Source organism: Mytilus edulis, chromosome 3 (genome assembly GCF_963676685.1).
Source record: "Mytilus edulis chromosome 3, xbMytEdul2.2, whole genome shotgun sequence".
Classification (NCBI taxonomy): Eukaryota; Metazoa; Mollusca; class Bivalvia; order Mytilida; family Mytilidae; genus Mytilus; species Mytilus edulis.
In genome coordinates this window covers 91947086-92019174 of record NC_092346.1, presented here as the reverse complement: position 1 = coordinate 92019174, position 72089 = coordinate 91947086, and the positions used below count along the sequence as shown (strand labels likewise).

Below are 72089 nucleotides of genomic sequence, written 5' to 3'. Positions count from 1 at the left end.
TGACCTCAAATTGAAGGTCTTGAACTACTGATCATCTTTGCAGTTTATAGTAGGTTGATATCTGTTACATTTAAAAAGATATACACACAATACTCTATTTTTAAGAATCATCCCGTTGCAACTTTTGAACAGACGGTCGGACATTTTTGGGCTTTTTGTATAAAATGTAGAGCTCGTCGAGAAGAACATTTTATGCGCTGTATGTATGCAGCAAAGTCTTATCGTTTTCCTAATATGTAAGCTTGAAATTGCAGCGTAATTTTTTTTTGCACTCGGTGACCTTTGACCTTAGGTGCATATTAAAGGTCATATGAATTGAAGATTATTGGTGAAGGTTCCAAGTCTCTATGACTTCTGGTTCTCGAAATAGAACTTTTCAAAAAATATTTATAATTTTTAAAGGGAAATAACTCCTTATTAGGCTAGTAACAAATTAATTGTTTATGTTTATAAACATTGCCATCTGTTCTTGTATATGCTGCCATTTTCAAATCGATTCTATCTCTAATACTTTTAAAGAAAAATACAAATAAAAGAAATTGCTTCAAGGGGATATAACTCTCAAAGGGGATGATGAAATCCTATGCAGCCTCATATGGTAATACATCATGATAATATCTACCTATTGTCTAAATAAGGTCATGATATCTTTTAAAACATTTAGGGGGGGCCATGTTGAAAAAAATCAATAAAAGGGAGATAACTTCTAAAGGGGATGATGAAATCCTACAAAAGTTCATTTGGTAAAAGTTCATGATGAGGTCTATTGATGGTTCAAATTTGGTATTGATAACTCCAAAAGAAGCGGTAGGAGGGCGTGCCAAACAAATGCTGGAAGGAAAAAAAAAAGAAAAAAAAACATTAGAAAAACAATAAGGTCTTTCCTCGGGAAGAGGAAAGACCTTAAAAAAACTAGTATCTCAATTGTTTGTAAAACAATTGATAGGTCTTTCCTGTAAAAGTGACGTTTTCGTAATGTACTTTGTACGACCTTTCGTTTGATATACGACAAGCATACCTTCTGAAACTTTTCGCTTTTAACACTTAATGACCTCATCCACCTACATTTTTGAGATCGGAATTGTAATATATGGAACATAGAGTAGATGAGCTTTCATTTGATATTTGACAACGCCATGTTCTAGAAAGTTTGATTTTGCACTTAATAACCCTATCCAACTATTTTTTGGAGGTCGGGAATTTGATATTTCAAATGTACACATCATGACCTTTCATTTGATATACAACAACCCTATCTTAAAAGAAAATTGATGTTTTTGCACTCAATGACCCCACCCAACCAATTTTTTGGGGATGTCAATCTAAAATTTGAAATTTATGCTTTATGTTCTTTCATTTGATATGCGACAACCTTAACATCTGAGAAATTTGAATTTTTGCACTAAATGACCCCACCCGTCCCCCTGGAATGAAAAAGGGGTTTAAAATTTTCATTTTTAAGTAGAGTTTATTAAGACCTTCAATTTGATATATCACATGATCCTATTTGACAAAGTGCAAATAATGATGCAATATCAACTATATAAATAGAAGTTATGAAACTTACAAAGTCAATGCAAAACTTGAAAATTTCAAAATGATTTTTTGGTGTTTTTTTCCTTGGAATGTTTTTGGTATTTGGTCAAACATATAACTATGTTAACCTCTTCAATTTCTAAAACATTTTAAGTGGTAAGCTCTTGATGATTCAGAAATACATGCCTCCGCTCGAAAAACTTGGAACTACATTATCTCTAAAACGACAATAGATATCTCAAATCTATTAAATGATAAATGATCTACGGTTGAAGGACAACATTATAGAAAAAATATTGGGACAATTTCAAAGTTCACCAAGGTCACAATTAATCATCAAATATATGATGCAATACAAAACTTGAGAACCGGAAGTCGTAGAGATATGGGACTATCACCATTCAACTCAGGACCACTTGACCTTTCAAATATCACAAGGTCAAGGTCATAGTATAATGTGAAGGTCAAGGTGAAATTTCATCATGACCTGACATTGACCTCAAATTGAAGGTCTTGAACTACTGATCATCTTTGCAGTTTAAAGTAGGTTGATATCTGTTACCTTTAAAAAGATATACACAAAATTCTATACTTTTAAGAATCATCCCGTTGTAACTTTTGAACAGACAGTCGGACATTTTTGGACTTATCATATAAAATGTAGAACTCGTTGAGAGGAACATATTATACGCTGTATGTATGCAGCAAAGTCTTATCGTTTTCCTAATATGTAAGCTTGAAATTGCAGCGTAATTTTTATTTGCACTCAGTGACCTTTGACCTTGACTGCATATTAAAGGTCACATGAATTAAAGATTATTGGTGAAGGTCCCAAGTCTCTACGACTTTTGGTTCTCGAAATACAATTTTTCTAAAATTATGTACAATTTTTCAAGGGGAATAACTCCTTATAAGGGTTAATAAGAAAATGATTGTACATGTTCATTAACATTGCCATCTGTTCTTGTACATGCTGTCATTTTCAATTACATTCTATCTTGAATACTTTTTGAGTAAAATGTAAAAGAAAGAAATTGCTTCAAGGGGACATAACTCGCATAGGAAATGATGAAATCCTTAGCAGCCTCATATGGTAACACATCATGATGAGATCTAACTATTGTCAAAATAAGGTCATGATATCTTCAAAAACAACTAGGTGGGGCCATGTCGAAAAAAACCAATAAAAGGGAGATAACTTCTAAAGGGGATGATGAAATCCTACACAGCCTCATCTGGTAATACTTCATGATGAGGTCTACCGATGGTCCATATTTGGTCTTGATAACTCCAATAGGAACGAGGGGAGGCCATGTCAAACAAATGCTGGATGAAAAAAAAAAAAAAAAACTAGTATCTCAATTGTTTGTAAAACAATTGAAAGGTCTTTCCTGTAAAAGTGATGTTTTCGTAATGTAGCTTGTACGACCTTTCGTTTGATATACGACAAGCATACCTTCTGAAACTTTCCACTTTTAACACTTAATGACCTCATCCGCCTACATTTTTGAGATCGGAATTATGATATATATAACACTGAGTAGATGAGATTTCATTTGATATGCGACAACGCCATGTTCTAGAAAGTTTGATTTTTGCACTTAATGACCCAATCCAAGTAATGTTTGGAGGTCGGGAATTTGATATTTCAAATATACACATCATGACCTTTCATTTGATATACAACAACCCTATCTTAAAAGAAAATTTATGTTTTGCACTCAATGACCCCATCCAACCCATTTTTGGGAGACGTCAATTTGAAATTTGAAATGTACACTTTATGTTCTTTCATTTGATATGCGACAACCTTACCATCTGAGAAATTTGATTGTTTGCACTAAATGACCCCACCCGTCCCCCTGGGATGAAAAGGTGGTTTAAAATTTTCATTTTTAAGTAGAGTTTAATAAGACCTTCAATTTGATATATCAGATGACCCCATTTGACAAAGTGCAAAAAATGATGCAATAAAAAATATATAAATAGAAGTTATGAAACTTACGAAGTCAATGCAAAACTTGAAAATTTCAAATTGATTTTTTGGTGTTTTTTACCATGGAATGTTTTTAGTATTTGGTCAATCATATAACTATGTTAACCTGTTCAATTTATAAAACATTTTAAGTGGTAAGCTCTTGTTGATTCAGAAATACATGCCTCCGCTCGCAAAACTTCAAACTGCATTATCTCTTTAACAATAATAGATATCTCAAATCTGTTAAATGATAAATGATCTACAGTTAAAGATCAACATTATAAAAAAAGAGATGGAACAAATTCAAAGTTCACCAAGGTCACAATTAATCATCAAATATATGATGCAATATCAAACTTGAGAACCGGAAGTCGTAGAGACATGGGACTAGCACCATTCAACTCAGGACCACTTGACCTTTCAACTGTCACAAGGTCAAGGTCATAGTAATATTTGAAGGTCAAGGTGAAATTTCATCATGACCTGATATTGACCTCAAATTGAAGGTCTTGAATTACTGATCATCTTTGCAGTTTATAGTAGGTTGATATCTGTTACCTTTAAAAAGATATACACACAATACTATACTTTTAAGAATCATCCCGTTGTAACTTTTCAACAGACGGTCGGACATGTTTGGGCTTATTGCATAAAATGTAGAGCTCGTCGAGAGGAACAATTTACACGCTGTATGTATGCAGCAAAGTCTTATCGTTTTCCTAATATGTGAGCTTGAAATTGCAGCGTAATTTTTTGTTGCACTCGGTGACCTTTGACCTTGGGTGCATATTAAAGGTCAAATGAATTAAAGATTATTGGTGAAGGTTCCAGGTCTCTATGACTTCCGGTTCTCGAGATACAATTTTTCAAAAATTAAGTACAATTTTTCAAAGGAAATAACTCCTTATAAGGGGTAATAACAAATGATTGTACATGTTCATTAACATTGCCATCTGTTCCTGTACATGTTGCCGTTTTCAAATCGATTCTATCTCTTATCCTTTTTGAGAAAAATGCAAAGGAAAGAAATTGTTTCAAGGGGATATAACTCTCATAGGGGACGATGAAATCCTATTCAGCCTCACATGGTAATACATCATGATGAGATCTACATTATGTTCAATTAAGGTCATGATATCTTTAAAACCAACGAGGGGGGGCCATGTTGAAAAAAATCAATAAAAGGGAGATAACTCCTAAAGGGGATGATGAAATCCTTAACAGGGTCATTTGATAATACATCTTGGTGAGGTCTAGCGATGGTCCATATTTGGTCTTAATAACTTCAACAGAAACAAGAGGCGGGCATGTTAAAAAAATGTTGGAAGAAAAAAAAGAAAAAAAAGAAAAAGAACTAGTATCTCAATTGTTTGTAAAACAATTGAAAGGTCTTTCCTGTAAAAGTGATGTTTTCGTAATGTACTTTGTATGACCTTTCGTTTGATATACAACAAGCATACTATCTGAAACTTTTCGCTTTTTACACTTAATGACCTCATCCGCCTACATTTTTGAGATCGGAAGTATGATATATGTAACACAGGGTAGATGAGCTTTCATTTGATATGCGACAACGCCATGTTCTAGAAAGTTTGATTTTTGCACTTAATAACCCCATCAAACTAATTTTTGGAGGTCGGGAATTTGATATTTCAAATGTACACATCACGACCTTTCATTTGATATACAACAACCCTATCGTAAAAGAAAATTTATTTTTTGCACTCAATGACCCCATCCAACCAATTTTTGAGGAACGTCAATTTGAAATTTGAAATGTACGCTTTATGTTCTTTCATTTGATATGCGACAACCTTACCATCTGAGAAATTTGAATTTTTGCACTAAATGACCCCACCCTTCCGCCTGGGATGAAAAAGAGGTTTAAATTTTTCATTTTTTAAGTAGAATTTATTGAGACCTACAATTTGATATATCAGATGACCCCATTTGACAAAGTGTCAAAAATGATGCAACATCAACGATATAAATAGAAGTTATGAAACTTACAAAGTCAATGCAAAACATGAAAATTTCAAAATGATTTTTTGGTGTTTTTTTTCAATGGAATGTTTTTGGTATTTGGTCAAACATATAACTATGTTAACCTCTTCAATTTCTTAAACATTTTAAGTGGTAAGCTGTTGTTGATTCAGAAATACATGCCGCAGCTCGCAAAATTTCAAACTGCATTATCTCTAAAACGACAATAGATATCTCAAATCTGTTAAATGGTAAATTATCTACAGTTAAAGGACAACATTATAGAAAAAGAATTGGGACAATTTCAAAGTTCACCAAGGTCACAATTAATCATCAAATATATGATGCAATACCAAACTTGAGAACCGGAAGTCGTAGAGACATGGGATTACCACCATTCAACTCAGGACCACTTAACCTTTCAAATATCACAAGGTCAAGGTCATAGTATAATGTGAAGGTCAAGGTGAAATTTCATCATGACCTGACATTGACCTCAAATTGAAGGTCTGGAATTACTGATCATCTTTGCAGTTTATAGTAGATTGATATCTGTTACCTTTAAAAAGATATACACAAAATACTATACTTTTAAGAATCAGCCCGTTGTAACTTATGAACAGACGGTCGGACATTTTTGGGCTTATTATATAAAATGTAGAGCTCGTCGAGAGGAACAAATTATACGCTGTATGTATGCAGCAAAGTCTTATCGTTTTCCTAATATGTAAGCTTGAAATTGCAGCGTAATTTTTTTTTGCACTCAGTGACCTTTGACCTTGACTGCATATGAAAGGTCACATGAATTAAAGATTATTGGTGAAGGTACCAAGTCTCTACGACTTCTGGTTCTCGAAGTACAATTTTTCTAAAATTATGTTCAATTTTTCAAGGGGAATAACTCCTTATAAGGGTTAATAACAAATGATTGTACATGTTCATTAACATTGCCATCTGTTCCTGTACATGTTGCCGTTTTCAAATTGATTCTATCTCTTATACTTTTTGAGAAAAATGCAAAGGAAAGAAATTGTTTCAAGGGGATATAACTCTCATAGGGGACGATGAAATCCTATTCAGCCTCACATGGTAATACATCATGATGAGATCTACATTATGTCCAATTAAGGTCATGATATCTTTAAAACCAACAAGGGGGAGCCATGTTGAAAAAAATCAATAAAAGGGAGATAACTCCTTAAGGGGATGATGAAATCCTTAACAGGGTCATTTGATAATACATCTTGGTGAGGTCTAGCGATGGTCCATATTTGGTCTTAATAACTTCAACAGAAACAAGAGGCGGGCATGTCAAAAAAATGTTGGAAGAAAAAAAAGAAAAAAAAGAAAAAAAAGAAAAAAAAACATTAGAAAAACAATAAGGTCTTTCCCATGAAGGGGAAAGACCTTAAAAAACATTAGAAAAACAATAAGGTCTTTCCCATGTAGGGGAAAGACCTTAAAAAAAACAGGAGAAAAACAATAAGGTCTTTCCTCGCGGAGAGGAAAGACCTTAAAAAAAAAACAGGAGAAAAACAATAAGGTCTTTCCTCGCGGAGAGGAAAGACCTTAAATATATGTAACACAGGGTAGATGAGCTTTCATTTGATATGCGACAACGCCATGTTCTAAAAAGTTTGATTTTTGCACTTAATAACCCCATCTAACCAATTTTTGGAGGTTGGGAATTAGATATTTCAAATGTACACATCATGACCTTTCATTTGATATACAACAACCCTATCGTAAAAGAAAAATTTATTTTTTGCACTCAATGACCCCATCCAACCAATTTTTGGGGGACGTCAATTTGAAATTTGAAATGTACGCTTTATGTTCTTTCATTTGATATGCGACAACCTTACCATCTGAGAAATTTGAATGTTTGCACTAAATGACCCAACCCGTCCCTCTGGGATGAAAAGGGGGTTTAAAATTTTCATTTTTAAGTAGAGTTTATTAAGACCTTCAATTTGATATATCAGATGACCCCATTTGACAAAGTGCAAATAATGATGCAATATCAACTATATAAATAGAAGTTATGAAACTTAAAAAGTCAATGCAAAACTTGAAAATTTCAAATTGAATTTTTGGCGTTATTTTCCATGGAATGTTTTTGTTATTTTGGCAAACATATAACTATATTAACCTCTTCAATTTCTAAAACATTTTACTTGATAAGCTCTTGTTGATTCAGAAATACATGCCTCCGCTCGCAAATCTTCAAACTGCATTATCTCTTAAACGACAATAGATATCTCAAATCTGTTAAATGATAAATGATCTACAGTTAAAGGACAACATTATAGAAAAAGAATTGGGACAATTTCAAAGTTCACCAAGGTCACAATTAATCATCAAATATATGATGCAATACTAACTTAAAAACCGGAAGTCGAAGAGACATGGGACTATCACCATTCAACTCAGGACCACTTAACCTTTCAACTATCACAAGGTCAAGGTCATTGTATACTGTGAAGGTCAAGGTGAAATTTCATCATGACCTGACATTGACCTCAAATTGAAGGTCTTGAATTACTGATCATCTTTGCACTTTATAGTAGGTTGATATCTGTTGCATTTAAAAAGATATACACACAAAACTATACTTTAAAGCATCATCCCGTTGTAACTTTTGAACAGACGGTCGGACATTTTTGAGCTTATTGTATAAAATGTAGAGCTCGTCGAGAAGAACATTTTATGCGCTGTATGTATGCAGCAAAGTCTTATCGTTTTCCTAATATGTAAGCTTGAAATTGCAGCGTAATTTTTTTTTTGCACTCGGTGACCTTTGACCTTGGATGCATATTAAAGGTCATATGAATTTAAGATTATTGGTGAGGGTTCCAAGTCTCTATGACTTCTGGTTCTCGAAATAGAACTTTTCAAAAAATATTTATAATTTTTAAAGGGAAATAACTCCTTATAAGGCTTAGTAACAAATTAATTGTTTATGTTTATAAACATTGCCATTTGTTCTTGTATATGCTGCCATTTTCAAATCGATTCTATTTCTAATACTTTTAAAGAGAAATACAAATAAAAGAAATTGCTTCAAGGGGATATAACTCTCAAAGGGGATGATGAAATCCTATGCAGCCTCATATGGTAATACATCATGATAATATCTACCTATTGTCTAAAAAAGGTCATGATATCTTTTAAAACATTTAGGGGGGGCCATGTTGAAAAAAATCAATAAAAGGGAGATAACTTCTAAAGGGGATGATGAAATCCTACAAAAGTTCATCTGGTAAAAGTTCATGATGAGGTCTATCGATGGTTCAAATTTGGTATTGATAAATCCAATAAAAGCGGTAGGAGGGCGTGCCAAACAAATGCTGGAAGGAAAAAAAAAAGAAAAAAAAACATTAGAACTAGTATCTCAATTGTTTGTAAAACAATTGAAAGGTCTTTCCTGTAAAAGTGATGTTTCGTATTGTACTTTGTACGACCTTTCGTTTGATATACGAGAAGCACACCTTTTGAAACTTTTCGCTTTTTACACTTAATGACCTCATCCGTCTACATTTTTGAGATCGGAATCATGATATATGGAACAGAGTAGATGAGCTTTCGTTTGATATGCGACAACACCATGTTCTTGAAAGTTTGATTTTTGCACTTAATAACCCTATCCAACAAATTTTTGCAGGTCGGGAATTTGATATTTCAAATGTACACATCATGACCTTTCATTTGATATACAACAACCCTACCTTAAAAGAACATTTATTTTTTGCACTCAATGACCCCATCCAACCCATTTTTGGGAGACGTCAATTTGAAATTTGAAATGTACGCTTTATGTTCTTTCATTTGATATGCGACAACCTTACCATCTGAGAAATTTGAATGTTTGCACTAAATGACCCCACCCGTCCCCCTGGGATGAAAAGGGGGTTTAAAATTTTCATTTTTAAGTAGAGTTTATTAAGACCTTCAATTTGATATATCAGATGACCCCATTTGACAAAGTACAAATAATGATGCAATATCAATTATATAAATAGAAGTTATGAAACTTACAAAGTCAATGCAAAACTTGAAAATTTAAAATTGATTTTTTGGTGTTTTTTTCCATGGAATGTTTTTGGTATTTGGTCAAACATATAACTATGTCAACCTCTTCAATTTCTAAAACATTTTAAGTGGTAAGCTCTTGATGATTCAGAAATACATGCCTCCGCTCGAAAAACTTCAAACTGCATTATCTCTAAAACGACAATAGATATCTCAAATCTGTTAAATGATAAATGATCTACAGTTGAAGGACAACATTAAAGAAAAAGAATTGGGACAATTTCAAAGTTCACCAAGGTCACAATTAATCATCAAATATATGATGCAATACAAATCTTGAGAACCGGAAGTCGTAGAGACATGGGACTATCACCATTCAACTCAGGACCACTTGACCTTTCAAATATTACAAGGTCAAGGTCACAGTATAATGTGAAGGTCAAGGTGAAATTTCATCATGACCTGACATTGACCTCAAATTGAAGGTCTTGAACTACTGATCATCTTTGCAGTTTATAGTAGGTTGATATCTGTTACCTTTAAAAAGATATACACACAATACTATACTTTTAAGAATCATCCCGTCGTAACTTTTGAACAGACAGTCGGACTCTTTTGAGCTCAGAGTATAAAATGTAGAGCTCGTCGAGAGGAACATTTTATACGCTGTAAGTATGCAGCAAACTCTTATCGTTTTCTTAATATGAAAGCTTGAAATTGCAGCGTAATTTTTTTTTGCACTCGGTGACCTTTGACCTTGGGTGCAAATTAAAGGTCACATGAATTTAAGATTATTGGTGTAGGTCCCAAGTCTTTACGACTTCCGGTTCTCGAGAAACAATTTTTCAAAAATTGTGTATATTTTTTCAAGGGAAATAACTCCTTATAAGGGTTAACAACAAACTGATTGTATATGTTTATTATCATAACCATCTGGTCTTGTACATGTTGCCGTTTTCAAATCGATTCTATCTTGAATACTTTTTGAGAAAAATGTAAAAGAATGAAATTGCTTCAAGGGGACGTAACTCTCATAGAGAATGACGAAATCCTTAGCAGCCTCATATGGTAACACATCATGTTGAGATCTAACTTTTGTCCAAATAAGGTCATGATATCTTTAAAAACAACGAGGGGGGGCCATGTCGAAAAAAACCAATAAAAGGGAGATAACTTCTAAAGGGGATGATGAAATCCTACACAGCTTCATCTGGTAATACTTCATGACGAGGTCTACCGATGGTCCATATTTGGTCTTGATAACTCCAATAGAAACGAGGGGAGGCCATGTCAAACAAATGCTGGATGAAAAAAAAAAAAAAAAAAAAAAAAAAAAAAAAAAAAAACAGGAGAAAAACAATAAGGTCTTTCCTCGCGGAGAGGAAAGACCTTAAAAACAATAAGGTCTTTCCTCGGGAAGAGGAAAGACCTTAATAAAAAGAAAAAAGAAAAACATTAGAAAAACAATAAGGTCTTTCCCATGTAGGGGAAAGACCTTAAAAACATTAGAAAAACAATAAGGTCTTTCCTCGCGGAGAGGAAAGACCTTAAAAAAAACAGGAGAAAAACTAGTATCTCAATTATTTGTAAAACAATTGAAAGGTCTTTCCTGTAAAAGTGATGTTTTCGTATTGTACTTTGTACGACCTTTCGTTTGATATACGACAAGCATACCTTCTGAAACTTTTCGCTTTTTACACTTAATGACCTCATCCGCCTACATTTTTGAGATCGGAAGTATGATATATGTAACACAGAATAGATGAGCTTTCATTTGATATGCGACAACGCCATGTTTTAAAAAGTTTGATTTTTGCACTTAATAACCCTATCCAACCTATTTTTGGAGGTTGGGAATTTAATATTTCAAATGTATACATCATGACCATTCATTTGATATACAACAACCCTATCGTAAAAGAAAATTTATTTTTTGCACTCAATGACCCCATCCAACCAATTTTTTGGGGACGTCAATTTGAAATTTGAAATGTACGCTTTATGTTCTTTCATTTGATATGCGACAACCTTACAATCTGAGAAATTTGAATGTTTGCACTAAATGACCCCACCCTTCCCCCTGGGATGAAAAGGGGGTTTAACATTTTCATTTTTAAGTAGAGTTTATTAAGACCTTCAATTTGATATATCAGATGACCCCATTTAACAAAGTGCAAATAATGATGCAATATCAACTATATAAATAGAAGTTATGAAACTTACAAAGTCAATGCAAAACATGAAAATTTCAAATTGATTTTTTGGTGTTTTTTTCCATGGAATGTGTTTGGTATTTGGTCAAACATATAACTATGTCAACCTCTTCAATTTCTTAAACATTTTAAGTGGTAAGCTCTTGATGATTCAGAAATACATGCCTCCGCTCGCAAAACTTGAAACTGCATTATCTCTAAAACGACAATAGATATCTCAAATCTGTTAAATGATAAATTATCTACAGTTGAAGGACAACATTATAGAAAAAGAATGTGGACAATTTCAAAGTTCACCAAGGTCAAAATTAATCATCAAATATATGATGCAATACAAAACTTGAGAACCGGAAGTCGTAGAGACATGGGACTATCACCATTCAACTCAGGACCACTTGACCTTTCAAAGGTCACAAGGTCAAGGTCATAGTATAATGTGAAGGTCAAGGTGAAATTTCATCATGACCTGACATTGACCTCAAATTGAAGGTCTTGAACTACTGATCATCTTTGCAGTTTATAGTAGGTTGATATCTGTTACCTTTAAAAAGATTTACACACAATACTATACTTTTAAGAATCATCCCGTCGTAACTTTTGAACAGACAGTCGGAATCTTTTGAGCTCAGTGTATAAAATGTAGAGCTCGTCAAGAAGAACATTTTATACGCTGTAAGTATGCAGTAAACTCTTATCGTTTTCTTAATATGCAAGCTTGAAATTGCAGCGTAATTTTTTTTTGCACTTGGTGACCTTTGACGTTGGGTAAAAATTTAAGGTCACATGAACTTAAGATTATTGGTGTAGGTCCCAAGTCTTTACGACTTCCGGTTCTCGAGATACAATTTTTCAAAAATTGTGTATATTTTTTCAAGGGAAATAACTCCTTATAAGGGTTAACAACAAAATGATTGTATATGTTTATTATCATTGCCTTCTGGTCTTGTACATGTTGCCGTTTTCAAATCGATTCTATCTTGAATACTTTTTGAGAAAAATGTAAAAGAAAGAAATTGCTTCAAGGGGACGTAACTCTCATAGGGAATGATGAAATCCTTAGCAGTCTCATATGGTAACACATCATGATGAGATCTAACTTTTGTCCAAATAAGGTCATGATATCTTTAAAAACAACGAGGGGGGGCCATGTCGAAAAAAACCAATAAAAGGGAGATAACTTCTAAAGGGGATGATGAAAACCTACACAGCTTCATCTGGTAATACTTCATGATGAGGTCTACCGATGGTCCATATTTGGTTTTGATAACTCGAATAGAAACGAGGGGAGGCCATGTCAAACAAATGCTGGATGAAAAAAAAAAAAAAAAAAAAAACTAGTATCTCAATTGTTTGTAAAACAATTGAAAGGTCTTTCCTGTAAAAGTGATGTGTTCGTATTGTACTTTGTTCGACCTTTCGTTTGATATACGACAAGCACACCTTCTGAAACTTTTCGCTTTTTACACTTAATGACCTCATCCGTCTACATTTTTGAGATCGGAATTATGATATATGGAACAGAGTAGATGAGCTTTCGTTTGATACGCGACAACACCATGTTCTTGAAAGTTTGATTTTTGCACTTAATAACCCTATACAACAAATTTTTGGAGGTCGGGAATTTGACATTTCAAATGTACACATCATGACCTTTCATTTGATATACAACAACCCTACCTTAAAAGAACATTTATTTTTTGCACTCAATGACCCCATCCAACCCATTTTTGGGAGACGTCAATTTGAAATTTGAAATGTACGCTTTATGTTCTTTCATTTGATATGCGACAACCTTACCATCTGAGATATTTGAATGTTTGCACTAAATGACCCCACCCTTCCCCCTGGGATGAAAAGGGGGTTTAAAATTTTCATTTTTAAGTAGAGTTTATTAAGACCTTCAATTTGATATATCAGATGACCCCATTTGACAAAATGCAAATAATGATGCAATATCAATTTTATAAATAGAAGTTATGAAACTTACAAAGTCAATGCAAAACTTGAAAATTTCAAATTGATTTTTTGGTGTTTTTTTCCATGGAATGTTTTTGGTATTTGGTCAAACATATAACTTTGTCAACCTCTTCAATTTCTAAAACATTTTAAGTGGTAAGCTCTTGATGATTCAGAAATACATGCCTCCGCTCAAAAAACTTCAAACTGCATTATCTCTAAAACGACAATAGATATCTCAAATCTGTTAAATGATAAATGATCTACAGTTGAAGGACAACATTATAGAAAAAGAATTGGGACAATTTCAAAGTTCACCAAGGTCACAATTAATCATCAAATATATGATGCAATACAAAACTTGAGAACCGGAAGTCGTAGAGACATGGGACTATCACCATTCAACTCAGGACCACTTGACCTTTCAAATATTACAAGGTCAAGGTCATAGTAAAATGTGAAGGTCAAGGTGAAATTTCATCATGACCTGACATTGCCCTCAAATGGAAGGTCTTGAACTACTGATCATCTTTGCAGTTTATAGTAGGTTGATATCTGTTACCTTTAAAAAGATATACACACAATACTATACTTTTAAGAATCATCCCGTCGTAACTTTTGAACAGACAGTCGGATTCTTTTGAGGTCAGTGTATAAAATGTAGAGCTCGTCGAGAGGAACATTTTATACGCTGTAAGTATACAACAAGCTCTTATCGTTTTCTTAATATGAAAGCTTGAAATTGCAGCGTAATTTTTTTTTGCACTCGGTGACCTTTGACCTTGGGTGCAAATTAAAGGTCACATGAACTTAAGATTATTGGTGTAGGTCCCAAGTCTTTACGACTTCCGGTTCTCGAGATACAATTTTTCAAAAATTGTTTATATTTTTTCAAGGGAAATAACTCCTTATAAGGGTTAACAACAAAATAATTGTATATGTTAATTAACATTGCCGTCTGGTCCTGTACATGTTGCCGTTTTCAAATGGATTCTATCTTGAATACTTTTTGAGAAAAATGTAAAAGAAAGAAATTGCTTCAAGGGGACATAACTCTCATAGGGAATGATGAAATCCTTAGCAGCCTCATATGGTAACACATCATGATGAGATCTAACTATTGTCCACATAAGGTCATGATATCTTCAAAAACAACGAGGGGGGGCCATGTCGAAAAAAAACCAATAAAAGGGAGATAACTTCTAAAGGGGATGATGAAATCCTACACAGCCTCATCTGGTAATACTTCATGATGAGGTCTACCGATGGTCCATATTTGGTCTTGATAACTCCAATAGAAACAAGGGGAGGCCATGTTAAACAAATGCTGGATGAAAAAAAAAAAAAAAAAAAAAAAGGAGAAAAACTAGTATCTCAATTGTTTGTAAAACAATTGAAAGGTCTTTCCTGTAAAAGTGATGTTTTCGTAATGTTCTTTGTACAACCTTTCGTTTGATATACGACAAGCATACCTTTTGAAACTTTTCGTTTTTTACACTTAATGACCTCATTCGCCTACATTTTTGAGATCAGAAGTATGATATATGTAACACAGGGTAGATGAGCTTTCATTTGATATGCGACATTGCCATGTTCTAAAAAGTTTGATTTTTGCACTTAATAACCCCATCCAACCAATTTTGGAGGTTGGGAATTTTATATTTCAAATGTACACATCATGACCTTTCATTTGATATACAACAACCCTATCGTAAAAGAAAATTTATTTTTTGCACTCAATGACCCCATTCAACCAATTTTTGGGGGACGTCAATTTGAAATTTGAAATGTACGCTTTATGTTCTTTCATTTGATATGCGACAACCTTACCATCTGAGAAATTTGAATTTTTGCACTTAATGACCCCACCCTTCCACCTGGGATGAAAAAGAGGTTTAAAATTTTCATTTTTAAGTAGAGTTTATTGAGACCGTCAATTTGATATATCAGATGACCCCATTTGACAAAGTGCCAAAAATGATGCAATATCAACTATATAAATAGAAGTTATGAAACTTATAAAGTCAATGGAAAACATGAAAATTTCAAAATGATTTTTTGGTGTTTTTTTCAATGGATTTTTTTTGGTATTTGGTCAAACATATAACTATGTAAACTTCTTCAATTTCTTGAACAATTTAAGTGGTAAGCTGTTGTTGATTCAGAAATACATGCCTCCGCTCGCAAAACTTCAAACTGCATTATCTCTAAAACGACAATAGATATCTCAAATCTGTTAAATGATAAATGATCTACAGTTGAAGGACAACATTATAGAAAAAGAATTGGGACAATTTCAAAGTTCACCAAGGTCAAAATTAATCATCAAATATATGATGCAATACAAAACTTGAGAACCGGAAGTCGTAGAGACATGGGACTATCACCATTCAACTCAGGACTACTTGACCTTTCAAATATCACAAGGTCAAGGTCATAGTATAATGTGAAGGTCAAGGTGAAATTTCATCATGACCTGACATTGACCTCAAATTGAAGGTCTTGAACTACTGATCATCTTTGCAGTTTATAGTAGGTTGATATCTGTTACCTTTAAAAAGATATACACATAATACTATACTTTTAAAAATCATCCCGTCGTAACTTTTGAACAGACAGTCGGACTCTTTTGAACTCGTGTATAAAATGTAGACCTCGTCAAGAGGAACATTTTATACGCTGTAAGTATGCAGTAAACTCTTATCGTTTTCTTAATATGCAAGCTTGAAATTGCAGCGTAATTTTTTTTTGCACTTGGTGACCTTTGACCTTGGGTGCAAATTAAAGGTCACATGAACTTAAGATTATTGGTGTAGGTCCCAAGTCTTTACGACTTCCGGTTCTCGAGATACAATTTTTCAAAAATTGGGTATATTTTTTCAAGGGAAATAACTCCTGATAAGGGTTAACAACAAAATGATTGTATATGTTCATTATCATTGCCATCTGGTCTTGTACATGTTGCCGTTTTCAAATCAATTCTATCTTGAATACTTTTTGAGAAAAATGTAAAAGAAAGAAATTGCTTCAAGGGGACGTAACTCTCATAGGGAATAATGAAATCCTTAGCAGCCTCATATGGTAACACATCATGATGAGATCTAACTGTTGTCCAAATAAGGTCATGATATCTTTAAAAACAACGAGGGGGAGCCATGTCGAAAAAAAACAATAAAAGGGAGATAACTTCTAAAGGGGATGATGAAATCCTACACAGCCTCATCTGGTAATACTTCATGATGAGTTCTACCGATGGTCCATATTTGGTCTTGATAACTCCAATAGAAACGAGGGGAGGCCATGTCAAAGAAATGCTGGATGAAAAAAAAAAAAAAAAACAGGAGAAAAACTAGTATCTCAATTGTTTGTAAAACAATTGAAAGGTCTTTCCTGTAAAAGTGATGTTTTCGTAATGTTCTTTGTACGACCTTTCGTTTGATATACGACAAGCATACCTTTTGAAACTTTTTGTTTTTTACACTTAATGACCTCATCCGCCTACATTTTTGAGATCGGAAGTATGATATATGTAACACAGGGTAGATGAGCTTTCATTTGATATGCGACAACGCCATGTTCTAAAAAGTTTGATTTTTGCACATAATAACCACATCCAACCAATTTTTGGAGGTTGGGAATTTGATATTTCAAATGTACACATCATGACCTTTCATTTGATATACAACAACCCTATCGTAAAAGAAAATTTGTTTTTTGCACTCAATGACCCCATCCAACCCATTTGTGGGAGACGTCAATTTGAAATTTGAAATGTACGCTTTATGTTCTTTCATTTGATATGCGACAACCTTACCATCTGAGAAATTTGAATGTTTGCACTAAATGACCCCACCCGTCCCCCTGGGATGAAAAGGGGATTTAAAATTTTCATTTTTAAGTAGAGTTTATTAAGACCTTCAATTTGATATATCAGATGACCCCATTTGACAAAGTGCAAATAATGATGCAATATCAACTATATAAATAGAAGTTATGAAACTTACAAAGTCAATGCAAAACTTGAAAATTTCAAATTGATTTTTTGGTGTTTTTTTCCATGGAATGATTTTGGTATTTGGTCAAACATATAACTATGTCAACCTCTTCAATTTCTAAAACATTTCAAGTGGTAAGCTCTTAATGATTCAGAAATACATGCCTCCGCTCGCAAAACTTCAAACTGCATTATCTCTAAAACGACAATAGGTATCTCAAGTCTGTTAAATGATAAATGATCTACGGTTGAAGGACAACATTATAGAAAAAGAATTGGGACAATTTCAAAGTTCACCAAGGTCACAATTAATCATCAAATATATGATGCAATACAAAACTTGAGAACCGGAAGTCGTAGAGATATGGGACTATCATCATTCAACTCAGGACCACTTGACCTTTCAAATATCACAAGGTCAAGGTCATAGTATAATGTGAAGGTCAAGGTGAAATTTCATCATGACCTGACATTGACCTCAAATTGAAGGTCTTGAATTACTGATCATCTTTGCAGTTTATAGTAGGTTGATATCTGTTACCTTTAAAAAGATATACACACAATACTATACTTTTAATAATCATCCCGTCGTAACTTTTGAACAGACAGTCGGACACTTTTGAGCTCAGTGTATAAAATGTAGAGCTCATAGAGAGGAACATTTTATACGCTGTAAGTATGCAGCAAACTCTTATCGTTTTCTTAATATGCAAGCTTGAAATTGCAGCGTAATTTTTTTTTGCACTCGGTGACCTTTGACCTTGGGTGCAAATTAAAGGTCACATGAACTTAAGATTATTGGTGTAGGTCCCAAGTCTTTACGACTTCCGGTTCTCGAGATACAATTTTTCAAAAATTGGGTATATTTTTTCAAGGGAAATAACTCCTTATAAAGGTTAACAACAAAATGATTGTATATGTTCATTATCATTGCCATCTGGTCTTGTACATGTTTCCGTTTTCAAATCAATTCTATCTTGAATACTTTTTGAGAAAAATGTAAAAGAAAGAAATTGCTTCAAGGGGACGTAACTCTCATAGGGAATAATGAAATCCTTAGCAGCCTCATATGGTAACACATCATGATGAGATCTAACTATTGTCCAAATAAGGTCATGATATCTTTAAAAACAACGAGGGGGGGCCATGTAAAAAAACCCCAATAAAAGAGAGATAACTTCTAAAGGGGATGATGAAATCCTACACAGCCTCATCTGGTAATACTTCATGATGAGTTCTACCAATGGTCCGTATTTGGTCTTGATAACTCCAATAGAAACGAGGGGGGGCCATGTCAAAGAAATGCTGGATGAAAAAAAAAAAAAAAAAAAAAAAAAAAAAAAAAAAAACAGGAGAAAAACAATAAGGTCTTTCCTCGCGGAGAGGAAAGACCTTAAAAAAAACAGGAGAAAAACAATAAGGTCTTTCCTCGCGGAGAGGAAAGACCTTAAATAAGGTCTTTCCCATGTAGGGGAAAGACCTTAAATATGCGACAACCTTACCATCTGAGAAATTTTAATGTTTGCACTAAATGACCCAACCCGTCCCCCTGGGATGAAAAGGGGGTTTAAAATTTTCATTTTTAAGTAGAGTTTATTAAGACCTTCAATTTGATATATCAGATGACCCCATTTGACAAAGTGCAAATAATGATGCAATATCAACTATATAAATAGAAGTTATGAAACTTACAAAGTCTATGCAAAACTTGAAAATTTCAAATTGATTTTTTGGTGTTTTTTTCCATGGAATGTTTTTGGTATTTGGTAAAACATATAACTATGTTAACCTCTTCAATTTCTAAAACATTTTAAGTGGTAAGCTCTTGTTGATTCAGAAATACATGCCTCCGCTCGCAAAACTTCAAATTGCATTATCTCTCAAACGACAATAGATATCTCAAATCTGTTAAATGATAAATGATCTATAGTTGAAGGACAACATTATAGAAAAGGAATTGGGACAATTTCAAAGTTGACCAAGGTCACAATTAATCATCAAATATATGATGCATTACCAAACTTAAGAACCGGAAGTCGTAGAGACATGGGACTATCACCATTCAACTCAGGACCACTTGACCTTTCAAATATCACAAGGTCAAGGTCATTGTATACTGTGAAGGTCAAGGTGAAATTTCATCATGACCTGACATTGACCTCAAATTGAAGGTCTTAAATTACTGATCATTTCTGCAGTTTATAGTAGGTTGATATCTGTTACCTTTTAAAAGATATACACATGTTACTATAGTGTTAAGAGTTATGTTGACGCAACTATTGAACAGACGCTCGGGCATTTTTTAGCTTAATGTATAAAATGTAGAGCTCGTCAAGAGGAACATTTCATACACAGTATGTATGCAGCAAACGATTATCGTTTTCTTAATATGCAAGCTTGAAATTGCAGCGTAATTTTGATTTGCACTCGGTGACCTTTGACCTTGGGTGCATATTGAGGGTCACGCAAACCTAAGATTACTGGTGTAGGTCCCAAGTCTCTATGACTTATGGTTCTCGAAATACAATTTTTCAAAAATTGTGTACAATTTTTCAAGGGGGATAACTCCTTATAAGGGTTGATAACAAAATGATTGTATATGTTCATTAACATTGCCATATGTTCCTGTACATTTTGTCGTTTTTAAATCGATTCTATCTCTAATACTTTTTGAGAAAAATGCAAAGGAAAGAAATTCTTTCAAGGGGATATAACTCTCATAGGGGACGATGAAATCCTATTCAGCCTCATTTGGTAATACATCATGATGAGATCTACCTATGGTCCAAATAAGGTCATGATATCTTAAAAAAAACGAGGGGGGGTCATGTTGAAAAAGTCAATAAAAGGGAGATAACTTCTTAAGGGGATGATGAAATCCTTAACCGGGTCATATGGTAATACTTCATGATGAGGTCTATCAATGGTCCATATTTGGTCTCCATAGCTCCAACAGAAACAAGAGGCGGGCATGTCAAACAAATGTTGGAAAAAAAAAGAAAAAGAAAAAAAAACATTAGAAAAACAATAAGGTCTTTCCTCGCGGAGAGGAAAGACCTTAAAAAAATATTAGAAAAACAATAAGGTCTTTCCCATGTAGGGGAAAGACCTTAAAATGAAAAAGAAAAAATACGACAAGCATACCTTCTGAAACTTTTCGCTTTTTACTCTGAATGACCTCATTCGCCTTCATTTTTGAGATCGGAAGTATGATATATGTAACACAGGGTAGTGGAGTTGTCATTTGATATGCGACAACGCCGTGTTCTAAAAAGTTTGATTATTGCACTTAATAACCCCATCCAACCAATTTTTGGAGGTTGGGAATTCGATATTTCAAATGTTCACATTATGACCTTTCATTTGATATACAACAAACCTATCGTAAAGAAAATTTATTTTTTGCACTCAATGACCGCATCTAACCAATTTTCGAGAGACGTCAATTTGAAATTTGAAATGTACGCTTTATGTTCTTTCATTTGATATGCGACAACCTTACCATCTAAGAAGTTTGAATTTTTGCACTAAATGACCCCACGCTTCCACCTGGGATGTAAAAGAGGTTTAAAATTTTCGTTTTTAAGTAAAGTTTATTGAGACCTTCAATTTGATGTATCAGATGACCCCATTTGACAAAGTGCAAAAAATGATGCAATATCAATTATATAAATAGAAGTTATGAAACTTACAAAGTCAATGCAAAACATGAAAATTTCGAAATGATTTTTTTGGTGTTTTTTTCAATGGAATGTTTTTGGTATTTGGTCAAAGATATAACTATGTTAACTTCTTCAATTTCTAAAACATTTTAAGGGGAAAGCTGTTGTTGATTCAGAAATACATGCTACCGCTCGCAAAACTTCAAATTGCATTATCTCTAAAACGACAATAGATATCTCAAATCTGTTAAATGATAAATGATCTACAGTTAAAGGACAACATTATAGGAAAAGAATTGGGACATTTTCAAAGTTCACCAAGGTCACAATTAAACATCAAATATATGATGCAATACCAAACTTAAGAACCGGAAGTCGTAGAGACATGGGACTACCACTATTCAACTCAGGACCACTTGACCTTTCAAATATCACAAGGTCAAGGTCATTGTATACTGTGAAGGTCAAGGTGAAATTTCGTCATGACCTGACATTGACCTCAAATTGAAGGTCTTGAATTACTGATCATCTTTGCAGTTTATAGTAGGTTGATATCTGTTACCTTTAAAAAGGTATACACACAATACTATACTTTTAAGACTTATCCCGTTGCAACTTTTGAACAGACGGTCGGACATTTTTGCACTCGATGACCTTTGACCTTAGGTGCATATTAAAGGTCATATGAATTTAAGATTATTGGTGAAGGTTCCAAGTCTCTATGACTTCCGGTTCTCGAAATAGAATTTTTGAAAAATTATTTTAAATTTTTAAAGGGAAATAACTCCATATAAGGGTTAGTAACAAATTAATTGTTTATGTTTATAAACATTGCCATCTGTTCTAATACATGCTGTCATTTTCAATTCAATTCTATCTGTAATACTTTTTGAGAAAAATGCAAATAAAAGAAATTGCTTCAAGGGAATACAACTCTCAAAGGGGATGATGAAATCTTATGCAGCCTCATATGGTAATACATCATGATGAGATCTACATATTGTCCAAATAAAGTCATGATATCTTTTAACACATTTGTGGGGGACCATGTGGAAAAAAATCAATAAAAGGGAGATTACTTCTAAAGGGGATGGTGAAATCCTACAAAAGTTCATCTGGTAAAAGTTCATGTTTAGGTCTATCGATGATTCAATTTTGGTATTGATAACTCCAATAGAAGCGGAAGGAGGGCGTGCCAAAAAAATGCTGGAAGAAAAAAAAGAAAAAAAAACATTAGAAAAACAATAAGGTCTTTCCTCGCCTAGAGGAAAGACCTTAATTATCAACATGGCAGGAGATTAAATGCATAAATAAAGATACGGGCACTGCAATCATTTTGTGTAAAATAAAATGAGACACCTAGTGTACAGCTTAACTAAGTTACTAAAATAGACCATCTAACAGGTACATTGTATAACACTTAGTTTTTCTATAATGATTGATGTATGCAATGATGTGTTTATTACTTCCTTAACTATAATTTATATAAAATGTAAAATTCCGGTTTTCCTGCCCTGATTAACGTAGTTACAGACGTTTGATTAATATTAACTCAATATGACGACTTTGGGATTTGTTTTAATTTTTTTATTTGTGGCCTTGATTTTTCAGCATATAAATGGTATGTAAATAAACAATATTACGCTTTTAAATTGTGATTTTTATAACCATTGTTTTTTTTACATAATCAAAATATCAATCTAAATATTTTTTGTACTCTTAAATTAAAAACTATTTGTAATGGTCGGCCAAATTTGATTCCGTAACTCTAGACATTTGTAAACAAAGTTATAGACATTTTTTATTTTTTTTTAAACCGTTATACAATTTATAAAACACTCCACAGTCAAATTTTCAGAATCAAATATGATGTCTTAAGTCAATTTAAGCTTAAATTTACCGAAATCTCCCCCCCCCCCCCCCGCATGACATTATGAGGATTTTAACGGTTTGAGCTTTATCCATTGGTTCACATAGTGCCGATAATGGCTACCGTTTGAGATCAGACCGCTATAAGACATGAAGTGCAAAAGTCAGATTACTATCCCCAATGCTCTCGAATGTCCTATCATTGTCTGTACTTTGTCGTATACATTCGTACCCGATTCCTTCAAATGATCCTGAGATGACGACCAAGTACCCTGACAGCTAGGTGTGTCCCGTTGGCCGTTGTGTCTACTAAGACTACTATCGTGAATATGTCGTGAAAGTTTCTACTGTTTCAGATCAAAATCGTAACAATGTTATGTGTTTTCTCGACGGTGTCCTGTGGAATTTGTTATTACTGTTTTTACCGATTGAGTCCAGAATGCAACCAGATCTTGCTTAAAGCGAACCGTCTTTGCCGAAAAACATCCTAGAACAGATATCTTCGTCATAATCTCGCCAATTACAGAACACAATACGACAGAGTCCAGACCAAGTTGTTTGCAATGCGATACAGCACGATGCACAGGATCTTGGTCAGATTTTTTACTCGTTTTTATCTCGAATGGTCCTGATAAGGACGGCAGTAACACTCGTAAATGTGTAACCTCGACTTAACAATCTCAAATGTAATCTTTTTCACATCAACAACTGCCAAAGACATATCCACGTTTGTTATAACCAACGTGTCCTTTTTACCAAAACTTATTCCTATCGAAAAATGTATCAGTGAAGTACAGAAACCGTTTTTAAGACCTTCAATCAATATGATCCTCTTCATCTGATATTGCAAATTTAAAAATTCATTATCCCTAATAGAAATTAACCTTTGATTATTAACTAATGACTAAATATGCTGCACATAATGAACCTTGCAAATCGGGATAAAAAATATAATTCCGATTTATTTTGTATTTGTGATCTTTAAATATTTTTAAATATATATATTTAAATTTGAATATATATATTTAAATTTGAATATATATATTTAAATTTGAATATATATTTTGGCAGGGCTGACATGGCCGGCCTTTTCCTTCAGGACTCAAATTTAAAATTAACCAACGTATATTATAATTCATGACTCCGGATTAAATTCGTAATGACGAATTCTAAAACTCGTATGTCTCAATTTCATAATAACAAATGAGTTCTGTAAAAAATAGCTGTTCAGTTTCGTAAACACGAATTCAATCGTTACACTAAATACAAACAAAAAGGATGTTTACAATTTTAATACGTTGTTTCAATTTATAAATGTTATGCTCTAAAATTCAAATTATATAAATAAGGAGGTCCTGAATTGTCATCCTTCATTAAATCCAAATCCTGGTGAAAAGAGAACATTAATAATATGTATGCGATTGAAGTATCCTCTGATTGCATCTTTTAACGAACCATGACTGTGTTATTACAAAAGGTATAACATGCATGAACAGGCAATGAAATAGATAACTTTTCTGGTGTAAAGTAATGTTGAGATAACGAATCTGAGGGATAATTTATCTCAGGTTTTTTTGTCATTCGTCGTCTCAGACCCAATTTCTACTGACAAGAGTGTTACGATGTATCATTGAATAAGTATCACGATTTCTCAGGTTCGAGATTTCGTCAAATTTTATCTGTGACCACAATTTACAAAAAAAATCAATTCCTTCGATTTGCTAGATGAATCTGAATGATACAATTCGTGATACCGATTTTGTTAGGTTCATATTCTTCTGGCAAGTAAATCGACCATGATTTATGTTGTGAATTATTATACCAAACATTTCAACAGAGTGATCAGACAATTTATTAGACACTGCCCAATTGAAGTTTTGAAGATGAATATGTTTAACGTTGAGCTGGTTTATGCTGTTATTACACTTCTGTAACGTCATAATGATGTACACATCATCGAAGCAGAATGTTATTTGGAAATAAAACATAATTTTGCAATTAATCGCGATTGTTTCGGCCAATAAAAATAATGGAATCATTTGAAGCATAAAAGTTAGGCACTTGCTATTTATCTGGCTAGCCGGACAAATAGTACCAGGTCTTTTTGTCCAGCCAATACAATACGAATGTCAGTATATGTGTGTGCGTGAAAAAGAATCTTCATCGCCACCAGGGGTTCACAAATTATATTTTAGACATTTAATGAGCAATGTTCTGCAATCTTAAATTGTTAGGCGCCCGTCTTGTTACGGTCAGTTGAAATTGTTGGTTTCTTCAAAAATAGTCCAATATAGACAACGTATAATTTAAAAAAAAATCATATATATTTCATATATGTATTTCTTTATTTCTTCCCATCGTAAGAAGAGGGAAGAAATAACTTTTGGTGTTAAAAGAAATTTATGACGTGTTTAACTCATGCATGTACGTAGATACAAATATCTTGTCTTAGGGAGGGATAAATCCTACTTTGTAAAGGATCACTCTGATTCAAACAAAAAATCTCTGAAACTGACATTATCAAGATGCTTTATATCTTGATTGAAAACATATTTCTTACGTTCAGAGGACGTGTTTTTCAACAGACTGTCGGCATTCCAATGGGAAAAAAGTATGCCTCTCTTTTTTCCGACTTGTTTCTATCTTATTATGAGGATGACTTCAAACAGGGAAGAAATATAAGAAGTCAGCAATATCCTTTAACTCTACTTTCCGTTATATAGATAATGTTCTTTCACAAAATAATTCAAAATTTAATGACTATATTGAATTCATCTATCCCATCGAACTAGAGATAGAGGATACTACAGATACAGTTAATTCGGTCTCATATCTTGACAACGAGGGTCGGTTGAAAACAAAACTTTACGACAAAAAGGATCTGCTTACCCTTCCGGAGCACATGAGATCACCACTAGTTTTTGGTGGTGTTCGTGTTTTTTATTCTCAAGTTTTCTATATTGTGTCATGTGTACTATTGTTTGTGTGTTTGTCTTTTTCGTTTTTAGCCATGGTGTTGTCAGTTTTTTTTTTATTTATGATTTTGGTTGTCCCTCCGGTATCTTTCGTTCCTCTTAAATTAAAGTTAACGTACGGATTATGTCTGAAGCTGTCAAACAGAATTCTAGACCCCTTTTAAACATAAACCTATTCATATTTTGATTGAAAGGTGGGAGAGTTTTCTATACCCCCTCCACAGGTAAACAACACTGTATTTATTTTTTTATTAAAATAATGCAGGTGGGATTTTATTCTATTTACATGAGGGGGTGGGGTACACAGGGTGTTTTTCCCAAATCTCTGTTTTTTCTCCCAATATCCCATCTTTATTGTCCCCTATTGTTCATATACTAGTACCCACTTTTTATAATCCTATATCTCACTTTTTGTAACACCACCCCTAATATCCAACTTCCAAAAAGCCGTGTATTTCCCATTTACTGAGTTTGTAGGCTATTTGCAAGATTTATTTTCGGAGTATAATCAAATTTTATTGACTTTGACAAGCCTATGTAGAGTCCTTTTTCAATAACTCTTGTTTTGATAATCTTTTCCACTATTTATACAGCTATAGCGAGTCAATTATTTTGTGAAATTATAGTTCTCCGATCAATGCTTTCCTTGTAATTTCAATTATTTTTGAGTCTCTAAAGCTGTATATAAACTATACATCTGTCAAGCTGTAAAGCTGTATATAAACTGCATATCTGGCAAGCTGTAAAGCGGTATATAAACTGTACATCTGTCAAGCTGTAAAGCTGTATATAAACTTTACATCTGGCAAGCTGTAAAGCTGTATATAAACTGTACATCTGTAAAAATGTATATAATCTGTACATTTTTAAAGTTGTATATAAACGGCAACTCTGTAGAAATGTAAACTAACTGCATAGTTTAAGTCTTTGTATAAACTACACATATATATTGTACCACTGCATCATGTGTGATACGTTATATATCCACATTTTATATACAGTTTTACATAAGTATATACAGTTCATATATAGTTTTACAGATGTACAGTTTTATTTACAGTTTTACTGATGTACTATTCGTCTAGCTGGACGAATAGTCACTCCGTAAAAGTTAGTATAAATATTTGACAGAATTGGTTATATGTTTTATAATAATTCACTTGTAGGTGAAATATGCGGCGGAGATTATGCTACTGAATACGAATGTGATATAGGAACATGTTGTAAAGTAGATGGTAGATGGGATTGTCTTACTGACGAGCAGGACTCATATATGTGTGAAGAGTAAGTCAAGTACATTATATGCAACTTGGGCTCCTTTTTTTACAGGTTATTAATTTCAAACATGTCTGTTATAAACAGAAAGATAGACAATTGAAATACATAATTGACATGAAGATTATTTACATTTCACAAATTAGATAATTTTGGTAGCATTCAGACATACTCCTTTCAAAACCTTTTCTAAGAGATATTTATGAGCATATACCCCTTAATTATTCAGGTTATAAAGTATCATATGATTCATAAGTCAATGTTCTTTATTGTGTCCAAATTTAGTTTTTACTGCAGTTAAGAGTCAAGAGAGAATGACAGGAACAAATAGTTGGTTTGTTTTCCAATGTCATGATGAATCTTTGTCATTACATTGAAGCCAGTATATGATGGACATTTATATATTAAGTACTACTTTTTAACAGTATTCCTGTGATTTCATTTTAGTGTCAAACACATTCATTGTATAGTTTCGGGGTTCAAAACCGATTGTGTGCTTTTTTAATTACTACTCAGCTACATCTTCTAGACAAAATAAAATATAATATAACTGGTAAAAATGTATTTCAAAACCTCGCTTTTAAATATTTCTAATTATGTTTCATTTTTTTCCCCTTTTTAACTTGTCTGTGTTTGTTTTTGTTTGTTTGTTTGTTTGTTTGTTTGCTGTTGTTGTTGTTTTATTTTTTTATTTTTTATTTTTTTTATTTGCTGTATTATACGATTAATTAGAAGAAGGAAACATTCACGTGAATACAACAACCGTCAGATTTTCCATAACACCTATGATTGACACATTGAATGAATGGATTTTTAAAGTTTAATAGAACAAAAGCGTGATTATATTTAGTCCAATGTATGTGTATTGTTTGTTATTGCAAATTAAATAGGTTCAAAAGATGAAAATAATATGTTTTACTCTACAACTCCAAATGCTATATTTTCGTTCAAACATTTAATTGAATTATTCTTTCAAGCATTGGGTATGACCTATGTTATGTATTCACCCTAACACTGTATTACTTCTATATATTTATATTAAAAACTATATAATTTATTTTTCAGAACTAGTGACACTTCTGGTTGGTAGGTACATTTTTATGTTAATAACAGAATACAATCTGTGTCAAAAAAATGGTCAGTCTCAGATAAATACAAGGAGCGTACACATCAAACATAATGTATAGAGCTTTTATCATTATGTTATAGGTAAACGTCTGTTTACTCTTAGCATACAGTAAAAAGGTAATTTAACAAACAATCGGAACTCCGTGGAAAATTCAAAAAGGAAAGTCAGTAATCAAAAGCTCAAACAAGTCAAATGGATGGATACCAACTGTCATGCATATTCCGGACTGTGTACGGGCATTTTCTTATTTAGAAAATGGTGGATCAAAACTGATTATAGTGATTTTTCTGTATACACATCAATTTCATATCTGTGTTTTACTACGTAATTTTTGAAATATATTTCAGGAAAACATGGCACACCATAATCACTGTTGTTGGTGGTGTATCTATCTTTATGTCAATTGTCGGCTGCTGTGTACGAATGAGCCGCCATAATAGAGCAGGACCGAGACGCGATGACGAAGAACGTTTTGTCCACCAGGAAGTGCGCTCATAAAACTGAGAATGGTACAAAAAATGACAGAACAATGGGGACAAGCAATAGTGGCCAAAAAAGTTAACAAACCCCCCTCCCCCAACAAAAAAAAGTTTGTTCTATCACAATTTTTATCATGTAATCTGAGATGTACATATTCAACGATTGAACAATATTGTATAGATATGTGAAATATTTAAACTCGTTAATTTAATGCACTAACATATAAAAACGTTGTTGTATTTTAATAATTAACGTCACGGAACATGTAGCAGCTTGCTTGTCTAATGTTAAAACTCTTGTTGTATACGCATTTATACTAAAAATAGTTTTAATGAAATATAAAAAAGAAGATATGGCATGATTGCCAATAAGACAACTATCCACAAAAGACCAAAATGACACAGACATTAACAACTATAGGTCACCGTACGGCCTTCAACAATAAGCAAAGCCCATACCGCATAGTCGGCTATAAAAGGTAAGACAATGTCAAACAATTCAAACGAGAAAACTAACGGCCTTATTTATGTAAAAAAAATGAACGAAAAGCAAATATGTAACACATAAACAAACGACAACCACTGAATTACAGGCTCCTGACTTGGGACAGGCACATACGTAACACACTTCACATGTATTTCGAAGATTTGTTTTTTATTAGAACAGTAAAGACTTAAATCAAGTTAAATGACGTCTATGTACATTTAAATTAAAATGCATAGACATATAATTAAATTAGATTGAAGGTTTAGGATAAGGAACAAAAATCAAAAATACAAAAATACTGAACTCTCAGGAATATTCAATAAGGAAAGTACACAATCAAATGGCAAAATCAAAAGTTCAAAAACAACACACGAACGGATAACAACTGTCATATTTATGACTTGGTACAGGCATTTTCTTAAGTAGGAATGATGGATCAAACCTGGTTTTATAGCAAGCTAAACCTCTCACAAATGATAGTTTAACATCAACTCATTTGCACGCCTACATTTATACAGTTGTTTCAAAAACAAGGATTAGCTTAAGTTTCCTCGTGTATATCTCAAAGAAATGTTCATTTGTTTTTCTGTTGTTTTCTTTCTCTAGAAAATGTCTTGCACTTTTTTTTTCTGAAACTACAAATTAATCGATCTACAGCAATTGGCCAAGTACCCCTGTGATTTAGTCACTGAATAACCAGTGAATTTATCTAGTGAATTCATATTTATAAGTAGTTAGTTAGTTTTACAAAATACAAACCATTTTTGCAAAATCTATTCATTTGGAAAGGATTAGTGTATCATTTTGTTTTTAATGGGGGAAATTAGTTTTTTGTAATTTTCTTTTTCTTTCATGGACCTTTCTTAAATCATTTACAGCATAAAATATAATTCTAACACATATGTCGTTCTTTCTTTCCTTGATATTTATGTGTTTTGTTTAGTTATTGGAGATCATGTTTACATTTTGTTTTAACCTTGACAAGAAAAGAAAGAAAAAAGTCTATTTCATAACGAAAATCAAGAAAGGACTCTATTTTTCACTTAAATCATTTCACATTTCGTAATATAGTGAAGTGGCAATGATCATATCGTACTTTTAAAAGCATGTGTATTATGTAAACTAGAATTTGCTTCAGTAACAGGATATACTTGTACTAATAAATATTAATTCTTATGTGAAATTCAAATCAGTGTTTTACTTTAATACAGACATGAATTACATGTTTATCCTCATCGTATCTGTTATTCATACCACGAAGTTTTAATTCAAATATATCATAATAACAGTTGCCAATATTAGTTGACAGGTCTATGTATAACGTATTGACTGAGTGAAAGTCCTAAATTTATATCTTATTTATTCATATAGCTTTGGTTTATTCTTTGTTAAAATAAATCTATTTAGTCATTTATTTAATGTCTGTAGGTACTATCTCGTGATATCGGATGTTTGTTTCTATCCAGTGGCGTTCGTTGTTTTAATTTAAAAAAATGCCAAAGTTTAAGTATTTCCGACAATTGATGTGAAACAATGGAAAAAACGTTTTATTGGGGAAAAAGTAACAATTATTTCCCCACCAGTTGACATTTGTTGTTATCAATTATTTCATATTGTTTGAATCGGTGCGATGTGGAGCCTCACACATTATATAGTTACCTGGCTATTGTCGAGGACAATATGTTTCCCTCTTCCGGGTATGTGTTTTGTTCGGTTGCTGTGTCGTTTGTATATACCACAATCTTAATAGTTATAGGTAAATTTACGGATTTCAACACGGCGCGAACAGCAACCTATTAAGGACCCACAAATAATAAACAATTCAAATAGGAATCTATATAAAAGACTAAAAACGAGAGGCACCTTAAGAATATAGGATTGTTGTTCAGTACATTTAGGCCAATTCACGACTGATGAGCGTGTGTGTCGAAAAATTAAACAATCTTCATAATAAAGATACATATTTTTGCAATAGATTGTGCTGCACATCAAACAGTAAGTTACATTAAGAATCCATGTCCGTTTTCTCCATCTTATATATAAAAACAAAAAATGAAGTTAAAGTTATTCACTTTTATATATTAATTATCTGTTCCTTCAAACCAAACAGTTCATTCATTGTAGTTATTGTGCTTATAACAAGTCATTACCCTGTCACATTCTGTATGTGCCTTTTTTAGGCCTGTAAAAAAATAAATTTAAAAAAAATGCCGAACTCCAAACAAAGTTCAAAACGGAAAGTTCCTTATCAAATGAAAAAATTAAAAGCTCAAACACATCAAACGAATGGAAACATTTTTCATTATCTTACATGGAATAGGAATTTCTTTGTGAGGAAAATTATGGATTAAATCTGGTTTTATAGCTAGCTAAACCAGACTCTTGTATGCGAGTCGCATAAAATTCCATTATATTGAAATAAATATGTTAAAAAAACAGGCATAACAGGTAAAACTGTCCAAAAAAAAACTCATCATAGATGCCAGACACGCGTTTCGTCTATAAAAGACTCATCAGTGACGCTAAAATCTAAAAAAAGACAAAAAGGCAAAATAAAGCAACATAGGGTAGGATACACCAGTCAACATTGTATTATACTCTTAATCACTTTAAAAACAAATAAATATGTCAACAATGAAAAATAAAATGACGAATAGACAAAGCATAACACAACTACACATTGACGGAATGTAAAATTACCGAGCAACGGCAAAGAGAAAATACCAAAAATGACTCAACAGTAAAGTTATTTATTTACAAAGAGAAAAAAAGAACTCTAGTACACTTGATTAATATCATAAACAACAATTAATAATACATTATTTGTCGTTTTTTGCTGCGAATTATGTTTACGTTTCGTTCATTATTTTATATATAAACTAGACCGTTAGTTTCTCATTTAAATTGTTTTGAAGTTGTCATTTTTGGCCTGTTATAGATGATTCTGCGGTATGTGCTCAATAAATTGGCAATTTATTTCTGATAAAGTATTATCATATTAAAAAGCCGAATTTTCAAACAATTAAAAATGATTTGTAATGTATAACAGGAGAATCTCATCCTGTCGACGCTTCTGGTATCGTGCCTATTTAGGTTCTAGGCATTCCATGTTCTTGTTGGCTTGATTTGATTTGTATTATTGATAAACTGATGTCGCCTCAATTTGAACAACATTTCAAATTTCAAGATAGCATCTCAGTATTACGTTTGTCTCAAATGTTACAAAGTTTTTTATAATTTGCAATTAATTATGTATAACCAAATTATGTTCATACCGTACAAGTTTTCTGAGAACAATTGAAGTCTTTTAAAGAATTAACACAGTTTGCATTTTTATAAACTAAAGTATAATTTATTATTTTTAATTGATTTGAAATCATCATTTAAGTGTCTAACAGTAATTTTAATACGTTAACGAACATTGATAATACAGGTTAATTAATCAATCATTTGTATAGAGACTAGTTTAAGGGAAAGTACAATTATTACATGAATTACAGTTATCGCTACACAAACACAAAGACGGTTGTCAAACGGAATTTCACGCTTGCTGTTATGCTAGTCTCTAATGGACTTCTGCACATCCGTAGCGATTAGGTCGTTGGGTATATGATTCTACGAAACACTTACTTTGAAATTGTCTATACTTTGTAGTATAGTGTACATGTTCATGTCTGTCGTCATAGTAAAGATCTCTCAACCATTACATAAGGGTTCGAATGTTATATCGAGTATACTTTTTATACCCATTCTAATACTTATTGTCAAATCAAATTTAAGTTTACACATTGACCATGATAATATCCATTAAGCCCCAGTCCCACTAGGCCACGATAGCACCACGCTCACTGCGATCTAAAATAAATTCCGATCGTGGTAAGGTCGCGGTATGAGCGGCATGAACATGTACATTTTCGTTGCCTCCACGATGATACGACCTCATTACGCTTCTACAACGACCCCGCTATGATTGTACCATGTTCTCACCGCGCTTATTCTGTGACCCCACTACACTTATCAAGATCTTTCTACGCTCATTACGTTCTCACTACGACCATACCAGGAGTTATCCGATTTCAACACGATCTTATCACGCTTCGACTGGAGTTATAGCACGTTCTTTCCACGATTATACTGCATTCATACTGCAATCTTACTACGTTCACAGCAATGACTTCAACATCGTGTTCCATATCAATACGATTCCATTCCTTTTTTTTCTGATTAATACGTAGATTTCTCGGAAACAACATGTCATGCCACCAAAATATACAAGAACACTTGGGAGTGGTGGTAAGGGGATAGAGGCAGAAGGAGCTTTGATTGTAACGAATCCTATTCCATGTCAGACCGATCAATCCAACCTGAATCACAACCTATTGCTGGTCCATCAAGCTCAAATGACGATGTGTTAGCGAACGATAGCAGGGATGACACAGATGTGTCAAGCATGGTCGTGACATTAGAGAAATAGGACAAGAGGCCCAAATTACATACCGACAAACAAAACATTGAGAGCTTTTATACATTTTATGTGACAATACGAAAGAGCATGATAGTCGTAGAATGAACTTAGTCAGGTCGTACGAAGAGCTTGATGAGGACGGCATAGACGTGCTAGAATCGTAGTATGATCTTCAACAGCGTGGTGTGAACTTGGAAAATTCGTATTAGAAATGAGTTGGGTCGCAGTGAGAACGTGATGGTCGTAGTGAGGTCGTATTAACATCACTGTGAGATCGTAGCGCAGTCTCTACGAATCGAATCACGCTTTCACTACGCTCTCGCTAAGATGGTACAGCGACCTCTGTGACCTAGGCACGACCTTATTACGCGCTCACTACGGATCTACTACGACCTTATTTTGCCACGACCGCACCACGATTGTTTTGAACATGTTCAGAGTTGGCCACGCTCTTGAAGACCTCACCTTGACCGTGTTACGACCTTACTACGATCTACACGATCGTCAAAATTTGCATTTTTTCACAAATCGTAATGCGATCATGGCCTAGTGGGACTGCGGTACAAAACTAATTTTAGTCTTTTCACTGACGTAAATAACAAAAATACCGAACTCCGGAAAAATTCAAAACGGAAATGCTCTAGTCTTAATATGCAACGCCGTATCTGAAACATTATCCTGTTGCCTTCAATTTCAAATTATTGTTAGTGTATACACAAATCTCAAACTAAAAACATCTATAAACACTGCATTCTCATATTTCCTCATGAAAAACTACTAGATAAACCTCTATGCAACCACATGAATGTATCACTGTGGTTTTTATCTCATCTGCACTATGATTCGATTTTTGCCTATGAAAATCATTGTAATAACCCTTTACATATCATTGCCTAACTGTTGTGTTCACTAATTATGATGTCTGCGAAGTTCATAATTATATAGTGTAAGATGTTTTGATTATATATTAAACGATAACAAAAAATATTTAGTACATTTACTAATCAAATTCGTTTTTTAATTTATTATACTTTTTGTATACGATCTTCAACATTGAAAGAACATTGGTGAAGATTGGCCCGATCAGAGGTCTTGTTGGTACAAGGTATATTCTACCAGCAAAATTTTACTCAATATTTATGCAAAGCCCTTCTATTGAATACCAACCCCTGAATATTTTAGGCAAAATGAGCCTGGTTTTCAAAAGTATCGTAATGAAGATATTCCTTGTGAAAGAATTGATGACTCACATTTAATTATCTTCATATATCTTATTATGTAACTATGTTTATAATTTGTGAGTTACTTATGCGCTTTCTCATGATTCCACAAACCAACAAAAAATTATTGGAGATCTTTTAATTACGACAAAGGTGGACATAATGGTAGTCAAAAAAATGTCTAATTTCATGACACAAATTGTTCACAGTAGAATGAAAAATGTTGTTTTAGAGAAAAATAGTTTTAAAAAAATTGACTTAAATTACAAATAAAAGCAAAGCGATATTGTTACATGTATTATGCATGAAACATAATTAAACAGAAATAAAAGATATATGTCTCTAATAATTACTTGTTGGATATGATATTAGAATTATCGTTATCATTGTTATTGTTATTTTATAGTATTTTGAATATCATTGTATTACTTATAACCCACCCATTGTGATTCTCACTGGCATCTTCTTTGTGTTTAACATACCTATACACTTCCTATAAAACTAAGAATCTAAACATCCTTAAAAAATTGATGTTTTTGAAAGAAAAAAAAAATTCAGCCATATAAAATAACTTATTTTGTTTACTATTGTACTAAAAGTTATCATAGAGATGGAAAAACCTATGATGACAGATGATGACCATTTGACGTTTATCTTCTAGTCACGTTCATTCATTGAATCAAATTACCTATAAAGTGGAAAGTTTATTTCTACATAATTTGACTTCTCCCCGCTGTGAATCCATTAAAAGAAAAAATTACTTCAGGTACATTTGTTCCATTGAGACATTTGAAGATTAATAATAGAAGTTTACCTGAAAATGAATTACAATTTGAAAAATATTCATGGTAATAACACGGCCACCTGGGCTCTCTAAAAAAGAGCTTTTGCTGGCCGTGTGTTACCTTTCCTCGTCAGTTTTAATCTAGCGGCGTACTACAGTACTACAGTACATGATATATAAGGCATGAAGATGTTATTGTTACAGATCAGCTAAATTATCTATAGTAAAGGATCCTACAAATTAATGTAATATACAGTCACAGAAAATAATTATATTTATAAGTACGTCTGAGTCAGTGACAACTCTACAACAGATGTATCCATCGGATGGTGATACATGGCTGTGTACATAATGTATATACAACTCGTCTAAACATCAACCCAACAATGTTAGATCTGTAAATTTGCTTTCGCAAATTTTTTGTTCTTCCCTCGCCGGGATTCGAACCCATGCTACTGTGATATCGTGATACCAAATCGCCTACACTGCAGCCGTCCCGCTAGACCACACGACCACCTGGGCTTTCTAAAAAAGAGCTTTCGCTGGCCGTGTGTTATTCTTTAAGACAGACAGCTAGATAAATAGTATAACGGGCCCACTCTTTAGTTAAATCTTGGTGATAAACAACTAAAACAGAATCTGCTGTCTTAAATTTTCTTATTGAGCTTAATTTTCAATAAGGAAAACAAAAAAAACAAGGTTGTCTGAGTATCTTAATTATGTATTGGCATCGTGTAATACACCGGGTTGTATTATAAGGATTACATTGAATAAAATGGAATTTGACACGACTGATAAGGATCTTTCCGTTTAAATTTTCCGCGAATTTTGTAAAATCAGTATTTTGTGATTTTACGTTTTAGCTAGCTTTAAAACCAGGTATAATCCATCATTTTCTGCATAATAAAATACCTGCACCAAGTCAGGAATATGACAGTTGTTATCCATTATTTTGATGAGTTTGAAATTTGATTTTCTCATTTTATTACGGACTTTCCGTTTCGAAATTTCGTAGGAGTTAAGTATTTTAGTGACTTTACTTTTTCACACGTATTGTAGAAATCCGCCCCATAAATATATTATGCTGGTTGTTTTCCTGAAGACCTATTTATTGAAGTTATTGTGTTATCAAGGCGCGCTAGAATAAATTTGGGAACAAAATGAATAATTTTAAATGTACCATAGCCGGTATCTTTGGCTGAATAAGATACGGTTTGTTTTAATAAACCAAACCAATCAATAGTGTTTCAAACGTATGTTTAGGTTATGTCAATATAAACTTTTTTTTGGAAATACGGTTTACAGTTTAATTAACGACATGTTATAACAATGCAGACGTACAACATGCACAATACTGTTTCTTTCAAAAGGAATGATAAATACCAGAATGTGGGGGGGGGGGGGGGGGTAAAACATCTTTGCTGGTGCCAAATAAAGGCAACAGTAGTATACCGCTGTTCAAAACTCATATATCTATGAACAAAAAACAAAATCGGGGTAACAAACTAAAACTGAGGGAAGCGCATTAAATATTAGAGGAGAACAACGACACAACATCAAAATGTAACATACACAGCAACGGACTAAGCATTAGACAACATCCGATGAGAATAATCAATATAACATTAAAACCAAATACATGAATTTGGGATAGAAAAGTACCGTGACACGTCTTATAGTAATGTGAATTCAAACACTCCGCCTTTCACGGGACAGTTTAGGAACAGTATAGGCAGATATAATACATCAACTCTAACAAAACAGTTCATATCTTAGTGTACTCGCACTTCCAAAAAACTAGGTCAAAGCAAAAAAACTCATAAAATCATGTATATTAGATTACTCCGCATGGTTTCTCAATGTTAGATTAAAAATAATAGCTTACGGTTAAACAAAAGTAAATGGGCGCAGTATTCCAAATTTTCTTTTTATGTCTGAAATGTTTTTTTGAATTTTGCATACATCTTTGCATTGGTTTTTTGAAGTACAAGTACAACTGCATTTTTTTTTTTAAATCACTATAGTCTTATATATTTTCTAAAATATAATTGTGATAATTTATGTAGGAGGCAAATAAAATTAGCAGTAAAAACGTTTTTGAAGTTGTTTTAAAATCGTAAAATCTCCAACGTTACACTTCATTCAAAATAATAGTCTAGGTGTTAAAATATTACATAACGTCGAAATAAAAGTAACTTCATCGCGTTGTTGGCAGTAAGATGTAAATTTTTGACGTTTCCCAATACCTACTTGATTACGGATTGGTTAAAATCATAAGACGATGTCGGTGACAATATAATAATTTTATTTCATTAAAACGGAAATTCATGTGCAAAAGACGTACAGTTTTATTAAGCAAAATCCATGTACTAAAAATTGGAAATTTGAGATTTTATAGTTTTAAGACAAATAACAGAACTTTTTTTGCTTATTGTATGTGCTTTCAATACAAATTCTCGCCTTTTCTACCTATTCTAAAAAAATCGAATCATTAATTTCAGACACTGCATTAATTTTTTGATTTCCATATATATTTCATCGAATCAAAGATGTCTGCCCATACGAATATTTGTGACATACATGTAGGTCATTTACTGTTTTTGATTTAAATAGGATAATATTTTTTATATGAATTACAGGTATACATATAAAGGTTTCAAAACTTAACAGAAGTTGAGTTTGTTACTTTTTAATAAATTACAGCTAAACTCAAAACTTTTAAAATTCGAAGAACTAAATCACACTTGATCTGATCATTGAAAACAAAAACATGGGAAATAATTAAAAATAATTTTTAATTTGGTTTAAATTTTCTTTTAATCCATTTGGAATTTTTTTTATTTTTATCTTTTAAACACTTAATATCAAACGAATGTTCACCATTAAATGAGTTTTATTTCATAGTATTACTATTTATCCTTTTGTCTGTCTATATACAAAATGTATTAATAAACGCACTAGAACTATTTCAAGTTGATATTCACTATAAATTGTTTGTTTCATGACATCATTTTTGATTGTAATACATATGTTTGTATAAGATCAAAGCATTCAGACAATGTTAGTGAACATCAATAATTAAATCATCGCTGTGAATTTTTTTATTATTACATCCCATCTGACCTATCTATCATGAAGAAAATTTATCAATTATGCAAGAAATGAAAGTCCAAATCAATGAATAAACCGAATTATGATGATTTTTCAGCAGTTGTCTCAAATTTGATACATTGGACTGTCATGAAGCATGAACCTTGTCACACTTTTCAAATTTGATAATTATTGAAGCTTGTATAATGAATGAGGTTCTGATAGGTAATTTTGAAATTAGTTTATTTGTGACAAGCTTGAAAGATACACAATCTTAAAATTCAAATGATCTAATTTAATATTTATTAAAGAGGATATTTTAATAACAATACTTAAACAAAATGGTATTACTCTTTTACTAAAATCATTGTTCCCTTGTGTGCGTTGGCACTAGATAAACTAATATATTCAATAAAAGCTTATAACGCTCCTAAAACCCACACGGGAGTTTTGTCATAAAAAGGCAAAGTGAATATTGTGAACGTTCAGTCAATTACGCTAAACAGTTTATTTTCAAACACATTTTTGTACAGAAACACTATTTGTTGTAACATTCAGTATGAACGCCTTTGCTCCAAACGTGTGTTGTTTTGTTACTGTGATAACTCTTCTTAGCAGTGCATGCGGATATATTGTAAGTATTTCTACTTTCTTCAAATTTATTTAAAAGACAAATAAGAATATGTAAAATATTTTCTCGTATATTTTGCCAATATATGTAAATTTTCTGATATCAAATCTAATATTAAATGGATTTTGATGATAAGAATAAAAACACTGAATCAATAGAATGTCCATAATTCAATTAGTAAAAAATATCACCTATTCTGTTTAATAATTGTAATAGTAAGGATGAAAATAGTAATAATAATAATAGGATATTACTACATGTATACTTGAATGTATGGGCCTGTTGTCACTATCACTGTTTTCTGATACAAGTTTTCTCGGTCAATTTTTTTATGGTCTGTTTCATACAGACTTGGATAAATAGAATCTTATCCTACTTTTCTACACACGTTGGATTGGCCTAGGACAGGAATTTTCAAATCACAATGCATTTTTTTTTCTTTGACAAAGCTATTTATGAAGAAGAAGAAAAGAAAGTGATAACCCATAACTTTGCAGGTTTACCTCGTTAAAGTTTTCTTTGACCAAGTTTTTGATGAATAACTTTGATAGTGACAACAGAAAATTTTAACTTTGGCACCAAGGCCTATTGCAAAACGCTTCTTTACGGTTAAACAAATCGGTTTATTAAATATTGTTTACTTCTAGTGTGTATCACGAATAACAACTTCATTTTTTATGTGTTTTGTCATTTGATTTTGCCATGTGATTATGGACTTTCCGATTGGATTATCCTCTGAGTTCAGTATTTTGTTCTGCACAATGCATACATTTTCTGAAAGTAATATACTCTGAAGTAATACAACTATTCTAAGAGTATATAGGAGCATGATTGTAATATCAACTCATCATTTTAAAACATGATATCTCTTTTTAGTGATAACTTTCATTAAAACTGTAGTATTCAGTATTTTGTGTGATTTTGTCATCTGTTTTACAACTTTAATACGAAGAATTGTTTACCCCATGTATAGATAACCAGAGCTTAAGTTGGCAAAAGCTTTCGTAAAAATTGTGTCATCAATTCTCTGAATATTCGTTCATTATTCCTTATAAGGCCTATATGTACTGTGTTATGATAATTTACAATCCAACTTGTCGGAAGACACATATACCAACTAACTGATTTGACAATCAGAATTGTTTCTGTTTAAAAGAACTTTAAAAAAAGTAATGAACATGTTTGTTGATCTGCCTTATTTGATAGAATGATATAAATGAATTCCCTTTTAAGGTATAAATATACGCTATTATTTATTTTTTTTGTCAGTAAAATGTAATGTGTGTATATAGTCAAAGATTTTAAATGTAATTATAATGGAAAAAACAGCTGTCTAATGACGAGGTTGAGTGTGGGGTTTTGTATTTGTTTTGCAAAAATCATCAGCTAGTTAATCTCATTCTCGATTGTTAAAAGAATCTTAAAATCTCTTAGTTGCGCAGAAGATAATTTTGGAAACGCCGCAAGATGGCATACTCTATAGCTTTTTTTATTTATTTCTTTTTATTCACGACAAACTATTCATTTGATTAAACTAATTTTCAATCTATATGTTGTTAGTTTTAGTTTACATAAAACAATTTGTTAAGGTTATTATGTCCAGTTATAATCATTCTGTTAATATTTTATTTCATGGATGCACAAGTGATCTTGACTTCCCTTCATTTTGCGAAATGAAAAAGTCCCCTAAGAAACAAAAAATAGGACAAATAAAACAAAACCCATAAATTTGATGCACCCGACGCGTTTTCATAAAAAAAAATAGTTCCAATTTAAATGTCATATTTATGAAAATAAAAAAAAAACATTTTATGTGAATTTCATATTGATTATAATTTATGAGTAGAATCGGTGTGCTTTACAGGTACTTAACAACGGTGACATGTGAAGCTAGTAAGTTTAAGATTAACAAAAATATAAAAGTAGGCATAATTTGTGAAGGAATGATAAAGTTGTACGTGATTTACATTGTAGATTTTGAATACAAATAACTTGGAAGATATGATTGAAAATGATAGCCGTAAAGATGTTTTCTCCACAGCGGATGAGTTGGCACTTTTAAAACTATTGCGCCCTTCCAAATTTGACGATTTACTGCTAGCTAATTCAAATGCATTAGATAAGCAGATTGACGAGAGTTTTGCGGATGGAAACAGACAAAAGGTGAACAGGATGAGTTATTATTTCATTCACGTATTTCAAATTTTGAGAAAAATCGATGCATACATGTTTGTAGGACACATTTTTGTATTTCCCTACACACGTCAAATTATCTGCGGTGATATTTTCTGTAACAAATTTGTAATTGGATCAAAAATACAATGAGTATGAAAGACAAGAAGACCCATGGGAGGAAAAAAATATAGTTTCTTGTGTTTACGTGGTGTCTTATTCTCTAAAAAAAGATACTTCCAGTATAAATGTAATCTTCAGTTGTAAAAGAATTGTTAAAGACTTAAATTTATATTGTATTACTTTACGGAGTTATATTATTAAATGAATATCCTCTTTTTATTTCAGATGGCGGACTTTGAAGTGCAATCTAAACGACTAGCATGCATTCAATATGGTTGTAAACCTGGAAAGTAAGAAATATAAGGAGCATATCAATATAAAAAAACTATGGAAGAAGAATAAATGCCATGTATGAATATGACTTTAAAAATCATAGAAAAATTACTGTGTATTGATGTATAGTTAATGTCTCATAACAGTTTTAGAAGTACACATGTTAACATATTATCATTCAATAATAAAGCAAAGTTGAAAAATTAATAACCTCAATCTCAAGTGTTATTAAGAATGCGAATGAGAAACATATCTGAACTCCTATCTTGTTTGTTTTGGATATCAAAATTTTCCAAAGCTACATACAAACAATGATGCCTTGTCTGCTCATCTGTACGTTCTACCAATAAAATAACTGTTAAATTAACCAACATTTCTCCAACAAAAGAGGAATTACAGAGAAATACTGTGACACTGTTAACTGGTGTAGTGGCAATAACCATACTGATTCTTAAAAATTCCAAAGAAAGTTTTAATTTTTTTAATTCGGTCATTCTATTAAATAATTTCTATCAAAATCTTCGATTTTTCACATTTTACACCACATCAATGATTGAAACTCTGTCCTCAAGAAATAATCTTCAATACTTCCCCCATAAAATGTTGCTATATACTCTGCAAGTTTATTGTTTTGAGATGTAAAAAGGGATATATGGTTGTGAAAATGAGCCAAGACAAAACATGATACACTGAAGAACATGTGATCATTTTGCTAAAATTTATACTTGACAACATGTTTGTTAAATTTGGAGGAAAATTTTTCAGGGGGTTGTCAGCATTTCCATCTTTTCCAACTATACACGTCTTCTGGTCAACCATTTCTTTTTCTAAATGAGTCTGAGTTCTTTCAGACACTTGTACAAAACAAGATCAAAGACGCTAAAACAATTAATTGCGAATACATCATTATGATTATATAAATTATGTTCCTTCGATTAACAATCCAATCTTTCTAATGAGGTCTCATTAATGTATTCTCTGTGAACAGAGATTAAAAAAATAACAATCTCAGTTTCCTTTGCATCATTTCTAGACATATACCTCTAATTTAACTACGTTGGTCATTTTAGTAATCTATGACAAACGAGACAACTTCAATTTTGAGTTTTCTCGCTTTAGCAGCAACATACCAATCGCAATTTATCTGGCCTTTTTAGCTTGTGTTATTCGAGCATAACTTATCAGTGTTTGTTGACAGGTCGATAAGATCTACCAACTTCAACCGTGTAAGGAGTATACATTTCTCAACTAAAACAATATTCGAGACCTGCTACTCAGATTTTGTAGAACGTCATCAGTGACTGAGTCAGGAATATGATGGTAATTTTCAATTCGTCCTGTTGTTTGATAAAGTCGAAAAAGCATTTGCTTTGGTCAGTTTTCATTGACTTCCACATTTTTGTTCGGTATTTTTGTTATATTTGTTGTGATAGTGTTTAGGTCTCACAAACATTAAGGGAGCAGTTTACGCGTAGAAAAATGTTCAAATGAACATAAGATGATTTGGTATGACTGCCAATAAGACAACTCTTCAAAAGAGACCAAATGACATAGAAATTATCAACTTCAGTCACAAAACGTTTTTCAACAATAAGCAAAACCCATTGCCCATATTCAGCTATAAAAGACCGCGAACTGAGAAATATATAATAATTCAAACGAGAAACGAACAGCCTGATTGATGGACAAAATAATCAATGAAAAACAAATATGATATATATCAATAATTGAGCACTGAATGACAGGTACCTGACTTATGCATTTCCACGGGAACTTGTTCAAATAACCCGTGACATGAACCTACTATGTAAAACACTTGGTTGTTAAACATGCGATTGACCTACCGAATTAGACTATTTACCGGATTTGTAATCACATAAGCAACACGACGGGTGCCACATGTGGAGCAGGATCTGCTTACCCTTCCGGAGCACCTGAGATCACCCCTAGTTTTTGGTGGGGTTCGTGTTGTTTATTCTTTAGTTTTCTATGTTGTGTCATGTGCACTTTTGTTTTTCTGTTTGTCTTTTTCATTTTTAGCCATGGAGTTGTTAGTTTGTTTTAAATTTATGAGTTTGACTGTCCCTTTGGTATCTTTCGTCCCTCTTTTGTCGATTAAGTGAAATACCGGTATGCCTTGATTTGACACTGTTACACATTACAACTTCGTGATAATCCATCTGCAGTGGCCGGCCAATTAAAAGTTCACTATAGCACACGTTTGGTTGGTTAACAGACAATTGTCAGCAATACTGTCAAATGACACTTTTGGACACTGCAACAAGTAACAAGGTGTTAGGACGTCTCCAGACTTAAATATCGGAAGTCGACCAACAATATAGATTACATCATAGCATAATTGCACGATCTTAGTAAAAGTAAGTTAAATTGGGTCGGTTCAAGATTGCCCAAATTGGTAGGCCAGACCCCAATTCTTAATCCATAGATTGATATATATTCTGGATGGTTTTTTTTACGCAATTCAGTAATCACTTCTACAAAAGGGGCGAAAGATACCAGAAGAACAGTCAAACTCACAGATAGAAAATAAACTGACAACGCCAAGGCTAAAAAAAAAACAAACAAACAAATGATTATACACAAGACATAATATAGAAAACGAAAAACATGAACCCAACCAAAAACTGCGGGCGATATCAGGTGCTCATGAAGGATGAGCAGATCCTGCTCCACATGTGGCACCCTTCGTATTGCTCGTGTTTTTAAACAACACGGTAAATAGTCCAATTCGGTAGGTCACATTCGTAAAAAGGGAATGGGATTGTACATAAGGAACATATTCCATTACATCTGTGCAACGGTTATTCCATAACGGTGAATCAACTCGTGATGTCGTCCGTAATATTTTCGAAGGGATAATTTTAACTGCGCTATTTGGAACTCCTAGTTCAATAGCTGCCGTGTGGACAGCAACCCTTTATCAAGAAAATCATGATAGGAAATACAAGCCCGGAAAATATCGTATCAATTGGGAAATATATACTCTGTATACAGGCGCTGCTTGAATGTTGCTACATAGAAATTGAAAGTTCACAATTGGGAGGCTGACGTCATCTCTTTTGTCGTAAAGTTTTGTTGTCACCCGACCCTCATTGTCAATTTCTAGATGTAATTCAAGATATGAGGCAGATTTAACTGTATCTGTTGTATCATTTATCGCTAGTACAATGGGATAGATGCGTTAAACATAGTCACCAAATATTGAATGCTTAAGTGAGAGAGCATAATTTTTATAGTGTAAAGTAAAGTTAAAGGATATTCCAAACTTCTTCTCTTTCTTCTTAAGAAATTCCTGTATGACGTCAGCTTCATAATAATACAGGAACCAATATATAAGGTAGACTAGAAATTGACTTTATAGTCACCGATGATTGTCCCAATTTATCTTTGTCTGTTTTTTAAATTTTATTTATGTATCGTGATTGTCATTCGTTTTTAAAATGAGCTCAGTATAACCAAGCGCTTTTATAAAAATCGGTTTAACAATTATCACAGGTTTGGTTCAGCGATGAATCGTGCTTTTTTTTTCTTTTTATCAAAAACGTAAACAGAGGTCGAAATAATCGTTTCATACTTGCTCGCGTGTAGGAATTTAGCGAATGTTTAGGTCGTAACGTCTGTATATGACGTTCAATACCTTTCAATCGATTAACAAACTTAAAACTTGTCAAAAGGTATTTAAAGGATTCACGTTAAAAAAAGAGGTATTTTGTAGCAACATATTCTCAACGAAAGTGGAAAATACTTCGAAAAGATAACACCATACAGCAAGGGGTATACATGGATTTATTTGAAATCAATTTTAGTATTGAGATTTCGATAATAGTTACAAAATGTTCCCTTTAAGGGCATACGATACAGTTACATGGGAGGTAATGACGATGCTACTTTGGACTTGTTTGTCTTTATAAATATTTTGGCTTTATAAATATTTTGATATGAGCGTCACTGATGAGTCTTATGAAGACGAAACGCGCTTCTGGCGTACTAAATTATAATCCTGGTACAAATGTACCTGTGATAACTATTTACACCACTGGGTCGATGCCATTACTGGTGGATGTTTCGTCCCCGAGGGTATCACCAGCCCAGTAGTCAACACTTCGGTGTTGACATGCCTATCAATAATGTGGTCATTTAAATAAATTTCCTGTTACAAAACTTTGAATTTTTCGAAAAACTAAGGATTTTCTTATCCCAGGCATAGATTACCTTAGCCGTATTTGGCACAACTTTTTGTAATTTTGGATCTTCAATGCTCTGCAACTTTGTACTTCTTTGGCTTTATAAATATTTTGATATGAGCGTCACTGATGAGTCTTATGAAGACGAAACGCGCGTCTGGCGTACTAAATTATAATCCTGGTACCTTTGATAACTATTTACACCACTTGGTCGATGTCACTGCTGGTGGACGTTTCGTTCCCGAGGGTATCACCAGCCCAGTAGTCAACACTTCGGTGTTGACATGAATATCAATAATGTGGTCATTTAAATAAATTTCCTGTTACAAAACTTTGAATTTTTCGAAAAACTAAGGATTTTCTTATCCCAGGCATAGATTACCTTAGCCGTATTTGGCACAACTTTTTGTAATTTTGGATCTTCAATGTTCTGCAACTTTGTACTCGTTTGGCTTTATAAATATTTTGATATGATCGTCACTGATGAGTCTTATGAAGACGAAACGCGCGTCTGGCGTACTAAATTATAATCCTGGTACCTTTGATAACTATTTACACCACTTGGTCGATGTCACTGCTGGTGGACGTTTCGTTCCCGAGGGTATCACCAGCCCAGTAGTCAACACTTCGGTGTTGACATGAATATCAATAATGTGGTCATTTAAATAAATTTCCTGTTACAAAACTTTGAATTTTTCGAAAAACTAAGGATTTTCTTATCCCAGGCATAGATTACCTTAGCCGTATTTGGCACAACTTTTTGTAATTTTGGATCTTCAATGTTCTGCAACTTTGTACTCGTTTGGCTTTATAAATATTTTGATATGATCGTCACTGATGAGTCTTATGAAGACGAAACGCGCGTCTGGCGTACTAAATTATAATCCTGGTACCTTTGATAACTATTTACACCACTTGGTCGATGTCACTGCTGGTGGACGTTTCGTTCCCGAGGGTATCACCAGCCCAGTAGTCAACACTTCGGTGTTGACATGAATATTAATAATGTGGTCATTTAAATAAATTTCCTGTTACAAAACTTTGAATTTTTCGAAAAACTAAGGATTTTCTTATCCCAGGTATAGATTACCTTAGCCGTATTTGGCACAACTTTTTGTAATTTTGGATCTTCAATGCTCTGCAACTTTGTACTCGTTTGGCTTTATAAATATTTTGTTATGATCGTCACTGATGAGTCTTATGAAGACGAAACGCGCGTCTGGCGTACTAAATTATAATCCTGGTAACTTTGATAACTATTTACACCACTGGGTCGATGCCACTGCTGTTGGACGTTTCGTCCCCGAGGGTATCACCAGCCCAGTAGTCAACACTTCGGTGTTGACATGCATATCAATAATTGGTCATGTAAATAAATTTCCTGTTACAAAACTTTGAATTTTTCGAAAAACTAAGGATTTTCTTATCCCAGGCATAGATTACCTTAGCCGTATTTGGCACAACTTTTTGTAATTTTGGATCTTGAATGCTCTTCAACTTTTTACTTGTTTGGCTTTTTAAATATTTTAATATGAGCGTCACTAATGAGTCTTATGAAGACGAAACGCGCGTCTGGCGTACTAAATAATAATCCTGGTACCTTTGATAACTATTTACACCACTGGGTCGATGCCACTGCTGGTGGACGTTTCGTCCCCGAGGGTATCACCAGCCCAGTTATCAACACTTCGGTGTTGACATGCATATCAATAATTGGTCATGTAAATAAATTTCCTGTTACAAAACTTTGATTTTTTCGAAAAACTAAGGATTTTCTTATCCCAGGCATAGATTACCTTAGCCGTATTTGGCACAACTTTTTGTAATTTTGGATCCTCAATGCTCTTCAACTTTGTACTTGTTTGGCTTTATAAATATTTTGATATGATCGTCACTGATGAGTCTTATGAAGACGAAACGCGCGTCTGGCGTATTAAATTATAATCCTGGTACCTTTGATAACTACTAACGTAAATTGTTATTTTCGTGACGTCAAACTATGACTTATCGGGTAAAGATTCAGTTTTTTTTACTACATTCGTGAACATTTGATAAATGTGAGTTATTTGAAAAGCAAATTGCACAAATTTAAAGGACATTGATATAAAACATAATTTACAAATAACTTAACAAAAACAGCTTTTTGTTTATCTTTTAAAACAAAAAAGTTATGTATTTATGTCGAAAGGGAAAATACGTCCACAAATCCGAAATGTCTGTGTCGATTAAGATATAAATGATTAAATTTTAGGTTAATTATGCTTTAATATGAACCAAACACTAGCATGAATATAACATTTCTCTGTTTTTATTGAAATGACGTTATGAATAAAATTTCTAACAACAAAACCGACATAACATTCTGTATTTCAGTTAACTTTAAACATAAACTATGCTGGATATGTTTTTTTTATTTTTAATTTGTTCAGAAGTTATATATTGTTAAGGCCATCAGTTATGATGCAAATGATGTAGATTATCTCAAAAGTTTTTACAAATAATGGAGAATATTTTTATATCTTCATTTCATATGTAAAGGAAACAGTAGTAAACCGCTGTGCGAATGTTATCAATCGATTGAGACAAACACAAATCCGGGTTACACATGCGGGAAACACATCAAAGACAAGAGGAAAACAACGAAACAACAGAAACACTGAAGTGAACACAAACAAAGGACAATGCAACACACACAGAAACGAACTGCCATTTTCCTGACTTGGTACAGGACATTTTAAGAAAGATGGTTGGTTGAACCTGGTTTTTTTGGTAGCCAAACCTCGCACTTTTATGGTCATATTAAATATAACACTTTTAAAATGACACCATTACATCGCAGGAATACAGTACACATAAGTGCAAGAACATTCAGGACAGAGAAATACACAAATAATTAATTCAATACTACATATCGATGTTTAATAGTAAAAATTATGTATGACCTCATAGTACATTTCACTTTAGTTTTAAATTCGCAAAAGACAGTATTTGAATAATTATTTAAACAGTCGTTGTCCTCTTTTGTAGGTAACACCTACCTCATATTAATATTAATGATTCTAGGTATAGATGAAAGAAACTTTGATCAAAATTACTGAAACATATTATACGCAATATTGTGATAAAGGACAAATTACAATAAGACTCAAACAATGGGTATACGCGCTGATTATTTATCTATCTTTAGAAAAAGTAGTAATGTTCTGACTTTTAACTAGTAGCATCCATTAATAAAACTCATATTTATTGCAAAAAATAAAAAGTTGTTTAATAGGGAACATGTAAAGATCATCATTTTTTTTATTTAACTTAAAACCATTGTTTAAATTTTTCTTATGTGGTTTTTTTAGAATGATTAATTGAATGGTTGTAATGGTTAGTGATCATGTTACGCCAATGCTCAATTATAATTCTTACAAACTTGGTATACCAAATTGTTTTCATAAAGTTTCGACATCTAAGATGATTGGTTAATTGTATTCAGTCTTCAACCTAAAGTTGTTAATTTCTGTGTCATTTGGTCTCTTGTGGAGAGTTGTCTAATTGAAAATCATACCGCATCATTTTATTTTTATATGTTATAACAAATCGCAGAAATTTTAATTTGAAATATTAAATTAATAAAAATTAATTGCAAAATCCTAAAACATTAAAAGTTTTCCATCGCAAATAAAATCCGTTATAACTAAATCTTAAAAACATAAAATTTTAGATTTAGACGTGTATTTATTTATATTTTGTCCTTCTTCATAGGTTTATATACGTATTCTTATTGCCATTCTTTTGTGGTGTTTTTGTTGCTTATTCTTTAGTTTTCTATATTGTGTATTGTTTACTGTTATATTTCTGCTTGCTTTTTTCTTATTTAGCCATAGCGTTGTCAGTTTACGTTCGTTCTATTAGTTTATCTGTCCCTCTGGTATCTTTCGCTCCTCTTTTATAAAGGTTTTGTTTAAGCGATTAAAAGTACCTTCAAGGACACGAACTGTTTAATAAATGTTTGGTATAACTGCCCTTTTAAATAACCGTCAGACTAATTCTACTCTGCCTTTCAGTCAACTCGCTATCTTTTTATGTGAAATATGAAATCTTTAGTTTAATTGAAATATTTAAAAGCTAAAATAAAATCAAAACTAAAGACTAAGAAATAGACTGATAACGAACCTTTCTTTTTAAATTATATGACCATGAAACGCTCTAAAACCAGGAAACTATCTAAATACATTTATTTTGTGAAATGAAATAAGTATTTTTTACTTGTAGGTATAATACATAATTTATACTAATACCAGTGACGATTTATTGTATCTTTACCAATGAGATATCCATCCATTCAAACCGATTAATTAAAGGCTTACATTTTAATTTTATTATGGGTGACAAAATGTAAATCTCGAAGAGAAAACCAAAATTCTACAACAATATATTTAAAAATAATTATGGCAGACAGCATCCAATTTGAACCAATGGATTACAAGCTCCTTGATAGGGACAGGTACATAATGAATATTGAGGTTTGAATAGTTATCAAAGGTGCAAGGCTTATAATTTATACGCCAGACGTGCGACTCATCAGTGACGCTCAGATCAGAATAGATATAAAACCAAACAAGTACAACTTTGAAGAGCATTGAGGACCCAAAATTCCTAAAAGTTGTGCCAAATACGGCTAAGGTATTTTATGCTTGGGAGAAGAAAATCCTTAGTATTTCGAAAAATTCATACTTATGTGAACAGGAAATTTATAAAAATAACCATATAATTGATATAAATGTCAACATAGGATTGTTGACAATTGGGATGGTGTTACCTCGGCACCGAAATGTCCACCAGCAGTGGCATCGACCCAGGGATGTAAATAGTTATCAAAAGATACCAGACTTATAATTTAAAAGCCAGACGCGCGTTTCGTCTACATAAGACTCATCAGTGACTGTCAGATCAAAATAGTTATAAAGCCAAATATCAATATTTGAATCCATTTGTAAACACTGAACATTATCCTAACTTTGGACAGTTGTGTAATACCACAACGTAAAAATCCAATAGATATCATACAGTCAAATGTATTGACGGAATAACTGTTTGTGATATACACTGACCGGTTATTGCGTTACTGAGTTTTATATCATGTCAGTAAAAGGACAGGGCAACGGAATGTCCACGTCGTTTTCTTCAAATTAAAAAAAAATTATGGTTTTACCCTAATTATTCTATTCAGAACAGTGGCAGGCGGTGCATTAAATAACGAATAAGCATACATTGTCTCGAAGTATAATTTTATTTGTACTCGGCTCAAATCAGGGTAATAATGCTCGGCAACACCGTGCTTTCTATGTATTATTAAGCCTTTTACAAATGAAATTTATATTGGATAAAACAACATGGAAAATGACAAAAGTCACAAAGTTCCAATAGGGTACTCGTAGCCTTTTTAATTATTTTCCAAACCTTGTCGCGTCTTTCCTCATATATTACCGAACTTATGTCATCTTTCTTTTTAGAAGATTTCATTTTTATAAAGAACACACTGCAAATTCGGTAAAAATTGAGGTAAAAGAAGGAAAACATTACTAGTCATTGAAAATATTCTTTTTACTTACTTTGATGAAATTCTCCTTGTATAAATATCATCATAAGTTTTTAAAATACTAAAGAAATTCGTAATTTTAATGAATTGTTACTTTCAAAAATTAAAATGTTATTAAGCCGACTACAATCAGTTTTATTACGAGCAAAACACATAATATATTTAGCAGTAAAATATTGCATATTGACATCTTTTCAATTAATACATAGTTTTGTAAAATATCAAAGCACCAGTGAAACGTTAATGAACATTAATATTTAGTTCTTATACAGGAACATTTAATGAACATCTCCCATCAGATCAATCCATCAGAATGTATATGATCAATTATGCAAGAAATAGTTATCAAAACTAATAAACAACCTGAATTGCCGGACTTTTTTCAACATTTGTCTCTTACTTGATGCATGGCTCTGTTATGAAGCATGAACTTGTCACACATTCAAATTATTTAGTTCGTGGAAAATGTGAGGTTCAAATAGGTAATTTCATGTAAAAAATATATTTTTTAACATTCTTTTTCAATATTCAAAGACATGTTGTCCTACAAATCAAATTATCTGCTTAAGTATTTATTGAATTGCATTTATGAGTAAAATTATTTACCCCTAAATATATTGATTTTTGCATAACCCGATCTTCCCGTTTGAGCATAAGCAAAGGATAAACTAATATATTAAATGAAAGCACATACCGCTCATATAACCCACATGGGAGTCTTATTATAAAATGCCAAAACGAAAATATCGAACGTTCAGTCAATTAAATTAAATAGTTTAATTTAACACTTTTTGTTGTAAAATTCAGTATGAGATCACTGGCTCAAGACGCGTTTTGTTTTGTTACTGTGATTATACTCCTTGGCAATGCTTGTGGATATACTGTAAGTACTTTTGTTTTTTCAAATTATATTTCTTTAAAATCCTAAAATAATCCATAATGATTTGCCAAAATTTTTGTACAAGCAATCTTATCAGAACAAAATTGAAGATAAATAAGACACTCATACCATATCTTCCTATATATATGTTATAATAATTTTAACAGTACAAATTTACTGTACCCGATGAGCATTTTGACAGTACGTGTATATTAAGTTAGTTCGAGGCCTAAGTATTTGAAAGACCACAATGTATTATATACAAACGTGGGTAATGATTGTAATCATAATAAGTGATAAAACGACAACAACAGTTATAAAAGGTTATTTTTTAGTCTTTCTTTAAAGTTAGATCAAATCTTTATTAGTTTTTGAATCCGCGGTTTTATAGTAAACTTTTTATATTGATCTAAAGAAATATAAATATCCAATTTAGCCTCAGCATGCAAGTTTTGAAACATATAATATGTGTATTTTTTCTCTCAAATATATGAAATTATAAATTGTCAAAAAATCACACTCGTCATTTGGAGATCATATTCCGGCCTCTTAGTGTAGTATGTGGATAGAAGAAAGTTAAAGGCGAGCAATAAATTGGTAAAAAAAAAAATAATATGCGACTTTTTATGACAAATGTTATTTCATAATTATGAAATTGAATCTGCAAATTGAATTTTTAGTCACTTAAATCTAATTAATCAATGAATTTTAGATTTGTAAATTACTATACATGGATATATATATACTTCTTTTGAAATGTCAATTTGTAGTTATTTGAAGTTGTTTTTATTTTACCTGATCAATCTCTTGAAGTCTGCGACACTATATCTGAGATTTTACAACACTAAAACTAAAAAAACAATTAAGAACTATTGCATTGTTGTATTCAATATTCTAGTTGATGATGTCAAAATTAACAAGAACGTCTGTCATGACCAGTAGTGGCGGACATTAATTAAAATAGCGGTTTTTCCAATTCAAAATCCGCTTTCAGTGATGCCTTATTTACAAGAATTTACCATTTACAAAATTGCTTACTTGCGCAATAAGGTAAAATAAAAATGTTATAAGCTTCATTTTTGTTTTCTCAGCTCGAGGTGATACATAATTTGTGGACGGATTGATATACCAAAGGACAGAACCACATCGTTTTACAGCAATTTTGTTATTTAGTTCTTTTTATGTTTTGTAATACAAAGATCTAGAAGGTTAATTATTACAAAGAGTAACCAACCAACATAAATATAAGGCAATGTCATATAGAAAACATCAAAATGTATTGATACTTATGTTTGAAATAATTAGTTGTATGCAAACCCGTGGAAAAAATGTTACAATACAGGCAAACTGTTTATCTTTATTTTATTAAACGTTTTAAAAAAAATGTAATTAATAATTTTATCATTTCAAAATAAAAAAAAATTATAAATCATATATATACTAGTAACTATTTCTGTGACTGTATTTTGCATTAATTTGTAGGATCCTTTACAATAGATATTTCAGCTGATCTGTAGCAATTCCATCTTTATGCCTTAATATATTATGTACTGAATTACGACGCTAAATTAAATAACTAGGAAAGGTAGCATCCGGCCACCGAAAGCTTTATTATTGTGAAGCCTAGGTGGCCGAGTGGTCTAGCATGTCGAATACAGTGCAAGGCGACTTGGTGTCACGATATATCTCAGTAGCATGAGTTCGAATCCCTGCGAGGAAAGAACACAAAATTTGCGAAAGTAAATTTACAGATCTAACATTGTTGGGTAGATGTTTAGACGATATATGTATATATAGATATATTTATTTATTTATATGATCTTATGGTATTAAAGCTTCAAATAATTTTCCGAAAGCCTTGTCTTCATTTATCAATCTTTATATTGCATCGACTATAGTATTGTAAATTTGCTTATCTTCCATAACTTTTAGAATTACAACAATTGTTTTGGTTCAGTTCGTATTACTTAATTATTAGGTTTTGTCTGTGTTTTTTTTCCATCTTGCCTTTGTTTTATCGTTTTTCTTTTTTTGGTCGGTTTTTTTTATTATTGGCCTTGATTTTATTCGTTTGTCTTCGATTATTGAATTATCCCTTTTGCGAACTTTCTTCACTTTCGTAGTGTTAAATCAATTTAAGGAAATCCTCAGGGAATTGGACACTTAGTTTTTCAATTTTGTTGATCTACATCTATTAATATTTATTTAAAAACTATATGTTATAAATCCTGCTAGTTTTATGCCACTGACCACCGAGAAAAAAATACAAGATTCATGAATCGTATTAAACTCTCTATCATGAATTTATCATTATATTTTGTTCTTAAATTCTTTAACATTCAAATCTACAGGAAACCAAAGCTATTGTACGATTTGACTGTTTTCTTCTCCAAAAATTGCTCCAAATTACAGAAAAAAAGAATAATAATCATGACCATCAAGTAAATTAAAGCTCAAAAGCACTATGACTGAAGTGTGAAAAAATTAGGACAATGGGGACTGTACAGCAAAAGAAAATCTAACCTAGTTTATGATCACCATATATTTTCCTAAAGGTTTAATTGAAGAGCATGGAATTATTTACCAATCATTTAAGCGACTGATTTTCTTTTATTGCTCAAATGTATCAAAAGACCCTGAACTAAAAAAAATATACAAAACCAAATTGTAAAGCATTCTGACATGATAAAATCTTCATATAAAACAAGTGTAAAGGAATCTCAATAATCAAAAACATTAGTTCAGTAAACACAAGTATGTGACTTTACATTTAAAACTTTGGTACAGTCAGCTATTTCATTATATAATCTAGAAGACAACGGCGTCAAAGATTTTGACAAAATTGTAACGATTTTAATAAAGACTCTTTGTAGTTACAAAAACTCTAACAACAGCTTTAGAAGATAAAATAGTTATGCTATAGCAGTGTTTAATTGAAATTCAAAAAAACAGGTTAAGGAAAGAAAACAAATAATATCAGTCCTAGCGGAAACACACATATCTTATAACACCCGCACATATTTAGGGTTATAAATAAAACTCTAGGCCTGTTGTCGACTATTTCCATCACCATTTCTTGTAACGGTAGATATGTTGGTGGGCTAGCTATATTTATTAACAAACTATAAAGTATCATTCTCCTTAATGAATGAACTCACATAAAGACTTCTGTGAATAAAATTTGATAAATTTAATTTCATCTTTAACCATGATTTAAATTCATGCTTAGCATATGATCAACCAGCCCAATCATTTTAAACTAAATATTTGCCCCCTGATATACTACAGTTGTTAGAAAAAAGTAATATTGCAAAAATACTGAACTCCGAGGAAAACTCTTAAGAGAAAGTTCCTTATTATCATTTTAGAGGACTCTTTATTGTATGAAAATGTTACAGACCTCAAAAGATTAAGATAATGATAGTCATATTTTATGGTATAGACACCAAATTCACATCATTTTTTATCTGCCTCGTAACTATGTTAATTTTATTAAATATAAATTCAGAAAATGTTTACTTAGTTGTTAAACGTATAGTTGTTAAATCTTGGGAGAATGCTTATACCTTGATAGCCAAGGACAATTAGGAACATTTTGTCAGTTTAAAACATTAATGTATAAAGATTTTACACAAAGTGGGAGATAAACTTCATTTTCTTATAGAAGGTCCATCATTCTCTCAGATAGAGATTTGTTATTTGACCTGATAATTAAAGTATGTAATCAAATCACTCCTTAGATATGGTAATGATTAATACATGTATCTGTTTTGCTGAAATCCTTAATTGTATTTGTAATTGTAACTTTATATTATAAAATATGTATATGCACTTTGCCCCTTGATGGTAAGTCCTTTGGAATTAAAATATATTCTATTCTGTTTTATTCTATAACAAGTAATCGGTCATTGATATAGTTTGTACACTTTTACTATACTGTTCACAGATATAGTGTAAATCTTACGTTAATTTTTTCATTTCAGTTTTTAGAGAACTTGCAGAGCATGATTGATAACGAAAGACGTAGTGATTTTTCAACGTTTGATGAATTACCTCCCTTCAAACTCAAATATTTTATGCGCACAAATTCAAATCATGAATATGACCAGGCTGAAAACAGTATTGTGAATGAAGAACGGCAAATGGTAAACATTATATTTTTCAATTGGAAAATCCATTATACACACATGTAACATCGGAATCTGGTGGGTTTTTTTTTCTTCGAAGATAAATTAAGCTGTCTTCAAAATACATTTGTCACAAATTGAAACTTCTACGAGTATATAAAGAGCATTAGGCCACACCAATTTAATTTCTTGTTCTACGGATTTTTGGACTTCAAAAATTGGGGCGAGCGAGCGATTTGAAAATTTTAATTAAAAAATTTCAATTTGCAAATTTTTGAGGCGAAGCTTGAAAAGTGAAGGCGAGCGATTATAATTTTTTTTGTAAATATAAAATAGTAGGTTTTAACAATATTAAAACTTGATTTATCACTTGTACTTTGACAATTCTTTGATTTATGAAGTATTTTTTCCCTGTTCACCAAGAAATAATTGTATAATTAAATCTGGTCTATGTATGTGTGACTGACAATGAGACAATTCTCCATCTAAGTCATAATCATGATAATCAGGTTTAGAACATTTTTATTTCTTTGTAAAAACACTTGTTAGTACAAAAGGGTTCATATATTCCCAAATAACTATATATCTATCTTGTATTAAATGGTTTAAACATGTCCAAGAATTTTCCAATATTCCTGCACTTAAACCATGTTAATATAACACATTTACTTTAACAGTTTAATATTATTCAAAATAAGTGGACCCCTCTTGTAGCAAAATGTTTAGAAAAGTTGTTTAAAATATGATGTATTTCTCCTCTTTTTGAGTAAAAATTTCTAAGTTTTCAAAGCTTTTGTATACAAATATATACTATTTTTATATTTTGCACTATACAAATCCTTGGTATTTCTATTACCTTTTCTACAACAGTAAAATGACCCCTTGTCTGAGGGAGGGTTGTTCCCAACCTGATAATAACAAACACTGGTCAAATTACGGCCTTTTACACAGGGTTTTGATCCACACCAAACAGCAAACTATAAGGGACCCCAAAATTATTAGTGTACACAATTCGAGCAGGAAATCCAACTATCTAATTTATATATCCAAACGGGAAAATACCAATGGCCCACATCAACAAACGATAACTGCTGAACGACAGGCCCCTGAATCAATCAGGACAGGTGCATAAACATGCAGCGGCTATGGATAGTTTTGTTTCGCCAGCATACAATATAATTGCAGTTGAAGGCAACTCCTTCAGAAGTTCTTTGTACTTTATTCTAACAACGAACATTTTTTGATAGGGAATATAAGTAAGAGGGAAAGTAACCAATGTTTTGTTCTGTACAGGTATTTCCGCTGTTATATATGATCATATATTTTATCAGAGCACTCCCACGTGGGATAAATTGCTTTTATGCTGAAACAAATATTCTCACAGATATTTACACAGTGTGATGTGGTCCTTATAGGTTCAAAATCGTTATATACAGGTCTGCTTACCCTTCCGGAGCACCTGAGATCACCCCTAGTTTTTGGTGGGGTTCGTGTTGTTTATTCTTTAGTTTTCTATGTTGTGTCGTGTGTACTATTGTTTTTCTGTTTGTCTTTTCTATTTTTAGCCATGGCGTTGTCAGTTTGTTTTAGATTTATGAGTTTGACTGTCCCTTTGGTATCTTTCGTCCCTCTTTTAGACTGTGATTTTAAAAAACAAATGTTGATATCTTTTTATAATATTTACAAAAAAACGGTGCGGGAAATAGACATGATAACATTTCCGGATGCGGGAAGTGGGAATATAAAAAAAATAAAAAAAATTATGTTTTGAAAATAATAGGTGCGGGCGGGTCCGTCGAACTAGGAATTAAATTGGTGTGGCCTTATAGAAACAAATCCCACTTGGGGTGGATGAATAGTAATTTTTCTACTTTCAATTAACGGTGTTACACTTTGATTTCAAGTTCAGTATAAATTTTGTACGTTTGTTAAATAAAAAAAACTTCATATAATTACTTGTTATGACAATGATTTTTTAAATGGTTTTTTCTTTTTTAATTGCAGATTGAAGACTACAAAATGATATCAAAACGGGTTGTTTGCATTAAATATGGATGTAAAATTTTTGCTTCAGTGAAGAACATGTCGGACAACTAATCTCAAAATCGTCAAACTTCGTGTTTTAACAAAACAAACAAAACAATAACGTTTCATTTGTATCCAAGGAATAAATGTCCACATAGAAGTCTGTTCTTTTCTTCTTTAGTATTAAACAGGATGATAAAAAAAACAAATACTGACACTGGATACATCAACCTTAACAAAATATGTATCAAAAACGATATAAAGCCGTGTCTTCAAGTTGTAAGACGTTAAAACTTTCGGAAGTTCTTGCCATCAGTCTTTGAACATTAATTTTAATGATGGCTTTCAGAAAAATTGTGATGAGATATGGATTTTTTGATAGTATAAATCAATTAAAATATCTTAAATTGCAATCTTTATATTTTTGTGTTAATATGAAAATATCTTTATGCTTTAGTTGAGATGGTTCATAATAAAAGTGTTATATAGACTAGACCGTTGGTTTTCAAGTTTGAATTAATTGTTTTAAACTCGTGATTTTCGGGTCCCTTTATAGCTTGCTGTTCGGTGTGAACCAAGACCCCGTGTTAATGACCGCATTTTGACTAATAAAGGGTTTTTTACAATCGTATCATTGATGGAGAGTTGTATCATTTCTAATCATATCTATTTACACAACTTTTCTCTATACTCAATTAAAAAGTCGAATAAATCGATTTTTTAAACATATCATTTTCTATAAAAATCGAAAACATAGACGCATATTTTTATGTTTTAAATGATAAAAAAAACTTGAATAGTTATCAAAGGTACTAGTGGAGTGACAGATCAAGAAAAAGGTGCTTATTATACGACTTTAATGGACGGGATACCTGCAGGCTAATAATGATTTTTTTGCAAAGCCAATATCTTAAGCTAACTTTTTTGCCCGGTCGTAGACATTTCATGCGGTGCAGTTTTTTTATAAAATGGAAAGAAAAAGATATTTGGATTTTTTTTTTTCAAATTTCAAGATGGGAAAAAAAAATTTGTTACATTTTTTTTTCTTTTGACATACATGTATGATTTTGCATTTTATACAGAGTTTGATTGTTTATTCGTAATGTAAAACTAGAATTCCTTATTGTTTTCTAAATTTTGTCCATTTTCACTCTGTATTATTTTAAAGAAGTGGTTAAAACATTTGTAAAGGAGTAGGTTTAGTAAGACCCCTTATTGGCCCCAAAATATAGCAGTTTTACAAAATTGTGAAAATGTAATCTTTAAGCTATTTAATGGAAAGAAGAATGCTTCTGCTACATAAATATGGACTGTTTTTGACAATATAATGCACATATATCGGGTAGTAGCATCAATAAGTCATGCTTAATTACTGAAATCTTCACAATTTTAGCATTTTAGTTAAATTTTAGACGGTTTCCGTCTGAAATGAAAGTGGCCGCATTCGTGTGCATTCATAATATTGAAATGCAAGTTGTATTTGATGATAATACATAATATATATAAAGGTTGAGGATGAACACGGATGCAACCAATTTCATTTCCTACAAAAACCATTTGAAAAGTGACGTTTTTTTGGCATATTTGTTAGATTTTTCATATTTAAGCTTGAATCCGAGCATTTTAATGACTAAATCAGTTAAAATCTTTCACATAAACTAACCGAATCAATTGAAATAGACACTTGAGTGTTTATAAAGTGTCTAAAATCTTTTGTTAAATGAACTTGAAAATTGAGGCCAAAATCGGCCCTTACCGGACATACTCTTTAAATTACATTGATAACTTCATGATTTTCCGAATTAAAATGTTTTAAAACTTCCTATTGTAAAGTTTCGAAGTCATTACAAGTCAATATTTCTTATAAATTAACTTTAATGAAATTTTAAACTTTGCTTTATAGTTCAATGAATATGATATGGACTTCCTCGTTATTCTGATGCTGATTGAAATATTGTAGTAATGTTTCTAAACTTCCTGTCGACAAAAACCCCTGGCAATAACAGAATGCATACTTGCTTTCAACATAAACCTGTTAACCCCATTTCATCTTGCTTTGGCATTACAATTACACCATGAGTTTGGCTCTATTTTTTTGAAAATCCAAACTCTCATGGTTTTTGTGGATTCTATTCTGAAGTACGTAGATATCGGACTAGTTTAGCAAATTTGGAAATAAACAGAAACCAAGACATGTTCTATGTACCTATTGGTATTGTTGTATTTAGAAAAGTTGGTCGTATTATACAGGAGGGAGCAGAAATATTGCAATTGACTTAAATGCTGAAACAATCGATGGTAAAAATACATTTTACTCCATGGCTAGAGTTGTATTTCAGTATAAAAACGAATCATCAAACGCCCACATGAGTTCCATAAATTAAAGGGGACTATAAAGATCTTTGATATTGAATGATTCGAATACCAATCTTATGACATTTTTATCTTTCGACAAGCAAACAGAACGGTATGGACCTCCTCATTATTTTAATGTTTATGGTAAGATTGTGTCTTGTTTCATCGAAAACCGAGATATATCTATGGTGTTTCTGCGACAATTTTTCCGAGACAAAACTTAGATTCGATTTCATTTTTTGCAGAAAGCATTGAAAACATTGTTCCATTTTGGACCGTTTCTTACAAAAGGCTAATTCTGAAATTTCGTCTGTAGCCTATGCTCCGGTTATAGATGCTAAGCCTCGACATGGCAATAATATTTACAACTATGAAACAATGTTTAGATATGTCAAAACGTGCTGATCAACAATATGCTGTACAAACATTTGACAATTAATTGTATGCTGTTGTCCAAATGTAAAATGGTCTATTCCAGACGTGTTCGAGGATGAACTTTGGTATATGAGGCTAGCTCTCATTGCTCTTTTGTTTAATTTAAAAGCATTTTTGAATTGGTGTGAAGACGAAAATCGTTAATTTATATTGAACCAAATGTATGTCACAGTTCATTTGCTGAAACACCCAAAAGCTCTGAAAGTATTGCACAGTTTTTTTGTAATTTTGAAGAACATCTGTTGCCATTGTTTGAAGAATTCAGAATACACTCTTGTAAACTATCACCAACCTTTGCATTTTTGGGTATGTTTCTTCGTGCAGTTGAGATATTGTTACAGAAAATTAGGGCTGAACGGAATGAGTGGATTTTACATTTATAAATGGTAGCTGCAATGTTGCGATGCTTTTTTCATTACCAATCGGACGAACTATGCTAGGTGGGCACCAGATATGTTGAATCTGTCCGAAACGGTAAAATCTGTCAGGTGTGTTTTCAATCAGACATAAACATGGAGCCTTAAATAGTATCTGGAGTGATATGACTACAGAGAAAACTATCATTAAAGATTCTAAAGGTTGTAGAGGCATCATATAGGACTGACAAGGAAAAAATCGCTGTACTTCGGATGCTTATAAGACACATCCTTGCGCATTTTAGTTCTGAAATGAGATTAATATCAGGATTAGCCACAGATGCAGAAATGGAACACGAAGAAATCAAGCCAACGGCAATGACACTAGACAAGAAGATTGTCTCTCTATTTTTAGGGTATATGCAATCAAATATGAGCTATCCATTTAACGTTGCCGATCATCCTTAGCCATTGATAAATACTAGTATTTCTACAGAAATGAAAGCCTCAATAAATGTTCATTCTTCTTTTCTTAAATCTCTTTAACGTGGCAACCAGATGGGTAAATCTTTTGTGAGTCTTATAAGTCTGAAACCTATGTCTTCTACAGCCCTATGTCGAGGTCTCCTCCTAATACAATCAAGACCTCAAAAGTGTAAATCAGATGACTGTGTTAAGGCACATATACCCAGTAAAAATAGTTCGTCGTGCTCTAGTTCTTGGTAATGTTCGTGAGAATGAGACTGTAGTCAGGATATTGCTTATTCTATTGGTCCAATACCTTCAGCTTGTTCCATGACGATGGTACCATGTGGAATTGTTGTAAATGTGATATAATGTATCTCCTTGAAGAGGAAATTTGCTCTTTTTTCAATCTTCCAAGTGATGATAATATTTATCAAAGGTATCAGGCTTATAACTTGATACGCCAGACGCACGTTTCGTCTACATAAGACTCACAAGTGACGCTCAGATCAAATTAGTTAGAAAGCCAAACAAGTATAAAGTTGAAGAGCATTGAGGACAAAAATTCAAAAAGTTTTCAAACTGGAGATTAGGAATCGCCGTTAACATTGGAAGTGCATTTATTGCCTCATTGTGTGATCCGAAGGGAAAGTTCAGGTATCTTCATGAGGATCTAAACAAGCTAATGGTGGAGTTTGTCGACACAAAGGATGCCAGTCTTGGAAAAAATTCCCCCATGTGAAAACACGTTTTTACAGCACATCCCACATGCAATGCTTCAAACGCAAGTTTGGATAAACTCTCATATTGCTAAACCCGTGATCATACTTTCTAAAGACTCTGGGAAAAAACGGTTTGCTCTCGGTTTTCTTTGAGGGACCTATGTCAGTAGATTTCCTTCAAGACCTTGTTTGTACGTAAACGGACAAGGGAAAACAGCTTGCAATAACAACTGTGTATGCAACCAACATAAATCCGCGTTTACCAATATTAGTTCATGTGAAGGGTCTGATGGTTGTAGAAATTATTTAACTCAACAAGCAATATTGGAGGAGGACGACGATAAAAACGATGACTGATGTCATCTTTTCGAAAGTCATGCCCTTTGTTTGTTAAAATACCCCATACAACCATAAGGAGTCCATGTGAGCTTTTGTAAGGCTGTTATTTATAAACTCATAAAAAATATCAGGATTAAAATTTTATATGTACGCTAGATGTGCGATTCGTCAACAGAAGACTCATCAGTGACGCTCGAATAAAAAAATGTTAAAAAGGCCAAATGAAGTACGAATTGAGGCAGTCGTCAATCAAATTCATCGTAAAAAAGACAAATGTTCTAGAAAAGGTTTTAAACTTCCCTTTCAGATATTTTAATCACGTTTTGTCATTTTATAACCCATATGTGTTTGCGTTTCTGCATCTCAATCATTTCTGTCAATTTGAGATACTTTCGAAGGTCTGCTCCATATATTGATTTTTTCTTTAATATTGAATCTTCAAAGCTATAGTTTATGGAAAACGTCATAATTTCATTTCTCAAATATAAACCTTTCATTTCTTAGCAGGGACATACATGAACCATCTGGCCTTTACATATCTCAATTGATACGTTAAGCTCATCTATGATAACATTATAAAGACGTCAAAAACAAGAATGTGATCATTACATAAAAAATCCTCGAACAGATATGCCAGGTAGAACTATTGAAATCAATATTTCTCAATGTTTACGTTCCGTATGACGAATTGGTTGGCCGATAACATATGTCTTAGTCTCACTAGCGACTTGGTTTACGCAGTCTTAGATGTTTTGATAGGAGAATAGACGTCTAATCTGTAATTTCATCGATTGTTTCCATTCTTAACTTTTTACAAATAGACTTAATATGAATTTGATAAGCGGGTAATATACGGAGGCGCTAACCATTAACGCAAATCAGGTCTTGGTACTCTTGGGGTTTAAGCAATGTTAAGCAATTTCCAAGTTATCATTTTTAGCCGTTATTTGTCTTCTTGGTCGCAAACTAGATATAAACATCGTTTAAATACTGTTGCCTTTATATAATTCAAATCAGTTGGAGCGCCAAATCAAATACAAGGATTAGGAGCATATATTCCTAACTATATTTCTGCTATCTTTATCGTTGTCTGACTTTTCCAGTGATTTTACAATATATAAATGGTAAATATAAATCGGATTATGATACCTATAGGGACAAAATTGAACAAGCATCGATCTAGAGGTAGAAACTAAATCGTCAAACATACTAGGCCTACCATTTAGTGCTCAAGACACATATGCCGGCAACATAAGGCTCGTTACTTCCCCTAAGTTGAAAAACATTGGCAGACTTAATCCATTTGGTACACGTAGCAATCACTGAAAGAAAACAAATCGGAAATATTTTTAGCACAATCTGCCAATGCAGAAAACGGAAAGAGATTAAAAGAAAACAATAGTATAAACTTGGATGTGTATTTTTATGTGCTAGTGTTTAGGTTGTTTCATGTAATTATCCGTTTTTATTCTGTAGTTAGTCACGACTTCAGTTTTATCATGTATATTTATTATATAGTCATTTTATAAAATTTAATGTTTGCAAAAGTATGAATTATTCTAAATAATCAGGATGTTCTTATCCCAGGCAGAAAACCCTGGCCGTATTGGTCACAACTGTTTGGAACTATTGGTCCTCAGTGCTCTTCAACTTTGTACTTGTTTTTCCTCTCAATTTTTTTTCATCTGAGCGTCACTAGTCTTGTGTGGACCTGTTTAAACCTTGTACCTTTTGTTATTTTGTTAGCTATTATTTGTGTGTTTCTCTGTCCTATATTTTCTTCCATTTATTTGTATTGTAGTTATTTAATGTCGTAGTTCTAATGTTATATTTAACACTTTCATTAAAGCGGGAGGTTTGACATGCCACAAAACTAGGTTCAATCCACCATTGTTTTTCTTAAAATGTCCTTATCAGGTCAGGCAAATGGCCATTGTTATATTATAATTCGTTTATTTGTGTGTTACATTTTAATGTTGGGTTTCTTTTGTGTCGTAGTTCTCTTATATTTGATGCGTTTCCCTCAGTTTTAGTTTGTAACCCAGATTTGTTTGGGTTTTTTTTCAATCGATTTATGAATTTTGAACAGCGGTATACTACTTTTGCCTTTATTTACACAGAACATAACAGAGCACACTTAATACGAGGCAACACGAACACAACCGAAAACTAACGACCAGATTTATGCTTAACAAATCATCGAAAAATAAAAAAGTGTAATACAGAAATGTTACTAACATTAAAATGTGTCGGGGTTAAACGTGTGCAATGGACCATCTGCTTACCATGGACGGTGATTAAAGATTCAACATAAGACTGTAGCTTTCAATTTGAAAGAGGTTTTCTCATTACATTTGCACAAATCCCAATTCATTATAAGACTGTAGATGTCAATTTTGAAGAGATTATCTCATCACATTTGCACAATTCCTAATTCAACGGAATAAGTGTCTAGACATTAAAAGCATTAGCAATATTCTTTAACTTTACGTTTCCGCTAAAAAGATGATGTTCTCTCACTAAATAATTCAAAATTTTATGACTATGCTGAACGCATCTGTCCTATCAGATACAGTTAAGTTTGCCTCATATCTTGACTCACATCTAGAAATTGACAATGGGGGTCGGATGATTTCAGCTTCTCAATTGTGAACTTTCGATTTCTATGAAGCAACGTTCCAAAAGCGCCTGCATACGGAGTATAAATATGCCAATTGATATGTTATTATCTTGTTTGTATTTTCTATCATGCCTTACTCGATAGAGGGTTGCTGTCAATATGTCAGTGTGTTTGTATTGTCTTTCACTTTCTGGTGGCGTGTTTTGTATATGACTGACGTTGTTTATCATCTTAATAACGTGTTATATTATTCTTTTATTTGTCTTTATTAATATTACTTTTACTGTTAAGGTTGTTTTTTTATATATCCTTTTGACGTAACTCTGTGCTTATGTATTCCATCATACTTTTAACGACAAAATTATTTTATGATGTGACTCTGTACCTAGGTATCTTGTCATACCTGTTTACCTCTGTTTACCTGTACTGCAACTCCCTCCTATGTCAGGAGAACCACCAATCCTAGAATCGGTGTAATATCACTCGCGGTGATACTTTGAATGACAAAATTATTTTATTGATTTGTATTACTTTTACTGTTATGTCTGTTTTTGTGATATATAATTGACGTGACTCTGTTCTTATGTATCTCGTCATATTTTGAACCACACTATTATTTTATTTATTATTATTACTTTTACTGTTAAGTCTGTTTTTGTTAAATCTATTTTACGTGACTATATTTATGCATCCCGTCATACTTTGAACGACAAAATTATTTCATGTCTACCTGTGCGAATTTCAAAGGCGCAATTTTACACCAGTACTTAAAACCCTCCATCCTTTATGGGTGCATTTACACAGATACATTAAATTGTATAATATAAACAAAATGAGGATGTTAAATTTGATGTATGCCTTTTTGTGCTTCTTCTTTACATTTGTTGTTTTTATAGTGATTAAGGTTCATCATAACCTTTTGGCTAAAATGGCCGTATTTACACCCCAAATTTTACTCTGAGTACAGACTAACCTATACACTTGCAACAGTTTTAAGGGATGGCAGGAACTAGATATATAAATTTCAAATGCATTTTATGTTTCAGAAAATTATAAACTTTTCTAGATTTTGCTATCCATTTTTTTTCGTTCCTGCAGAAGGTGCAAAAATTAACTAAGAAGTGAAAACGATTGAGAAGCTCCCCTCATATAATCAATGTTGTGAGTAGTTTTGATTTAAATGGACAATAGATGGACAATAGACACCTGTAAACAATAGGTTATTTAACAGGTTTAAACTGTGTAACTGAGTGGACCGTATCAAATGAAACTCGGGTGTTTGTTTATTTTGCTATCTTCTGCAGACTGGAAAAAAATGAACATCAAAATCCAGGTAAGTTTTTAGTTTTCTGAAACGTAGACTTCATATAACTTTTATATATCTAGTTCCTGCCATGCCTTAAAACTTTCCTGGATGTACCAGTTTGTCTGTACTCATAGTAATTTTGGAGGTGTAAACACGGCCATATTTTTCAATTCATTATGATGAACCTTAAGATGATAACACAATGTTGACTGCTGTACCCCTATTTTCGTTTCGTCCCCGTGGGTACCACCAGCCTAGTAGTCAACACTTCGGTGTTGACATGAATATCAATTATGTGGTCATTTTTATAAATTTCCTGTGTACAAAACGTTGAATTTTGGGAAAAACTAAGGATTTTCTTATCCCAGGCATAGATTACCTTAGCATTATTTGGCCCAACTTTTTGGAATTTTGGATCCTAATGCTCTTCAACTTTGTACTTGTTTGGCTTTATAAATATTTTGATATGAGCGTCACTGATGAGTCTTATATAAACGAAACTCGCGTCTGGCGTACTAAATTATAATCCTGGTACCTTTGATGACTATTTACACCACTGGGTCGATGCCACTGCTGGTGGACGTTTCGTCCCCGAGGGTATCACCAGCCAAGTAGTCAACACTTCGGTGTTGACATGAATATCAATTATGTGGTCATTTTTATACATTTCCTGTTTACAAAACTTTGAATTTTGGGAAAAACTAAGGATTTTCCTATCCCAGGCATAGATTACCTTAGCATTATTTGGCACAAATTTTTGGAATTTTGGATCCTAATGCTCTTCAACTTTGTACTTGTTTGGCTTTATAAATATTTTGATTTGAGCGTCACTGATGAGTCTTATGTAGACGAAACGCGCGTCTGGCGTACTAAATTATAATCCTGGTACCTTTGATAACTAATTACCTATTGTGTCTGTTTGTTTTGTTCACGCATCGGTGACAATATAATGGAATTTGATGCGACTGTTATACAAGTGAGAGGTTTAGCTACCTATAAAACCAGGTTCAATCCACCATTTTCTATATTTGAGGATGCCTGTACCGAGTCAGGAATATGACAGTTCTTGTCCATTCGTTTTTTATGCGTTTTGATATTGTTTTTTGCCATGTGATTATGGACTTTCCGAATTGATTTTCCTTTGAGTTCAGTATTTTTGTGATTTTACTTTTTACAAGGAAGCTATTAAACCTGGAATTTCAAATGGTGAAGTTGAAATCATCCCTTCGTAAATTTTACAGACGCCATCACGAGTTGATTGACCGTTATGGAATAACCGTTTCACAGATGATATCGGATATGTTCCATACGTCCACTTACCTTTTCACTACGAATGTGACCTACCGAATTAGGGTATTTACCGGGTGTGTAATAACATGAATTACACGACGGGTGCCACATGTGGAGCACGATTTGCTTATCCTTCCGGAGCACCTGAAATCGACCCCAGTTTTAGTAGTTCGAGTTTTTTAGTCTTTAGTTTTCTGTGTTGTGTCGTTTGTCTGTTTGTCTTTTTTATTTTTTTAGCCATGGCGTTGTCAGTCTGTTTTCGATTTTTTAGTTTTACTGTCGCTCTGCTATCTTTGGACCCTCTTATACAAATAGTGATTCTAAACATAATAATGATCGTTTCAACAAATGAAAATACGTTTGAATATATCTGTTTTCTTAATTCAATCATTTTATTAGTAACTATGTTAGTAATTGATTGATAAACATTCAATGAAACGCTTTATGAAAATGTCTGATGAACGACAGCTTTCGATAAAAAGATCGATGTATGATGTAACCGAAAAGGACTTATGAATGCTTTTCTAATTGTACATCATCACCTTTTGATTAATTCATGATATGTCTAGACTTGGGGGAAATTAACAGCCTAACCAATTGGAAAAAAATAGGTAATGCACTATAGGTATCCATTTTTATTGATACGTGGTATGTATCAAGTTGAACCATTGACGTGTTTGCAAAAGCAGACAGGAATATAATCATTTCACTTTTTAAATTATAGGTAAATAAAAAACAGAGCAAACACTTGTCATCATTCGGTTTCCAATATTCTCCAATAACGTTTAGAAAAGAGGGACGAAAGATACCAAAGGGACGGTGAAACTCATAAATCGAAAATAAACAAACTGACAACGCCATGGCTAAAAATTAAAAAGACAAACAGGCCAACAATAACATAGAAAACTAAAGAATAAACAACAGGAAAGTTTATCCTCTTAACACAATTTAACATTCTAGACTCAAAGTTCGTCATACTAATTTTTTCAAGAAATTAGTTTCAACTCCTTTGGGCAAAGATTGCCTTAGATGGATTTGGCTAAAATGTTTATTGCATATAACTCTTCACGGTTCTAATTATAAGAACTCATACATTCTTGGCTTTCAAATACTGGACTTAAGCTTTCCAAATAGAAATCTTCAAAAGCATCGAATTTTTAAAGCCGTATTTTCTTTTATATAACACTTGACCGATATGACTCCTGGTTAACTATTTGTCAATGAAGGTGTCACCTGTCTTGTAGTCAGTGCTTCGGTACTGCTTTGACTTACTTCAGACCTTTAATTATTTGTTAAATATTTTAGATAGTATTAAGAAATTGGGATTCTAACCTCCCCATGTAGCATTCTGTACTACAAATGGTCCAAAAAAGCTCTTTGGACACACCAAATGAAATGATGTCATTTTCTTTTACCCAACAAATGTGGTGGACTGCTAATTTCTGAGAGATCTATCAGTTCAGTAGTCATAATCCGTCGGTTTGTACTGACATGATTTATAACATATAACAAAGAAAATTTGGTATGATTGCCAATGAAACAACTCTCCACAAGAGACAAAATGACACAACTCGAGGTCACCGTTCGGCCTTCAACAATGAGAAAAGCCCATACCGCATAGTCAGCTGTAAAAGACCCCGAAATGACAATGTAAAGCTATTTTCGTGTTCACTCCTTGTTTGTTTTCTCTCAATCGATTAATGACTTTTAAACATAAGTATAAGTAGCACAGTAGTATTTGCATTTAGTTTGCTCTTTTGTGTACCCTACTAAAGTAAATGTATCTGAACAGCGTGATTGGACAAATAAAACAGTATTAACCTAACATACTTTCCCAAACTGAGGAATGAATAAGGTGTAGAAAAAATATGAAATAATGTAACATACAGGTGGAAATGATTTTTTGTCATATTTTTCATTTTTATTTACTGCATTATAAAAGACATAAAAGCACTAGTGTTTTTAGATTTTTAACAGATAGCAAAACAGGTAAGCGGTCATGATACATATTCAAATTAATTACTGAATAGTATAATGAAGAACTTTAATTAACTGTGTTGGTAGAAATTTTGGCGTTGTTAGCAGTGGTGAACATTCTTAAAATGCTACAATTATACCTCTTTTGGACCAGAAAATACTACCGTGCCATCTATACTTCCATTGCCTTTATCGATAATATAAACAAAAACTTACGCTTATCACTATTCAGTTATTTTGCGTTACCATATACAAAGGTAAATAACTCTAGCTAAATTACGAAACTTGAGTTGAGATAAAAATAAAAAATAGAGATTGACTTTAACTTTCGTATCAAAATAGCCAAATGTATATGCTTGCATTTGTATAAGTGCTAAGAAATTAAGAAATTTAATAAACGACTACATTTCTATTTAGAAAAAGGACGCAAAAGAAGTTGAATTCAAAACGAGGCATGATTGTAGAAGTATTGTTTTTGATAGAAGCTATTTAAGTAAACAAACAAATAATCAAACATTGTCTATTTATGTTTTCTGTTTGTCAAGATAATCATTGTCTTGTTACGAAGCCAGATGCGTTTGCCTCGTTTTCTGGAAATTATGTGTAATTGTTTATATACAAAAATCACCTGAGCTGTTTATTGTCAAGCGTTAATTTTAATTCTTTATTAGTTCATGCAAGAACGCATTTATATATGCTGAACTGTGAGTAGGATTTTCAGGGAATCTAATTTTAAAAAGGAAAGTGTATTTTAAATGAATAGAGCGTAATTGTCGATTTGAATTTCCTTAATTACTTCATTCGAATACAATCGGAGTAAAAGGTGTTTCTCAAATTTTTCTTCCATAATCAAAATTGTTCAGATCTAGAGATAATTATCTCCATTCAACATTTATTAACAATTGTTTAAGATAATCATGATTATATCTAATAAGATTGAGACAATTCATGCTGCTAACCATTATATATATATATCCTTATCCTTACAAACCAAATTACAAAAGTATACAGATGATTGTACTTATTTCAATACAATTACGTATATTGTTATTTAGTGAACAAATTTTCTGG

At 32.4% G+C, this 72089-nt stretch overlaps 2 protein-coding genes and 1 long non-coding RNA gene across 3 annotated transcripts; all 3 read left to right on the top strand.

The window, feature by feature from the left end:
- Positions 1–22777: 22777 nt before the first annotated feature.
- On the top strand, positions 22778–30757 carry LOC139517762 (uncharacterized). The gene is made up of 4 exons (XM_071309146.1): positions 22778–22975; positions 27365–27482; positions 28539–28559; positions 28950–30757. Exons 1-4 carry the CDS (start codon positions 22912–22914, stop codon positions 29098–29100), a joined length of 354 nt encoding a protein of 117 aa, XP_071165247.1. The 5' UTR covers positions 22778–22911; the 3' UTR covers positions 29101–30757.
- Positions 30758–39565: 8808 nt separating this feature from the next.
- On the top strand, positions 39566–42673 carry LOC139517761 (uncharacterized). Its single transcript, XM_071309145.1, has 3 exons — positions 39566–39761; positions 41733–41921; positions 42279–42673. Exons 1-3 carry the CDS (start codon positions 39687–39689, stop codon positions 42345–42347), a joined length of 333 nt encoding a protein of 110 aa, XP_071165246.1. The 5' UTR covers positions 39566–39686; the 3' UTR covers positions 42348–42673.
- Positions 42674–52895: 10222 nt separating this feature from the next.
- Positions 52896–59598, top strand: LOC139514985 (uncharacterized). Its single transcript, XR_011662786.1, has 3 exons — positions 52896–53004; positions 56985–57146; positions 59133–59598. It is a non-coding gene; the product is annotated as an uncharacterized lncRNA (long non-coding RNA).
- The last annotated feature ends 12491 nt before the right edge of the window (positions 59599–72089 follow it).

Coding starts and splice junctions, on each gene's coding strand:
- LOC139517762 (XM_071309146.1), top strand. CDS start 22,912: ATGACGACTTTGGGATTTGTTTTAATTTTTTTATTTGTGGCCTTGATT. Junction 22,976..27,364: donor GATTTTTCAGCATATAAATG/GTATGTAAATAA, acceptor ATTCACTTGTAG/GTGAAATATGCGGCGGAGAT. Junction 28,560..28,949: donor ACTAGTGACACTTCTGGTTG/GTAGGTACATTT, acceptor AATATATTTCAG/GAAAACATGGCACACCATAA.
- LOC139517761 (XM_071309145.1), top strand. CDS start 39,687: ATGAACGCCTTTGCTCCAAACGTGTGTTGTTTTGTTACTGTGATAACT. Junction 39,762..41,732: donor GCAGTGCATGCGGATATATT/GTAAGTATTTCT, acceptor TTTACATTGTAG/ATTTTGAATACAAATAACTT. Junction 41,922..42,278: donor CGGATGGAAACAGACAAAAG/GTGAACAGGATG, acceptor TTTTTATTTCAG/ATGGCGGACTTTGAAGTGCA.